Source organism: Thalia democratica, chromosome 2 (assembly GCF_965202585.1).
Source record: "Thalia democratica chromosome 2, ktThaDemo2.hap1.1, whole genome shotgun sequence".
In the NCBI taxonomy this organism is placed as follows: Eukaryota; Metazoa; Chordata; class Thaliacea; order Salpida; family Salpidae; genus Thalia; species Thalia democratica.
The window spans coordinates 33,664,817-33,724,774 of NC_139166.1; the positions used below are offsets into that span (position 1 = coordinate 33,664,817).

Here is a 59,958-nt window from a genome sequence, read left to right on the forward strand (position 1 = left end):
ACTTAGTATGTTAAAATTATTTAAAATTCCAGGATTCCTAAATTGTCAAGTTCCAGGTTTCCAAGTTTTTTGGCAACCCTGCTTATGTCATCAACGATTCTTTATAGTATTAGCAGTCCAAGTTGTTTTATTCAGGGTTTACTGTTCTGTATTCAGTTTTAAACGGGAATTTGGGTTTATGATCTTTTATGGTGACAAACGCATCGGATTTAGTGTACTTTCTTTTAATTATAATCTTTTTTGAATCTGACTTTATAGTTTCAATTAAGTTATCATTGCCGATTTTATAATTTTTGTTCAGGTTGTCAATCATAAGCTTTTTGCTGTGAGATAAGCTGAAGTCAAAAAAAGGTAAGTGTATAAGTATTTACCTAGTTTTAATTATGTTTTGTATTACAGACTTATTTACAGACAGGTAAATACTTATACAGTAAGATCATACCAATTCGATTATCAGACCACTTGGTATGCATTATTAGCCTTGGTAGACTAAGACCCGGGTATTGTTCTTTTTGAAAATTGTCAGTCAGCCGCAGTTGTACGGTTTTAGAACTTTTTTCATTCATAACATTATGTAATTGAAGTAAAGTGGTTATTCCGTAGCATATTAATATATAATTTAATTTATTATAATAATTATAATTTTTATTATCATATAAGATATAATATAATTTAGCATATCAAGAACATCTACCTAAACCAGGGTTTCCCAAACTCATTTTCTAAATCGCCCCCTTTTTAAAAATTTGAAAAATAATCGCCCCCCACGATTTTACAAAGTAGTTTTTCTCTTGAGTACAAACTTTTGAGCTGAAAAAGTTGAGTTCGAAATGTAATTTAGTCTGGTACTTCTTAGGCACGCCTTTTTGGGCTGTGTTCAAAGCAGTTTATAGGGCTTGAGAAAATAAGTTACATTTGTTTTCTTATAAGCCCAATAAAGTGTATTAAAATACTTCATTATAAAAATGCCTTGTGTAATCTGTAATCAATCCTGTTTAGATATGAAATGTTTTGAAACTAATGAAGCTTTAAGGATAGTATTGGACAACTTCTGTAGTCAGCAATTCATAATTACTATAAAATCTTTTCTAGTTTTAACTTGTTAAAAGAATGTATTTGCGGGCTGCATAATTTAAAAAAATAAGGTATATGAAAATTAAAAAACTCGAGCAGAATTGTAATAAAATTATTTAGTATTACTGTGATCTAGGAAATACTATTGTGAACTGAAAACCAAATTGAAAGTGTATTTCAAAATATTAAGTATCAAAAAACTAAGTTTTGTTTAATTTGCACAAGTAGTTTTCAAGTTATTTAGCGGGTCGAAATTTGACTGGATCTTAACCGTACGTTACCCATCTAAAATCTTAACTTAAAACTGACTTTATAATTAATCTCTTATATTCGGACATTTAGAAGTTAATACTAAGTAACTTGTTTAAGCCGCACAATATGCTTAAATTATTTTATAAATAGGTATATTCTAAAATTACTATACCAGAGATTAAAAAACTATAAAAGAATGAACAGTTTATTTTACATATAATAAAATAAATATTAAAAAATAATTTCTGATCTAGTTTGAGGAAGTTTGACCGACTGGTTGATTATCTCACATGAAAAGTGGTTTCATCAACAGCTTCAGTTAATGCAGTAAAATTATTAATTTCAATGCTAAGATACATTATAAGCAAGTTAGTTGTAAAATTTAAAACTTTATTTTAATCTTTTTAAACTATATGTTTTGTAGTAGAATACCATTAAACAGTATTTGACTTGGAATAACCTTTAGGAAACTAAACTTTAATTTTAACAATTTCTTTTTTCTTAACTTAAATTCAAAAAAAAATCAAAAATTTTACAGTTTATTTTGTGAACAGAAAGTAATCGATTAAAAAAATCTTTTAATTAGGTTAATTTTTTTTTTGTAACTGTAGCATTCTTTTTGATGGCTTATTTAAAACTGTTTAAATTTATTTTTTCTCTAGTTATTAGCCTATAATAATTTACCAGAAGAAAATAGTGAAAATCTAAAAACTAGTTTTGAACTATTAAAATAAACAACATAATCTAATGCTATTATATTAATAATTAAGATAAAACAAAAAACAGTTGTATTAATAGTTTAAAATTCCTTAATATATAGATTTTTCAACAATAATAAATCAAGTAAGAAAATAAAATTGAGTTTAAGATTCTTTTAAATGAAAAATTTAAAGTCAATTCAAACAGAGACCTCAAATATATACTCTTTTAAAACGAAAAAAAAAATTTGAAATAAAAACTTTAATAGTTATCTTTTTATTTTTTACACAGATTAAACAAGTAATAAAAAAAATATGTCAAATAAATTTCTTTAAAACAAATACTTTAATCACTGTGCTATAAAAACTTTTAGTGTAATGTTTAACGACAAATATAAACTACATAGTTATACAGGTCAAAATAAAACTATTAACAGATTTAAAACATAAACCATTTAATAAATACAGTAAACTTCCGCTTGAGTTCACACTTTGAACAAAATCAAAAAGTACAAACTCAAAAATTATTACCATTTTTTTACAAAATGATAATTTTAAATATGTTATATGCAATAACGTTATGCATAAACATGAAATCAACTAAAACATAAAACAAACATTCATTAAAAAACAGATCTATGTAAGCTATTAAATATTATGTATTTCTTGTTTTATTATTACTTAGTTAGTAATAGACTTTATTTAAGTTAAATTTTAGAATATATAAATTTGCACTTTTTTTTTGGGTAAAAAATGCGAACTCAAGAGGAAGTCTACCGTAAATAATATTTATTAGGCATTATGCAAACCTGATGTAGAATAAATAACTTAATAAAATTTTTATTATAAAAAAACTACTTAAATACAATACAAACCAGGTTAAATAAGAAGTATTTTAAAAGATCAAATAAATCAAAATAAACTTTCATAAAATAATGTCTGCTACTGAAGTCTAATATAATGTGAAGGATGAGTTTTAAGACTGCTTGCAAGTTTTTCTAATCTGATTCTTAATCAGTAAAATAAAGTCTCCTTTACAAATATCTAGATTAGATCTTTTGCTCAAGATGTTGATAACTGAACTGAAAGCTTTCTCAACAACATAGCTAGAAGGAAAAACTATAAACAACAATCTAAATTCCTCTCAAATGATCGGATACTTTTGCCTTAGTTTTTGTTGATTCCAAAAGCTTTTATATCGTTATTTGGAAAAATTTAAATAAGTTCAAGGTCAGTTTGTAAGTCTGAGAAGGTTTCCTGTAAGTCGTTTACTTCAAAAAGATCTGCCTCGAAGGGATCTATATTTTTATCTATATGATAGCTTTTTTGTGTCAAATCGAAATTTTACTACTTAATGTTCAAATTGTTAAAAATTCCAGATTTTCTTTTTTTTGCCTAAACTGTCAAATTCCAGGTTTCTAGGTAAATTAGCAACCCTGTATAGTTTTATTTCTTAGTCTAACTTAGTTACTTTTCAAAAAAACAATTGGAAATATCATGAGGTGATATAACTATCACCTCATGATATTTCCAATAAAAATAAAAGTATACAGGGTTGCCAGTTTACCTAGAAAATTAATAATTTATAACATAGATTTTTACAAATCATTTATGATCCCAAATAGCATTTATGTCAGGTAATAAAATGGTGACAGGGATTCCGATCGTCTATGATCTATGTAATTGTTAAATAAGAAAGTATATGAATGAACATATGTAATTTACTTAAAAGTAGGAGTCATAAGTACTTGATTTTTTCTCTATATTTTACATAAACAAAATAAACTTTTTTTGTTTAAGTTTTACCTCAAGGTCAATCGATCGTCTATTTAATAGCAAGCTAAAATTAGTAACATAGCAATATAAAAAGTATAAGTTTTATAACATTAAATAACAAAAACATAAAATTTTAAAATCGCCCCCTTACTAGTTATCGCCCCCGACTTACTAAAATCGCCCCCAGGGGGCGATATCGCCCACTTTGGGAAACCCTGACCTAAACCCTTATCCCAAAATTTTTAATCTATACCCTTTCCCTAACCCAGATACATGAATGAGAATTATTTTGTGAACCTGAATAAAGTTGATAATAAAGCATTTTGTTTAAGTATGGTCTTAAATTTATTTGCAATACACATTACAGTAGTGCTTACTGAATGAGCAATTAAATAGAACTTTTTTAAAGTCTAAATAATTATAGTTAAACTATCCAAACATTTTATTTAATTTAACAAAAACTACAATATTCATATTTTGATATGTGCGGTTCGCAACACTTTTCTGATAAATCTTACCCGCTGACTAGAAAAGTTGCCCCCTCTCCTATTGTAGGTAAATAAAAACAAATATAAATAAATTTTGAACTGAAATTAAGAATAAAAATCATAGAAAGTTTTATTTTCGTGTAGATAAAATAAAAAATTCAGTCAGACCCTTTTTTAAAGTTTAGGTATATCACTACTATTAAATAAAATTATACATACTAGTAAGTAACTTCACAATTTTACAAAAACTAACAATAGCTCTTGTTTCAAAGCTTAAGATTATAAACTATAAGATACTTTTTATAGAAAGCAAAAATTTAAAATAACTTATGAGATATAACAAGTTTTGTAAAAAAAAATTCCGATACAAACATCTGGAATCAAAAACATTTAAGGCCGATTTTCTTGGAATTTTGAAAAACTTATCTCTTTCAATTTTAAAGCAAATTAACTCTTTAGGAAATGTTTATTTCAATATCAAAAACAACTTGTAGGAAGCTGATTTTTTCATGAATGCCATAGAAAAATCTATTACCAAAATTTTTTTTTTTTTACTAAAATTAAAAATTTTGTTTCCGACAAGCTGTTTAAAATTTATTAAAGATTACTCTGATATAGTTTTAAAACAATTGCTCGAAAACTTAAAGAGGAGATAAATTTCTAGTGAAATAATATATTTTTGCCCTTCTAGATTGCGCCTCCCATAAAGAATCTACTGAACGCTAATTTTGATTACTTACATCTCAAATGCTACTTTGAATTTTAATAAGCGGTAAAAAGTAGCTTACCTAGTTATGTAAAAAATAAGACTAAATTTGAAAAAAGTGTTTTACATCCCTATGCCCTTAATTAATTGATTGTAACACAAAAAATTTGATAATAGTTTTTAATAATAAATCAAAAATAAAATAACATTACTGTATTTAGTCATTAATTTAAGATAAAAATACAAATTATTAGTATTTATTACTTTCCGAGCTAAAAAAAAATTCCAAGCTTTCTAATTGTTAATCCTAAAATTTTATATCTAAATTTTGCCTACTACCAAAAAACACAACTTCCGAAGGAAAATGTTTTGTTTGGGCACCTTAGTAAAAAGTATATAAGAACTTACTAATTAACACTAGGAAATTATTATTTAAAAAGACAGTACTGAACATTTCAAAAAAGTTGTAAACGATTTTTATTAGATAAATCATTTTTGATAGCATTAGTTAAATTAAACACAAAAATAATATTTAACTAAAAAAAATATTGTAAAAAAATTACACAATACTTAAAATAAATGTGGCTTATATATTTAGGTATTGATACATTTAAATTTTCCTAGCACCTAAATAAACAGCCAATTAAAAAATATTAACACAACTTAAAATTAACTATAACTAATTAAAAAGTATATTCATTACATTAACAATTAAAACAATTTTAAAATATCAAAAGTATGGTATATCTATAAGCTAGCTGTAATTTTACCTAAGAATATATTTATATTTTATATAATATATATATATATAATTTTCCTATAATTTGTTTTACTTTATCTCTTTTTGTACAAGCAAGCTTGTAATTGAAGACCTTTATAAATTTTGGTAATTTTCCCAGACAAGTTTCTGCCTTTTACAAAATCAAAAGTATAAAAGTGAGAATTAGAAAGATCTTTTTTCTTCAAGAAAAACCCAATTGATTTCATGTCATTGATGAACATTTTGGTGCTTTTGAACCTTGAAAAAGTTTTATATGAAAATTAATGTAGCAAAAGTTTTACATAACTTTAAGTCTAAATTATTATAAACATTAATAGTCATAAAAACATATTTTGTTTTTTAACTTAGCAAATGTACTTCGTTCCTTAAGACATTTTAGTTACTAGTATTATATTAAATAATTACCTGCTAGCAACTTCAGCTATTTTCAAAATTCCTTTTTCTTTTAAAACACGGTTGGCTTCTACAAGAAATTGCTGAGAGTTGGTCCCCATTAAAGCAAGACAAAACACAACAATATCAACACTTTCTTTTGGAAGTGGAAGATTTGCTATATCACAAACAGTAACTCTGTTATTCAATGCTACCAAATCAAAGGAATGAACTTTGTGCTTCACCTTTGATGCTAAAATTGCCTCCCCACAGCCCAAGTCAGCAATAACTAAGTTTTTTGGTTTCGAAAGCACCCATTGGATGATAGATTCAAGAGGTTTCACTGGCCACTTCTTAACTTGATTAACAAAACCTTCATGGTATATTTTAAAAGCTTCTGGGTCGTTTTTGAACAAAGTTTGAGCTTCTTTGCTGTGACAGGTGTACAATTGCTCATTTAAATACCTGAACCTTGATGCTTTTAATTTGAGGTTAAGTTTATCATTTAAAGATTTTGGGACTTCTTGATTTGAATAATCTTTTTCATTCAGCACTACTTCAGGTTGCTGCTCTTTTTCAACACTAGTATTTTTTTTGGTAATATCATTTTTAATATTGCTTGGGCATTCAACTGTTTTTAACTTTACTTCAGTTGCCAACAAGTTTTTGTTTGCTTCTGGGTCTTTCAAAGAATTTTTAAGAGCAGCAACTACTTTATCATTTTTTGGCTTAAACTTGTTATTGCATCTTCTTTTGTTTTTCATTTGTCTTTGACGTTTAATTCTGGATTTCATCTGTGGTGATTCATTTTTTTCATTTACTTCTTTGTTTTCAATAATTTTTTCACTTTTTTGTAAATTTTCTACTGAAATTTCTTTATTACCTTCCAATAACAATGGATCTTCTGTATCCCAATCAGTATCTACCTTGAACATTTTAAAATTCTGAAAATTCTTAAAAATTAAATACAACTAGTATAAAAGAAACCTATCAAATTTTATGTGAGGGTTTTACTTTAGAAGCCTTTAGAGTTATTAAGTAAAAAGAAACAAACATAAACCAACTAATACTGACTTTAAAAAAAAATTGTTGTTATGTTTATTTAGGGTTTATTATTATAATGGCAGATCAGGGATGCCCAACCTATGGCATGTAGGCTAAAAGGTGATGATTTTATTAGTTTTAAGTGGCCCTTTACTAACTCCTAATTTAATGTTCAATATGTATAATTACTGTTATGATTTAATTAATTTCAACTTTAGTATTTTTAGTAGTATTTAAAGTGCTGTAACACTATAAATAAAAATAAAATATACATATAAAGAAAAAAATACAAACTATATATAATATTATATTTATGTATCTTGGTTCTTTTTTGTATTTTTTAAATAAGTTGAATTAATTTTGAGAAGTTATGGTAGCCTACCTAAATGCTTGAGTTTAAAATGTAATTACGCTGACAAATGGTTTGTCATTTTTATCTTAGACTACTACATTTAAACACTAATTAAATAAAAGTATGATGGGTATACTTGTTTACAAACTATAACTTTTAAAACAAGAATAATACATAGCCTTAGTTCTGTGCTACATTACATCCTAAAACAATATATGAACAATCTATATTAAATAGAAACATTTACAGTTGACACTTAATTAATTAAGATTAATGTTTGTCATTTTATTAAAAAATATGTTATTTAAAAGGTTAATGCAAACTCCTTCTTAAGCTTTAAACAATTTTTTAATCATTAATTTATAAAAAATACTAGGGATAAACTTTATAAACTTTAATTTAGTCAAGTAATGGTCAGTAGAAGATATTTAACTTTTCCTGAAGTTGTGAAAACCACTAAACAATGAGGTAAACATTTCACTTGATCATATTAAGAGAAGTCTTTTTTGAAAATACAGCAGACTTTTAAAGGTATCCTGCAAGATTCTTTAGTTGCAGTGCTTATTCTTATGAACAACTCTGTTGGGAATGTTTAATAGCATATACAGAGGGTTGATATAACTTACCATGAATATTTTTTCTTAATTTAGTGATTGTAATTAATATTTTTTCTTACACTTTCTTGCGTTTAGTTTTCACAAAACAAGTGCAAAAATACTATATAAATTGCTAAAATAGACAAAATTTTATTTATAACAGCCTGCTTATAGTTGCATAAGTGTGTGGCAAGACCTTGATTGCCACAATGACATATACCTCAAAAAAGAAAATTTTATAAGATTCCTAACAAAGTAAAATAAACTCTACAATGAATTGATTACAAGTCATAGTAAAAATTATTTTTTTTTATGGTAACTTTTAATGTACAGCAAGCTAAATTGTGTATCAAAAAAAGTAATGAATTAATTTGAACTACAAAAAAAAACATACCTAGAGTTATTAAAATTTTGAATTAATTTTTCTGAAAATCAAGAAAACCATTCTTTACTAATTAAGAAAAGTACTATATTCTACATGTTATTTTTAATTTTTTTTGGTAAAAATATTGACACTTAAGTACTTACTAAATAAGAAAATAATAACTTATACAGGGTGATTAAAAAACTTGTTTTCATTTCAATAATTTCATTAATCTGAGTTTTTGCTTTCAAACTTTTCTTTTTTTAGATAGAGAATAAAACTTTATTTACATAAATTAGAAAATACCTTTTTATACTATAATAAATTTAATTTTTTAAATATCTTTTCCATTGATTTTGGATAATGTAAATAAAAGTGGTTTTCATTTACAACAAAATTTTCTAGTTAACATCTGGCAGTCTACTTAACTTTAAAACTTTACAATATTTATTAAACTTTGAGTTATTTTTTTTTTGGTAAAATAAAAAAAAAAAATATCAAATGAAATTTCTTTAAATATCTTAGTTGATTACAAAATTCCCAATCTGTTATGCAAGAAAAATAGCCTTAGGTTATAGCATCTGACATAGTTGAGCTTTATCTCAGGTTTGAGCTAACTTTATTTTTTATTAAACACAAAAGCAAGGAAAACTATTAAACAAATATATCCAATAAAAACCATGATTAAAAAAAAAATTAAAGGGAAAAAGAATATTTTAAGAAAACAAAAAAGATTTTAAAAATTAGAAGCAGAATGAATTTTATTCATTTTTATTTATTAACTGTTTGATTTATTTTTTGCATTATAGTGCTTTTTGGTTTATTAATATCATTTATTTTTATTCTCTCAGGGTTGCCACTATTTGAATCAAAAAATCTTCCTTAAGTGACCAGAAACTTTCCAGAGTAACCTTAAACTTTACAGAGTTTTTTTCAAATAATAATTTATTTTTTGTTTCTGGCGCAAATTACTAATACAGGGTTCGTGCGCGAAATTCCTTTTCATTTAGCCTGACAGAGACCTATTTAGCCTGACATTTTTTCAAAGTAGAAAAAATCACCTTCAGAAGGCATTTTGGGTATCGGGGGGTCTTAATTAGCAAATTAACGCAATAAAAGTATTCACAAAACTACTTTTAAAGAAAATAAAAATTTAAATGAATTATTTTTCAACATCTATCAATCGCTTACCCAGCAACTTGAATATTTTTAACTGGTCATTATAATTTCTGCTTCAATGAATTCATACCTTTATTAAATTTTGGGGCTTAGTTACAAAGCTAAGTTTTTAAGCTAAGTTTTAGTCTTGTGAATATCTCTAATAACTTTGAATAAACACAAAATAAAATATATGAACAAACTGCTAAGAGTATTAATCTCAAAAGTATTTGGTATAAAGCCTTTATATTAGAAATTAAAACAGTTTAACCAACTAAGCTCTGAAAAACAAAGCTCATGTAAACAAATTCAGACAAACAGCTAAGTTGTTGAACTAAACTGTAATGTTTAAACTGTACTTTTTTATGAATTTTTATAATTATGACGTATATAATCTACTGAAAACAAAATAATGAAGATTCTTAAAATTATTTTAGAGATTCAACAAAAGGTTTTAAGCACTTATTTTTACAAATACTGACTGATTTTGTCTTTAATAACTAAATCTTTATTTAGAAATAAATTCACATCTCAATTTGATCTTAATTAAAAAAATTTCATGCATTTGAACTGACAAAAACTGAGATTCTCAAATTTTTAAACATAAAAACTGATTTAGCCTGACGTTTTTCAACTTTTTTCAAAAAAACTGATTTAGCCTGACTTAGCCTGACGCGCACAAACCCTGCTAATACCTCATGCTCATTTTCATTCTTTAATAATAAAAGGAAGGTTTTATGTGTATGCTTCTGCATAAGATGCTTACTAAACTTATGAAAAAAAAACTGTTTTCTAAAATTCAATGTTAAAAGGTTAAATCAATTGAGATTTAAAACCAAAATTTGTACACAATTTTGTTTAGTCCATTTTTTTGTAGGTTAGAAATCCCATAAAAAGACAGCATAAAAAAAATAGTTTCCTAGTTTTTACCACTGTCACGCTATTTACATTTTTCTGAAAACAACCCCTATGTAAATTGTATGGGACTTTAAAATTTTGACTTTCAAGTTTTTGACTGAATTTCTTTACATGTAGCAATCATCACATAAATACATTTTACGCGTTTTCAGACCCTTTAAAGAAAGTTTCATTGAGGTATTTTTAGATATTCTGTATTTTTTTACCATTTTTCAATATTTTCAAGTTTGTTTTGAAAAAACCAAGCAATTCCTCTAAGAAACATTCTTCAAATTGTCTGAAAACGCGTAGAATGTGATTTTGTGATGATTACTACATGTAAAAAAATTTCAGCCAAAAACTCAAAGGTCAAAACTTTAAGGTCCCATACAATTTACAAACGGTTTGTTTTCAGAAAAATGTAAATAGCTAGGAAGCTAATTTTTTTTTGTTTATTTATGTATTTTGCCACGCACAAAAAGTTAGACTAAGCTCTACTACCAAATTTTCATTTTTGAGGGGCAACAGATGCACCCAAGTAAACATGTTAGTTAACTTTAAACAAAATAGAAAATAGTTAAATTTTTTTTGAAATTTTAATTACTTATTTTTACTGAAAAAAGGTAGTTGTAAACAACTAACTTAACTTAAGAAATAAGGACTTATAGTACAATATTAAACTACAAAAGTAAAAAAAAAAAAAATACTAGAACTTTTCAATGCTTAGTTAATCACAACTTCTATAGCTTGTTAACTGTTTGTTTTTGTTTAACTTTAGTCATGATAAATATAAATTTAAAACTTGAAAAAAACTACAATGTTAATTCTAAGAATATTGAAGAACTAGCCGTAAGGCTAAAGAATTTCTGATTAAGAACTATATATATTTTTTTTTTTTTGAACAAAATTTTGAAGCTGGATTAACTAAATCACATTCTAGATCAAGAAAAAAAAATCCTGAGATTTTCTTTAAATCTTAAAACCTCCCTGAAATTTTCAAAAAAAAAAAAAAAACTGCACTGAGTTTAAAAATAAAATCAAAATTCCCTGAGACTTTCTATAATTTTAAAATTCTTAAGTTCCCGAGTGTGTGGCAACCTCTATGCACTATTACGCATAGCCAATCCAGCTTGATCCGGGCCTTTAAGATATAAGATATTTAACAAATATCTAAATGTATTTATTTAATAAGCTACTGTGCACAATTTTTTACTGTACAGATTTAAAGAGTTAGAAAACCACTCCCACTAGAATTTTAAAAAGATTTAGAAAAATCAAGAAATATTCTTATAAATTAATTTACTAACTACATAGCAGAATAGTTTTAGTAAAAATTTTTTATCTGTTTTTTTGTTAACTTTTTGTTGATAGGTTTTAAAATTTTTTTTAAGTAATACATTATCATTATAAATAGGATTTTTAACATTATTAATATCTAATCTGGTTAACACAAACTTATTTCTTTTACTTATTTATTGTGCAAAAATTTTTAAGAGTCACAAAACCACTGGTATAAGCTACAGTTAATCTCCATCTTTCACTTAATTTTGAAAGCAGTTTAATAGCTGAAATTCTTGTACTTTTCTTTTAAATATTTCACATTTTCTTATACAGAATAATATAAAAATTTAAAACATTTTCGTAAATATTTGAAAGTATCTTAATCTAATCTATCTAATACTTTAAAATATTTACAAAAAAAATTAAATTAAATTTTTTTCTTTATAAGAAATTGTGAAATATATAGAATAAAAACACAAAAATTTTAGTTATCAAACTGCTTTCAAAATTAAGTGAAAGATCGAGATGAACTGTAGCTTAAGTCAGTGGTTCTGTGACTCATAAATATCTTTGCACAATAAATAAGTAAAAGAAAAAAGTTAGTGCCAACCAGATTAGATAGTTTATTACACAATGAAAAGGAGTTAATCAAGTACAAAAGGTCCGCACCATTTTAGTTTTTATGGTTTGATATTCATTTTTAATTAATTTTAATATTTCTTATTTACTACCAGGGCTAAATAAACACACTTCATTGCTACTTGTAAAGGTTAATGTCTTTATTACACTAAAAAAACATGGTGTCATTTCAACTTCTAGTAATACTTTAACTGTTAACATTAAAACTTTTACTTTTCTATAAGAAAGGCCAAATTCAAAATGTTTGAATGTTAAAATAAACTTTAAATTATTCTTTTAAACTTCAAGGTTACGGACAGATTATTTTATTTTTAACACTAATATTTACATGTAAATACTTTAACATTTTTTAAAAGTTTAAATATAGCAGTTTAAGTTTCTTTCAATAAAAAATTAAATAACATTATGTACTTTTGTAAGAAACTCACCAAGTTTATAGGTAGTCAGTATAAAAAAAAATAAATCAAAATATAGAGCATGCTGATGTTTTGTACTTAATAATCTAAAAGCATTTGCTATAAACATGTTTTAAATAAATGCAGGAGCAACACTCTAATTGACTTAACAAATAGAACAATATTTAGAAGTGATAGAAAAGAATTGATTTTATTTTAAGTGAATGAACTTTAAAATTTACTAGTTAAAACTATTGCAATCTGTTAAAAGTTTGTTTCCAAAAAGACAGTTTGTTTAAAAATGGAGTTATATTCAAACTTGAAGTTCTATAATGAATTGAGCCTCACAGTGAAGTTAAGTACTTAATTAAGAGTTGCCACTCTTCTAGTCATAAAACTATCCAGAGTTATAAACAACTGTCCAGAGCAGGGTTGCCACTTATTTTTTAGAAAATTCTTTCAGGTTTTTTGAATTTGTTTTAAGTTTCTGAAAGGATACATTTTTGGGTCTATTTTTAGTATAAAACTAAGTTTAAATTTAAAATTTTGTTGTTTAGTATAAAAAGATTGAAAAGATACTATAAACTTACTTTAAATGTGTTTTTTTATTAAAAATACTTTTGTAGATCACAATTTTTTTAATATATATGATAGATGTGTCAAATTAAAATTTTAAAACTTAGTACCTGAAGTTGTTTAAAGCTTTAGATTTTTTAAGTGATTTAGTAGGAGTAGATCTAGAGTGCTTCTGCATGTATGTTTTGTTTGTGTTGAAATTTGATTCATGTTATATGGGCATCAGATTGTAATGTGAGGGTCTTTTATTTTATGAATGTCCTGGTAATAAAAAAATGATTGTTATAAATTATTGAAATAAATTTATTATATTGTTAATTTATTTTATTTGTTATCTTTTTGTTACTGTGTTAGATTTAAGATAGTTCATCTTAATTTTTTTTTGAAGTTAGAGGTAAAAGTATAAAATTAATACAAATTTATTATTATTGAGTTTCATGTCAAGTTTATACTAACAAATTTATAAAAAAAATTATTACTTTATTAATTTTAGTGTTGATATATGCCATTTTTTCAAATACAAACAGTACCTCTTTTTTTCTTCTTACAGTATTTCTTTATTCTAGTTTGTTTTAATACAACTTTATAGTCAAATTAGATATTGGTTTATTTGAGTTCGCAACAGCTGATTATGAGTTCACATCAGTGGCAGTGATCACATGATTGAATTGTTGATGTGTTTTTTGTTGTAGCATTGGCGGATACTTACTTGGGGATTTGAGCTTCATGATTTTCCTTGACTTTGTGGTTTTTGGTGTAGAGATTTTAACCTTGTGAGTGTTTGCCAAATGACTTGTCACCAGGGTTTTTTCAATAAAGGGTTAGGATTAGTTTTTACTTTGAATAATTAAAATATTTGGTAATTACCTAGGGTGATGTTGCACCAATATCAAACTGAAAATAAATTATATTCAATGTCTGTTTTAACAATATTATTAGGCTAAAAAATTATGTTTTATAAAGAATTAAATAAAATAGTACTTGTATATCATAAATTATTAAAACTTAAACTTTTTATCAGTTTTATTTGACAATATAAAGCATTATATCATAACAATAACTTATATTAATTAAGGTATTGTAAAATAAAGTTGATTAAATATTCTAGTTTTTTATAAAAAAATGTTATTCTTACTATGTATTTATATAGCTTGTTTAGAACAAAGTATCTTTTTAGATTAAACATATTTGGCTTAAAACATTGATTTATAGCTTATAATTAAGGTTAAAAAAGACATCAAGTATAATATATTTTCAGTTTGTATCCGTGCAACATCATCCTAGATAATTACCAAATACTTTTAGTTTATAGACAGATTTAGTTTTTAAAAGGTTTTTTTTTTGATAAATTTAAAGATGGGGCAGGTGGAATAACACGTGATGAACTTGAGCTCAAACTCACTTGCTTGACCTTTAGAAAATGTTTATCATGGCAGAGGGGAGAGTTAGTTCTGATATTTTTCTACCAAAAAAAAATATTCACAATTCCAGGTTTTTTTTTAGTCAAAATTGTCAAATTCCTGCTTTTGTAGGTTTTGTGGCAACCCTGTCCTTAGTCATACTGATTTTTTTAACTCCTTAAAAGATATTTTTTGCCTTCTGTACAAACTGGTTCTACCTTATAAACATTTTTGTTAAGGGCATGAATGGGCTCAGATTATTAAATATTATTTGCAGGAATTTTTTTTTAATACGATATTCAAAATATATTTACTACCAGATCCAAATTTCTACAATGTGCTTTTAAAAAGTAAAGACATCGGTAAGTTACACTCTTAAGAGGTACGCAGTACGCACCACCCAAAAAGGTACGCATTGATTTTTTAAATCTAATTTAAATTTATTTATATTTAATGTTGGTTTTAGGAAACTTATTTAAAACTAAATATCTATAAACATTTTACAGGTGTTATCAAAGACGAAGACAAGCTCTTTAAAGCAAAGATAGAAAACTGTAACTACTGGTGACATATCAACTTCGTTTGACATTTTAACTATATCACAAATTTATCTAAAAGTTATTTTTTTAATGAAAACTTGTATTTGACTAAAACTAAATAATAACAAAAAAATAATTAGCTTTAAAATAAGTTTAGTTAAACCAAAGTTTAATTAAACTTGTAGTAGAAGCAAGCCTTAGTGAAAGTCATAAAAAACTTTTATAAAAGCGTTGAAAATAACATTAATATACTAAACAGGCACATATTTAAAAGGAATCAAAGTTTAAAACTATTTAATATAGAAATACAACAAAAACTTCGTCAGCTTTAGTGAAAAGCAGTCTAAAGCAGCTATACTGGAAAAACAACAAAATAAAAACAAATTCTTAACATAAAATTAAATGTTACTTTTTTTGATCCAAAAATTTTTTTGCTGTTATTATTCATTTTAAAATTTTAGAATTTAGTTTAAGATTTAATAAATATTACTAAAATAATGTTTTAAAACATACAAATAGTATTTAATATAATTGAAAATCATAAAACAAACTCACTAACTACTACTAAATGAAAAATTAAATACAACTAATGCTTTATAAAACTCACCTCAACAAGTGCTTTTAAACAATCTAGAATAACTTTTGTGATAATGGTGACAATGGACAATGATAACATAATTTCGACAATGGTAACATAAAAACTAATTATTTTCAAACATTACAAATCATACTGTTGTAAAACTATACTTTAAAGATTTAACATTAGCTTAGAAATTTAAAGTATTATCTAAATTCGTAGAATTTGTTTTGTCAATATTCCTTTTATACTACAATGTATTGCAATACTAACACTAATAAATCAAATATGGTTCATAACTTTAAGGTTTGTAAGACTCCATTGAAGACCATCAAATTATTGAAGGGGTAGGTGTAGTCGTTGAAATAGACGAAACCCACCTTACCTCTCACGCTAAATACCACGTTGTAAGAGACGTAACGAGAGAGCAAATATGCAAATTCTTTGTGGGTTTTTGGCTTTGCTAATATGGTGGATTATTTTCTAGTCTATTTTATTATCAATGTTGTTATTTTTAAGTTTCCATATGTATTTAGATATATATGTGATGTTGTCTTTGTAGTTTTTAAAGTCACTGATACCAGTGTACCATCTTTTTTCGAACGTTCGACCCGTTAAAATTTCAAATAGCTGCATAAGCAATATTTAATCAAAAAACATAATCGAAAACACTTAAAAACAAAAAACGATGAACAAAACGAAACACTTTGCAACTGTCGAACAAAAAATAAATGTCCTCTAAATAATAAATGCTTAGTTGAAAATTTCATATATAAAAAAACAATCAGATAACGAAACAAAAAACTGTTCGGGATCAACGGGTGGAACGTTCAAAAAAAAAAGGGTACAACCATATCAGTGATTTTAAAAATTACAAAGAAAACGGCACAGAAATATCAAAATACATATGGAAACTTAAAAATAACAACATTGATTATAAAATAGACTGGAAAATAATTCACCATATTGGCAAAGCCAAAAACCCACAAAGCATTTGCAGTACTTGCATACTAGAAAAGGTCGCGATCGCCAAAGCCGACAGAACGGATAACATAAATGAACAGTACGAGCTCTTTTATTCCTGCCCGCACTTCAGAAAACTCCACTTCAAAACTTAAGTCTTAAGTTGTTCGTAATACAGGCTTTATGCATGCTCTTAAAAAAGATTTTGTGTAGCTAATATTTTCTTAAAACTAAAAGTTTTTTATAAAAACAATTCATCAAAACTTTTGTAGCTATTACAAGTACAAAATTGTTCAAATTTTCAATAATTAAGTCACAATTAAAATTAGCTTCATTAAAATTCATCTCAACTAAAGCTCACTTAGTACTATTAACTTCATTTTTATTTAAGCAATGTTTGCTTTGAAAATCAACTAGAAAAAAAAAAAGTTACATACAGATTTAAAAAAAAATTATTATTTGTGTTGTTTTTTGATTTTGAAAATTAACTAAAATTTAAACTTTACCATAAATTCAATCTTGATATTAAGATTTAATTTGTTTAGTTTTTAACTAAAAAAATGTTGAGTAAAATTTTGTTTTTATTTAATTGTTTAAATGCTATTTTCCATGACTTCTACATATTTTTTTAGATTTATTTAAGCACTGACGAGGTCTTTGACCGAAACTTAGTTTGTAAAATAAATTCTTGAAAGAATAAATTCAGTATACTACTGTACTGTAAACAGGGACATACTTTGAAAAATACTATTCTACAAAGAAGTTTCTCAATTTATTTATTGATTTATTAGACAAATTTAAAAGGTTTAACTTAATAATCAAATTTTATAGCTAAAACATTAGTTGACTGATATGACTTAAAGTAAGACCATTAACCTTAGACCATTTATTCAACTATTACTCTTGCACTAGTCTTTTTTTATTAAAATTGTTGTAAATAAACTGAGCGATTTCACAAATTTAAACAATCTTATTCATTATCAGCTTTAGCGTAACTTAAGAAATTAACAATAAAATACCACTAAAAAAAATTGCTTTGGCAGTACATATACTAAAACTAAGTTTTACTACCAAACAATATAAATTGATGTATATCTTAATGTTTTAAATAGTTTATTGTATCTTGACACTATATTGTTTTTCTTTTCTTTTTCTATATTGGCTTAGCTGATTTAGCACCAGCTCTGTAAAACCTCTGCCTACATACAATTTGGGACTAAGTTAAGGCATCAGGAGTATACGCTGAGGAAAACGGCAAGATATCATATAAGATAATTCTAAATAATAGGATAGATAACCTATTTATACTTTTACTTCGATCTTTTTAGAGATGCAAATCAAAGCTCAAAAAACCGTAGTTGGAGACCGCGTATGCGGTCTGACACTGTATTCAGCGTCATTTCGACAGCCCCTGCGACAACAATAATCCTTAGTTGTATCAGCCTTGTTATTTCATTCAACCTACTTTCATTGTCGAAAGTTCGACTGCATTGGCAACAACCAGAATCTAAACTTTATGCTTTGGTCATATGCTCGGCCTAATTTTTGTGAATTCTAAGTTTTTTACTTAAAATGATAACTTTGTAAAAGTTTTAAAGCATTACACTACTAAAAGTTAAAAATAATCCGTTACCATAAATTTGACTACAATCTCTCGATCATACCACGCGAGACTTTAGAGTGATTTACTGGGAAGTGCTACCTCTAAAAAAAGATAAATACAAAAAATAATATTTGACCAATTACTGAAGACTTTTGTGAATTAGAAATTTTACTTATTAAATACAGTAATCTCTCGCTTATTTACGCACATTGTGTCCACTGAAAAAATGCGTAAAGATTGGAGAAATCGTATAGATATGAGAGGTACCAAATATACTTACTATAATGGCTGTTTTTTGATATTGCCTCTAGTTAAAAGCAGACTATGGACTTTCCCACTTTTAAAAATTTGTTTACTTTATTTATAAGCATGAAATCAACAGGTAAAACTATACATAAAAAAAAAAAGGATTTAATTTTTTATAAAATAATAATACTTGTAGAAAAATTTTACTAATTTTGATAATAAGTAGATTTTATCTTTAACATTATTTATATGTGATTATATTTGATACTTAAAGTTTATATTTTATTCTACTTAGCATATCCAATTTATAATTAAGCATTTGTTTACAATTAAAAAATGGTGTGGTGTCTATATTAAAATTTGTCTCAATAGTATTTTAGAAAAATATGCATTTGGTTTTAACCATCAGTTTTAACGCACAGTTGTGTTCTTCCAAAGCTGTAACTGGTGCTGATGACTGGTGAGCATTACAAAGATTGAAGGTACCGTGTGAAAAGTTTCAACGCTTGCTGTGCAAAGCAAGTTTTACAGAAGAAGAACCTAAACTAAAAAAAAACGTCAAATGAAAATTAGTGATACGTTTACTAAAAAACAATTGAGATTTGTCTTAAGCGTAAGCTTTATATTTATTAAGTATCACTGCTACTTTTTGCTAGGAAGTTTCATTAGATTTCATTTTTAGATACTTATTCATATATAGGGCAAGAGTACGGTATTATTTATTTGTGTTTTAAACTCTCATTATTTCATTATACTTTAATTAATTAACACAGTCATAACTCTTTAAAAATTTTAATTTAATCTCTTATTGTTAAAATAATTTCTGATATGAATTTATTCTTTCAAAAATTTATTTTTCAAACTAAGTTTCGGTCAAAGACCTCGTCAATGCTTAAATTAATCTTATTCAAATACAATTTAGAATTAGAATAGAAATAGAACAAAAAATAATTGCATTTGAAAAGGATTTATTTAAGCACTGACGAGCTCTTTGACCGAAACTTAGTTTAAAAAATAAATTTTTGAAAGAATAAATTCATTATTTCTCCTCCAGTAGTTTAGATCTCTCTGTTTGTTTTCTTAAAACCAATTTTAATAAAATTTCTGATAAAATGAGGTATAACCACTAAATGTTTATCAACTAGTCAAGGAACATAATTTTACAAAGTCTAAAGATATAGAGAAGTGAGTAAGCATTTTAAAACATATTTTAAATTAAAAATATACAATAAAGCTAATTAGTGCAATATTGAAAAAAACTAAAAATTTTGTTTTTTGAATTTTTTAGAATTCTAAAATGCGTAACTAAACGAAAGTGCATAATGTTACAAGTGCGTAAAGATGCGAGAGGTTACTGTACTTTGTAAAAAGGAAACAATTATATATATATATATAACAAATACAAATACAAGTAATATAATATATATAACAAGTAAATATATTTGGTTGTGTCTTGTTATTAATTTTTTAAATGCTGATATTGAACTTACAAGATACAATCATTAGATGACAAAGTGTCATTTGAATGCTGAGAACACCTTATTAATAGCTGTAACTATTTTAAGGCTGTGAATTTTTTATGCTGTCATTATAAAAGTATACTTCATGAAAACTTATAAAACCTTGCAGTTGCACTAGTTTGTACAGGTTTTTGAGTTGTAAATTCTAGGATGTATTTAATTAAATGCTGTAATTTTAAACAATTTTCTAGTACATTTTCTTTAGGATTTGTTGCTGAAAACTTGTAATTACTTTGTTGCTAAAACTTTTAACTGTTTTTTTATAGTGCCTATGTATAAAATTTCTTTATCTTTTTGTTTAATTGTTACCTTGTATATTATTTTATTAAACGACAAAAAAAAACGCTCAAAATATTTGATCTCAGAACCTAATGCACGAAGAACCTTTTGGTTATCGACTATTTTCATTCATATTTCGTTTCGGTTATACATTACTACTTTACTAAGATATTTAAGAAAATTTCTCAAATAAAGTAACTGTATATACAAAATTAAAGTGACGACTCTGATTTGAAAAAAAAAAACATTATAAAATGAGATTTAATGCATACTATAAGTCGAGCTAGACGAACAAATATGTTTTCTCTGTAGATTAGAAAAAGTGGAAACTGCATTAGCTGATAATAGAAAAAATATTAAACTCAGTATGTAAACTATTTGGAAAATGCAATATTTTTGCAAAATGCTACTTAAAAACTTGAATTTTCTAGCCTTGTTTTATTTTACTAGAAATAAAGAAAGGAAAATGAGAAGTTCACAATTATGGTCAATGGATTGGTGTGGAGAAAGACCTTTCGGTCATCGAGCCTCACACCATATATTTTATAACATTTTTTGAGCAATTTTAATTAAAACAATAAAAAGAAACTTGAGATTAATAAAAAATCAATATAATTATCATTTTTTTCTAAAGTATTATTATATAAATTGACTCAAAACAAAATTGTTTTAACAGACAAATTGGTGTGCACTCTTTTTTATACCTATTTCTGCCAATTTTGATTATGGAAACCATAGTCTAACATGGGCACCACACCGTCTCCTCCCCTTAGATTTCAATTTTTACGATCATGTACGTTCACATTTTTCCTGTTGCTCTTTTTACGAGAACAACCACGAAAAATGCAATATAAAAAGGGAGAAGTGGTAAAAATGTAGTTTAAAAAACATATATTTCCTCTTTAAATATATAAATAAGAATAAACATGAGTATAAAACACAAACTGTAAATCATACTATACTTTAATAATATCTCTAAATTTTCTTTGTATGTGCTTAAATTTATTTAAAAAATAGAAATAAAATATTTAGTACTTCTAGTTATAGCTCAATTATGATTGCTAATTCCCATAACTTTAATTGTTGTAAAAACTTAAGGAAATGTTAATATCTACGTAAAAAGAAATCATACCTTTTAATGTACAAATAGACTTTGAAGAAAACTTGACAAATATTTAATAAACTTTACATAAAAAACATTTTAATAAATATCTAATGAATTTTACATAAAAACAATTTAAAAGTAAAACTTAACTTATATAGTAAACTTGATAATGGATCAAGGGAAAAAGAAAAAAAATATACATTAGTCAAAAAAAATGCTATCAAATATACTGTACATACTTAAAAAAGTATTACTTATTTAGTGGACTCATCAGCTGTTTTTTTTTGTAAATAATAATATTGATAATCTAAAAAGTAAATAATTTTCAAATTATTAAAGATGTATAATATAACATTGTACCTCTGTAAAAAAAAACTCTATTCATCTAACTCATGAATTGATATAAGAATTAAGTTAAGTAAAATAAAAACTAAACAAACCTATTTTTAGCCACATAATCAATGGAGACAAAACAGTTACACTAAATCCCAAATTTGAAAACCAAAACCAAGCCATCTCTGCCCATACCCAATCAAACTACCATCAACCAGCCCATAAATAGATTAAAAATATACCAATACTAAAAATTTGTCTTAGTTTTTAAAAAATATAGAGAAAGTTAAGTTTGACTTATATCTGATTGATTTTTAAGTAAATAGTAATAGTTAAATAGTAATGGTAAATTGGTAATAGTTATATTTCAAAAAATTGATTTTATATTTTGACAGTAATTTTTTTTTACTTAGTTGCATTCCACCTTAGTTTTATATTTTAATTTATCATCAAGTTTATATTTTTGTATTTTTGCTGTCGCTATTTTGTATCGTACTTGACTGTTTCGTAATCAATTTAATAATTGTGGATTTTGAAAGTGAAAAATAATCCTCTAAGTAGCTTAATATAAAACTTAAAAAAAATCAAATATAAAATTACTAAATTATGGTAAATGAGTAACAGTTTTAGAGCCATGTATAATACATTTTCATTGTCGTTATTAATCTTTTTTCTGTGGTCCTCGTGCTTTTAAGCGTAATACAGCTTTTGAAGAAAAAATACCTTAAAAAAAAAAGAAACTTTATTTACAATTATACAGTTATTGTTAAAAATATAGAAGGACATGACCATTTTTCATTTAAATATATGAATAAAACTTTTATACATAAATTATTTATACATAGAATAAGTATGAGTAGAAGTTAATTTTTATTTTTTTTTACATAACTATGTTTTAGTATAATAAACAAACGCTATAAAAAACATAAAACCATGAGTAAAGTGTGTAGTTTATAGCAAAACTTTAAAAAAAAATTACAACATTACAGAGCGTATGTTATTTAATATTAATATTTTTTTCAATCTATTATAATTTTCTATAGATTTTTTTAATTAGAAATATTCTCATTTTATATAAAACATCGCTAAAAGTAAATACAGAGCTATACATACACCTACTCAAAACTGTTAATTCTTATTTCATGTAAATCAAAATATAAAAATAATGAATAAAATGTTAAGCTGGCTACAAGTAAAACATTTTCATTATACAAAAATACCTGCTTATTTTATATTTTAAGATTCACTACTATTTTAATATTAGATTATAATTCAATTAACAATTACAATACAATTACAAAATTCAATAAGTTATTGAAAAAAAAATTATACAGCGGCTTTTACAACAGTTGCATTGTCAGTATAATTGTCTTCATCACGGTTTGTCTTACCTGAAAAAAAACATATATATATTCAGTCTCATTTATAAATTACTTTGAAAAAATACTTAAAGAAACTCAAAACTGCTTTATAACTTATAAAAAAAACTAGACTACAACATTATTGTACATTTATATTTTTAAAAATCATTAAAAAACAGACATTGTTCAATTGTTTGTGCAGTTTGCTGATCATCAAATCCAGTGTTTACAAACGCATGGTAGTTTGAATTCTCCTTTAAACATGTTTACTTATTTCAAATTAAGGTTTGTTTGTAGTTCAAAAAGAATTATTTCACCAATAGTTTAAGATACATTTAAAAAAGAAGCTTAAATTTTTTTTAAGAGGGTAAAACAAAATAATTAATTTTTTTTTACTAATTAATGCTATCTTATTTTTGTTAATGATTAATATTTTTACCAGCTAGTTAAATTCTAATAACTTTTATATATTTATAAAATGTTTTTACTTAAAATAACAAACCTTATTGGAACAGTGAAGAACTTCTGAGAACAGAGCAATAATTATTAAAAGTGCAATCAGTTTCAGTGAATACAGAACAATGAAAATTGTTGCGTAGACATGAATCGATACATCCTTTTGATAAGAACTTAGTTAATGGCATAACAATACTTATTTTCACAAGCTTTTTAGTTAATAAAAACGACTAATAAATTAAACTACTTCGTATTTCTATTCTTTTACTTATTTTGAAAAGATTATATAAAAAGAAACTTTGGTCACAGAGTCTTACTTTTGTGCTTACTGCTTACATTAATTAAATGGCAATGAAAAGACGATACTTTAGAAAATTCTGTTTTATGGATAAATCGTTTTCACATGAAAAAACTTTAGTCTTACTCAAAAAAAAAATTATTCAGTAGTTTACAAACTATTACATTAATAAATATATAATAAAAACTATAAGATGTAACGTTATAAGGCGTTAAATCCTGGAGATCCTGATAAGCTAAGCTTATCGGAATGTATACCACAGATGTTCTTGTGCTAAAACTTTATTTCAACTAACGGCGTTTCACTGCTCTCAAATAAATTTAAGAACAGATCTACGGAGTCTATAAAATGTTAACACACATTAGAAAAAAAGAAGAAAAAAGCATGTATAATTATGTATAGTATTTATCTAGGTAGTAACTATAAATGGACTTTATGGTTTAAAAACAAAGTTTGGGATAAAAGCATAAAATTATAAAATTGTCTACAAAAAAAACAAATTTAATAAAAGTAGGCACTAACCTCAAAAAGCTCTAAGAATAGGCAGGTTTTAAAAATGAAAATTAAATTGAGTTGTGCAGAAATGTTACGTCATAATAATTTTAACAAATTGTTCAATAATTTATACAGCTTAAAAACATGAAGTATTAAACTTGCAAGTATATGTGAGTTTTGTGAAATAAATTAGTACATAAATAGACAGAGTTATTTAAAAGGCAAGATTTATCGAATATCTGTCCCCATAACCGACGATTCTACTTTAAATAACTCTGTCTATTTATGTACTAATTTATTTCACAAAACTCACATATACTTGCAAGTTTAATACTTCATGTTTTTAAGCTGTATAAATTATTGAACAATTTGTTAAAATTATTATGACGTAACATTTCTGCACAACTCAATTTAATTTTCATTTTTAAAACCTGCCTATTCTTAGAGCTTTTTGAGGTTAGTGCCTACTTTTATTAAATTTGTTTTTTTTGTAGACAATTTTATAATTTTATGCTTTTATCCCAAACTTTGTTTTTAAACCATAAAGTCCATTTATAGTTACTACCTAGATAAATACTATACATAATTATACATGCTTTTTTCTGCTTTTTTCTAATGTGTGTTAACATTTTATAGACTCCGTAGATCTGTTCTTAAATTTATTTGAGAGCAGTGAAACGCCGTTAGTTGAAATAAAGTTTTAGCACAAGAACATCTGTGGTAATAAAAACTATATAAATATTTTTAAAGTTTAATTATTCGACTGTCAAGAAGAGTTAATAATTTAATTTTGTGGTTAAGCTAAATTAAAATATTCAAATCGTCTGATTAAATTTTTTTTATAATTTTATTTATAGAAAATTAAGAGTAAGCATTTTTTTCGAATAAATCTTAAAATTACCATAACAATTAAAGTATAAACAGAAATAAAATTATAACATATAAAGATGAAGAGTAAAAATTTGATTCATTAAAAGGTATAAACTTCAGAGATTAAAACTTTATATATGAAAACAAATCAACAAACGAACGAAAAACTAAATTGTACCAAAACTTAGTTTAATACGTTGTTATAAGCTTTGACACCGTATTTTTTTAAACAGTCTTGTCAACTTTCAACATAAAATAGTTTTGATGGTAAACATTATATGACTTCCGATTGCCAGTAAGCTTATCAAAAATTTCAATTGCTTGAAACCCTTTGGCGCCAAAATCTCGTAATATTTTTATAGTTTTAAACTTGTTTTTTCTTATCAGATTGAAAAATATACAAGCATACATTCTTATTATAAATATTGTGCAAAAATCCAACATAAAGTGTCAGTTTAATTTGTTAAGGCCTTAGGAAACTGCAAGCAAAAGATCATGCTAAAAATCAACTAAAAAATTTATTTTTATAATTTGGACTTTAACCAAAAACCCCTTGAGAATAATTTTGTGATGGTCTAACGTTAGGTTTAATTTAAGTGTTAAAATAATATTCAGCCGCAAAAAAATAATTTTTCTAACTAAATGTGTTTCAAACTACGACGAAACAAACTCTACAAAAAACAATTAAACATAAACTAAGTCTGTTATCCATTGTTTTACAATTAATGTATTCAAATAAAAGTTTTTATAATATTGTTGGATCATACCCATAAACTTTGAATAAAAAAAATATTGACTCATGTAAATGTTATTATGTAGGATCACTTATGAAGACAGTAAGCTATGCTTTTTGATAAAGCTCTTAGTAATAGAACATATTATTAATAATTTCTTAAGTTATTCATATATATATATATATATATATATATATATATATATATATATATATATATATATATATATATTAAAGGTTTTATACAAAGTTCTGATCGATAGTGCTCGACAAATCAAATTGGAGCTTAATATTTATTTATTTAATTATATAAAAACTATAATTCAAACAGCTGTTTCACACATTGAAATGTAAAATTTCATGTGATCTTCAGTGAGTTGTAGTTTATTATAATAGTGAACAGAAATTTCGATTTTAGAATTTTTTATAGTAATTATGACGTAGTAATGGTACAGTTTATTGTACGATTAGTTGAATTTGAAATACGCTGTAAATGTTATTCTATGCTTTTTAGGAAAGTTTAAAAAGGTTATTTTGGAAAAATGTTTTAAGCTATTAGAAAAATTTTTTAGGCTATTGGGAAAAATGTTATAAAATGCTATAAAATACTCGTGTTTGCCGCTTCGATTTTATTTTGTTTTAATATTTAGTTGGTGTTAATTTAGTTAAAAAAGTACTTTTGATAATGGATGCATATGTTTTGTCTTTCGCTTTTCTTGTTTAGTGTTACGTTCTTATCTGATTTTTCGATTTCTATTTTTTCTAAGTTACAAAGTTTGCAGCCGAATTTAGTATTGAATTTTAATTTTTTCCTGTTTAATATTTCCCATTTAATTTTGTAGTCTGTATTGTTATCTTTTAAGTTCCATATGTAATTCGTTAGTTCTGTTGTGTGTCTTTTGTTAATATTGTTGAATGATGATTTGTGGTTTCTGTATCTTTGTTTAAAGGTATTTCCTGTCGACCTTATATACTGCTTTGTTGTTTTATTTGATGTTACTGTTGCTTTATAAATTATATTTGACACTAGGCATTCGTTATTTAAAGGGCAAGGTTCTTTACGGCAATTACAAAGTTTATCTTTTATGGTGCTTTTATCGTCTATATTGCTTTTGTTTAATATTTTGTTGTTGTGAGCTATTATTTTACTTCTGAAATTATTTGTGCAACTGTAAGATATTTTGATTGTGTTTCGGTTGAATATTTTATGGAATGGGTGGTTTTCGTCAAATGATGTAGTAATCAGGTTTAAGAATTGTTTGCCTATTTTTGAACTTATATTTAGACTGAATGGTGGGTTGAAATATATTATGTCTCTTTTTCTTTGTTTTTTATTTCTTTCTGGTAAAGTGGTCTTATCGTATTTTAAGGTGTTTTTATAATTGGCCGAATTTAATGCTTTTTGGTATTCATTTTTTACATTGTTGAAGGATTCTTCGTTATTAGATAGTTTTATTAGTCTTCTGTTTATTGTTTCATGTAGTTGTTTTAGTATTTGTCGGGGGTGGTTGGAGTTATAGTTTACGTATAAAATTGGTGAGTTTGGTTTGTTGTATGGTTGGTAACTTGAGTTTGATATGTTGAAGGATACATCTAAGAAGTCTGTTTGGAATAATCCGGATTCTATTGTTATTTTAAAGCCGTTTTGTTTGTATAATTTAAATAAATATTTAGCGGTGTTTTCGGCTGATCTCGGTGATTTGCTTCTTATTATCCCTAGCCCGTCATCTCTATATAATCCGAATTCATTATCTATAAAAATCTTACTTTTTTTGATTTCATTTAGTAAAAATAACCCTATTAAATCGCAGATTTCTGCCCCGTTAAATGATCCCATACTTACATTAAATAGTTGGTCTGAATTTGTTTTTTCCCAGGTTTGGCTTTTATGAGTTAAAATTGCTTTACAAGAGTGTATAATTAAATTCATTTCTTTGTCTGTTATTGGGTAATATTTTTCAGCGAATTCTAATGCTTTAATTGAATTATTTTTGGTTATACTAGGGTAAAATTTGGTGATGTCGAATTTTATGAATCTGTAGTTTTTGTTAAATTTAGAGTTTTTGAACCAGGTGATAACTTCGTCTGTATTTTTCCATTGGTTTAATTTAGATTGTTTTCGTATTATACAATTAATTTTATCTATTAAGTTTTTTGAGTATTTGGTGAAAGGTGATTTACTTGGGTTTATGAGTCTGTATTCAATTTTATTCGGGAAGTTTTCTTTGTGGTCTTTGATTGTAATAAATGCTTGTTTTTCTTCTAGTTTTGGTATCTTGCCTTCTACATTGTGTGTTTTTATTAGGTTATAGGTCTCTAAATAAACTATAGGTAAATAAACTATTCGTGTTTGCTGACAAATCAAATAACCTATATAAAGTAGACAAATGTATTTACGAAAAAATATTAAACGAAAAAATATGTGCCGAATATAAAATATCAAACAAAAACACAATAAATAAAATAAATGATGAGACCTATAACCTAATAAAAACACACAATGTAGAAGGCAAGATACCAAAACTAGAAGAAAAACAAGCATTTATTACAATCAAAGACCACAAAGAAAACTTCCCGAATAAAATTGAATACAGACTCATAAACCCAAGTAAATCACCTTTTACCAAATACTCAAAAAACTTAATAGATAAAATTAATTGTATAATACGAAAACAATCTAAATTAAAATAATGGAAAAATACAGACGAAGTTATCACCTGGTTCAAAAAATCTAAATTTAACAAAAACTACAGATTCATAAAATTCGACATCACCAAATTTTACCCTAGTATAACCAAAAATAATTTAATTAAAGCATTAGAATTCGCTGAAAAATATTACCCAATAACAGACAAAGAAATGAATTTAATTATACACTCTTGTAAAGCAATTTTAACTCATAAAAGCCAAACCTGGGAAAAAAAAAATTCAGACCAACTATTTAATGTAAGTATGGAATCATTTAACGGGCAGAAATCTGCGATTTAATAGGGTTATTTTTACTAAATGAAATCAAAAAAAGTTAGATTTTTATAGATAATGAATTCGGATTATATAGAGATGACGGGCTAGGGATAATAAGAAGCAAATCACCGAGATCAGCCGAAAACACCGCTAAATATTTATTTAAATTATTCAAACAAAACGGCTTTAAAATAACAATAGAATCCGGATTATTCCAAACAGACTTCTTAGATGTATCTTTCAACATATCAAACTCAAGTTACCAACCATACAACAAACCAAACTCACCAATTTTATACGTAAACTATAACTCCAACCACCCCCGACAAATACTAAAACAACTACCCGAAACAATAAACAGAAGACTAATAAAACTATCTAATAACGAAGAATCCTTCAACAATGTAAAAAATGAATACCAAAAAGCATTAAATTCGGCCAATTATAAAAACACTTTAAAATACGATAAGACCACTTTACCAGAAAGAAATAAAAAACAAAGAAAAAGAGACATAATATATTTCAACCCACCATTCAGTCTAAATATAAGTTCAAAAATAGGCAAACAATTCTTAAACCTGATTACTACATCATTTGACGAAAACCACCCATTCCATAAAATATTCAACCGAAACACAATCAAAATATCTTACAGTTGCACAAATAATTTCAGAAGTAAAATAATAGCTCACAACAACAAAATATTAAACAAAAGCAATATAGACGATAAAAGCACCATAAAAGATAAACTTTGTAATTGCCGTAAAGAACCTTGCCCTTTAAATAACGAATGCCTAGTGTCAAATATAATTTATAAAGCAACAGTAACATCAAATAAAACAACAAAGCAGTATATAGGGTCGACAGGAAATACCTTTAAACAAAGATACAGAAACCACAAATCATCATTCAACAATATTAACAAAAGACACACAACAGAACTAGCGAATTACATATGGAACTTAAAAGATAACAATACAGACTACAAAATTAAATGGGAAATATTAAACAGGAAAAAATTAAAATTCAATACTAAATTCGGCTGCAAACTTTGTAACTTAGAAAAAATAGAAATCGAAAAATCAGATAAGAACGTAACACTAAACAAGAAAAGCGAAAGACAAAACATATGCATCCATTATCAAAAGTACTTTTTTAACTAAATTAACACCAACTAAATATTAAAACAAAATAAAATCGAAGCGGCAAACACGAGTATTTTATAGCATTTTATAACATTTTTCCCAATAGCCTAAAAAATTTTTCTAATAGCTTAAAACATTTTTCCAAAATAACCTTTTTAAACTTTCCTAAAAAGCATAGAATAACATTTACAGCGTATTTCAAATTCAACTAATCGTACAATAAACTGTACCATTACTACGTCATAATTACTATAAAAAATTCTAAAATCGAAATTTCTGTTCACTATTATAATAAACTACAACTCACTGAAGATCACATGAAATTTTACATTTCAATGTGTGAAACAGCTGTTTGAATTATAGTTTTTATATAATTAAATAAATAAATATATATATATATATGTATATAAAATAAGGTTAATGTTCAAACTTATACACCTTCTACTGAGCCCACTTGAAGGGCTTTTAAATAATTTATTGAAATGGCGATGAAATTACATATGAAACATATGTACCAGAATTTTTAAAATCGCCATTTCAATATATATATGTATATATATAATAAGGTTATTGTCTAAACTTGAATACCTTCTACAGAGCCCACTTAAAGGACGTTTTTATAATTTATTGGAAAAGTACGATTTAAAAAATACTGGTACATATGTTTCATAATGCTCTAATCATCAGCCAGTTTAATTCAAAATAAAAAAGCACTGTACTAAACATTAGATGCAAAAGTTATGCAAAAAAACCGGTAGGACTTTTTATGTGTACTATTTTATGGGCACTATTTTATGTGTAGAATTGCTGCCTATAATTCTCAATCAATTCTGCCTATAATTTGATGTGATGTCATTAACATTATGTGTAGTATTTACATGTTGCTGCAATTAAGTTGCTGCAATTAAATGAAAAATAAAATACTGTCCAGGCCTTATATAAATATTATGGATAGTTTTTGTTGTTTTAAATTTATAAACAAACAAATAAAAAAACTTGAATACACATAAACCAATAGTTTGATTTATTTGTACATTTATGTAAATTATATTTTGTAAACTGAAAAAGTAGTGGCTAGACTTATTAAAAGATTATGGATAATTTTTTTTAAAGATTTAATAAAGAAAAAAAACTTGAATACACTTAAACCAATTGTTTGATATAAAATTATATTTATTTAATTTATGTTTTTTATATTAACAAAATCAATGGCTTGGCATATTATAAATATTTTGAACTTTTTATTTATTTAAGATTTTATAAACAAAATAAAAAATTAAAATTGAACACACATAAACCAAATGTTTGATTTATAGTTGTATATATGTAATTTATATTTAGTAAACTTATAAAAGTAGTGGTTTGCTCTTATGTGTACTATTTTATGGGCACTATTTTATGTGTAGAATTGCTTCAATCAATTATATTCAATGGGTTGTATTTAGATGTTGCTGCAACTATGTGAAAATTAAAATACTTTCTAAGCCTTATATAAATATTATTGATAGTTTTTGTAGTTTTAAATTTATAAACAAACAAATTAAAAAAAACTTGAATTCACATAAACAAATAGTTTGATTTATTTGTACATTTATTTAAATTGTATTTTGTAAACTAACAGAAGTAGTGGATAGACTTATTAAAAGATTATGGATAATTTTTTTATGTAATATTTAACAAATAAAAAAAGCTTGAACACATTTAAACCAATTGTTTGATTTAAAAGTAGACAGTATTTTATTTTTACTTAATTGCAGCAACATCTAAATACTACCCATAATTTAAATCAAATCACATAAGTTAATTGAAGCAATTCTACACATAAAAGAGTGCCAATAAAATAGTACACATAAGGCGAAACCACTACTTCTATAAGTTTACTAAATGTAAATTACATATATACAACTATAAATCAAACAATTGGTTTATGTGTGTTAAATTTTAATTTTGTTTATAAAATCTTAAGTAAAGAAATATTAATAATATTTATAATATGCCAAGCCATTACTTCTGGTAGTATAAAAATATAAATTACATAAACATACTTTTAAATCAAACAATTGGTTTAAGTGTAATCAAGCTTTTTTTTTTCTTTATTAAATCTTAAATAAAAAAATTATCCATAGTCTTTGAATAAGTCTAGCCACTACTTCTGTTAGTTTACAAAATACAATTTAAAAAATGTACAAATAAATCAAACTATTGGTTTATGTGTATTCAAGTTTTTTCATTTGTTTGTTTATAAATTTAAAACTACAAAAACTATCCATAATATTTATATAAGGCCTGGACTGTATTTTATTTTTATTTAATAACAGCAATATCTAAATACTACCCATAATTTAAATTAAATCATATAAAACTATGGGCATAATTGATTGAAGCAATTCTACACATAAAATAGTGCCCATAAAATAGTACACATAAGAGCAAACCAGTACTTTTATAAGTTTACTAAATATAAATTACATATATACAACTACAAGTCAAACAATTGGTTTATGTGTGTTCAATTTTAATTTTTTTATTTTGTTTATAAAGTCTTAAATAATTTTTTTTTCAAAATATTTGTAATATGCCAAGCCATTACTTCTGTTAATATAAAAAATATAAATTACATAAATATACTTTTAAATCAAACAATTGGTTTAAGTGTATTCAAGTTTTTTTTCTTTATTAAATCTTAAATGAAAAACACATCCATAATCTTTTAATAAGTCTAGCCTATACTTCTGTTAGTTTACAAAATAAAATTTAAATAAATGTACAAATAAATCAAACAATTGGTTTATGTGTATTCAAGTTTTTTAACTTGTTTGTTTATAAATTTAAAACAACAAAAACTATCCATAATATTTATATAAGGCCTGGACAGTATTTTATTTTTCATTTAATTGCAGCAACTTAATTGCAGCAACATGTAAATACTACACATAATGTTAATGACATCACATCAAATTATAGGCAGAATTGATTGCAGCAATTCTACACATAAAATAGTGCCCATAAAATACTACCCATAAAAAGTCCTACCCCAAAAAAACAAAAAAAACTATGACGTAATATTGTGCATTACAAAAATTTAGTACAAAAATCGATCTTCCATCTAACTAATCAAACAACTAAAATTCACAAAGACAACAGTTTAATGACTATGAAATACTTCAAAATTTATTGTATTTCAAGAGGAGCTTTTTCATATGTCGACAAGACGATATGATTTAGCTGCCTGATTGCCGTTCAGAGAACATTATTTACAAGGCAACAGTTAACTCTGACCTTGAAAAGAAGTTCTACATCGGCTTATGCTCCACTCAGTTCAGATTTCGATATGCTAACCATAAAAAATCTTTTAAAGGTGGTGTATACGAAAATGAGACTGAGCTTTCGAAGTATGTTTGCGGCCTAAAGCGCAAAAACGTTGATTTTAAATTAACTTAGGTGATAAAAAGAGCGCAGCCAATAGCAGAGGGTAATAATCCTGTGTGTAGGATGTGCCTCAAAGAATCAACAGCCGTTATGTATGTGTTAAAAAAGGAAGGTTGTTTAAATAAGAGGAGCAAATTCATATCATCTTGTCGACATATGAAAAAGCTCCTCTTAAAATACAATAAATCTGTTCTCCGTAGATCTGTTCTTAAATTTATTTGAGAGCAGTGAAACGCCGTTAGTTGAAATAAAATTTTAGCACAAGAACATCTGTGGTATTTATTCCGATAAGCTTAGCTTATCAGGATCTCCAGGATTTAACGCCTTTTAACGTTACATCTTATATATACTAATAGTTTTTTTTTTAAAGTTTTTCTTAATAGCGCTCGAAAAGTTAAGTTGGAGCTAAATATTTATTTGATTATATAACAAACAATAGATTTATACGACTGTTTCGTATATGAGATATATTAATCCATATATTCCTCAGTAAAGCTAGAGTTTATAAAAAATGTTTAACAAAAATTTAGAGTATTATGACATAGTAATAACGCAGGTTTTCGTGCAGCAAGTTTTTGTGCAAGTTTAACAGTTAAACTAAACGGAGGGTTGAAAAATATTATATTTCTTTTTTTTTTGTCTAACCGTTTAGTTTAACTGTAAGTTCTAAAATAGGCAAGCAATTTTTAAATTTAATTATCACATCCTTTGATGAAAACCATCCATATAAAAAACATTCAACCGCAACACAATCAAAATATCATACAGTTGTACAAGTAATTTTAGAAGCAAAATAATAGCACACAACAATAAAATTTTAAACAAAAACAATATAAATGATTAAGGTAACACAAAGGATAAACTTTGCAATTGCCACAAAGAAACTTATCCTTTAAACAAACAACGCCTAGTTTCTGACATAATCTGTAGAGCAACAGTAACATCCAATAAAGCAACCAAACAGTACTTGGAATCTACGGGAAATAGTTTCAAACAAAGAAATAGGAATCACAAATATTCATTAAACAACATTAACAAAAGACATACAACAGAACAGGCAAACTAAATTTGGAGTTTAAAAGATAACAACACAGACTATACAATTTAATGCTGAATACTAAGCAGGACAAAATCAAAATTTAATACTAAATTTGTCTGCAAACTTTGCAACTTAGAAAAAATCGAAATTGATAAATCAGACAAGACCATAACACCAAATAAGAAAAGCGAAAGACAAAATACATGCATTCATTACCAAAGTCATTTTTTTATCCAAATTTGAACTAACTAAATATTAAATCAAATTAAAATTATGCCGCGAACACGAGCAGTTTAAATAATTTTTCTTATACAGCCTTTCCAAACTTTTCAAAATGCACAAATTCTTAAACCAGTAACAAAACTAAAATCAGCATATTTTTCAAACTTAACTTGCTGCACAAAAGCATTTATTATTACTTCGTCATACTAGTTACAATTTTTTTAAATTTTAAACTTATGCTAAACATTTTTAATAAAATCTAGCCTTACTTAGGAATATATGGGTTAATATATCTCATATACGAAACGGTCGTGTAAATCTATTGTTTGTTATATAGTCAAACAAATGAATATATATATATACTATTCTCTAAGCAACCATAAGGCAAGCTTTACTAACAAATTAAAAAGACACAATACCGAATTATCGAACTATAATTTAAAATGGGAAATACTCTGCAGAACTAAAACAAAACCGAAAAACAACAAAACATGCCATTTATGTTGCTTAGAAAAGTACGAAATCGAAACAATAAAAAAAGATTTATCATTAAACAAAAGAAAAGAAAGGCAGCAACCCGATCTCCATAATCAAAGCATGTAATTTAAAAGAACAAAAACCACTAATTAATAACAAAAATAACTATAAAATAAAGCCAAAAACAAGAACAAACAAAGCAAAACATAAGTTAACTTGTACATAAGTTGTTTTTAAAATAAGTTAACTAAAATTATTTAATTTTATTTGAAACGTCATAATGTGTTTTTTGTGTGACTCTTTAAAAATTTTGCTATGTACTTTATTTTGTTCTGAAGATATGTATTAAACATTGAAACTGAGTAAACGATACGAAAACTAGTTGCTTTTTTTATTTTATAAATATATGTATATATGTTTACTTATTTACCGTACTGTACATACTACTTAATCGAAAAAACAAAATTAAATAAGTAATATATTTAACATGGTTATACTAATTTCATTTATTTAAAAACTTTTGTACAACAGATGTATTAGTTTTTTTTGTATAATAGTAAAAAATTATCCCTATTATTTCTTTGCAATAGATAAGTGCAAATAAAAAATTATTCCTGCTCGTAGGATAATGAGCTAAAGTAAGCTACAAAGCATAAATTAATAAAAATAAACCAACTCAACAAACCTTTTAACAAGACACACAAACTGAGAAAATCAAAACAAAATCACAAACTAGGATAAACAGTATTAACTATTATTCAATAAACAAAAACGTACGTGGTAAATTGTAAACAATGTTAAAAGAAAGCATCAACTAATTAATAACAAAATGAAAACGGTAAAAACAAGAAAAAAACCTATAAGACTACACCACATATATTTATATGATGCTCAAAAAAAAGTTGTAACAGAACAAAAAAATTTTAACTAATATTAATTTTGGCCATCATCAACAAAGTTGAGATGTTTTGCACCATCAACAATAAATAATTAGAAGTAATACAAGGAGCAGTTCTTAGTTTCAATGTTTTATGTTTTATTTAAAGGTTTGCTTATAATTTCTTTGTTTGATTTGTTCATATAATTAACAATTATGCCTTTTAAAGTGCAATATTTTAAGTAAGTTTTTTTTAAGCAGTAAAGTCGATATTTAAATAAAAATACCAAAAACTAAAAAAATAGTTATTACTATTTTTCGTGTGTAAATGCTCGAAGTTTTTAGTTTCTTGTTTTTGGCATTTTAATTTAAATATCGACTTTAGTGCTTCAAAAACAACTTACTTAAAATATGGCACTTTAAAATACATAATTCAAAATTATTAAAAAATTGAAAAGTAGATTTAAACAGTTGTTTTTATTAAAATTACAGTTTTTAAACGATGAATTTAATTAAAAATACTTAAAAAACGGAGTAACGAAAACCTAAAAGTTAAAACTTTAGAAAAATAAAAAGTATATTTATGGTTTTAAATAAAAAACGTTTTTTAAAAATTTAACACATGCTTTATTTAAAACTTCAATGGGTTTAGTAAAAAAAAACTGAAACGTTTTTTATTCATCAATTCATTAACCATAGTTTGCAGTTTAAGTCGTAAAATGTAATAACAATGAATAAAGAATTAAAACAAATTCATTCAATACTCATAACAACTAACAGATTCTTCTAGGTACACCTTGTAAAGATCTGGTACTCTGTAACGACGAGTTTGCGTGGTATTTAGGTTGGTTACATATAAAACTGGTGGCCCAATTTTAAACACTAGTATTAAAATGTTCAAGAAAACTTTGAAGATCAAGACAATGTATAACGCAGTAATCTAAAAAAAAATCTTCTACAAATATATTCAAACTAATTTTCATGTTAATTATTTTCTTCTAAGGAATAAATTTATTTTATCTTAAAACTTTAAGTCATTAGTTTTATTCATTAAAAAAAATTTAATTGGTCTTCCGTGATATTTATTAACTGAAAGCGAAGAAATTAAGTAAAGATTTAAAGTTTTTGTAATTAAACAGTACATATGTATTAAGATTGTTACAAAAACAATTATACTCCTTTCATATAATTTTAAATAAAGCTAAAATAATTTGATTAATGACTGAAACTTTACTGCTGCAATACATTTTACAAAAGTAAATGATAGTACTAATTAGGAAAAAAAAAACTTTTACTCGTAAGTTACATTTATACTTAAGAGACTAACACTTGAAAGTTTTTATTAACGGTTTTTACTCCTAACTTATGAACTGTTTTTATTTTAAGTTTTTGTATGAAAAAAGTCATTTTATATAAATAATATAAAATTAATATTTACTTAATAATATAGAACTTAATATAGTTACTAGTTTGTTTCCTTTTTATTAAAAAAATACTTACTTGTCTTTTAGTAATGATGTTTCTCCTTAATAGAAATCGAAGAGGTGCAACAACCAACTACAAAACACATATTAACTAGGTCAAATTAGCAAAAAAATTATTAAATATTTGTTTTTAAATTTTAGTTTTTGTTTAGAAAACACAAATTAACTTTTATTAGTACTTTTATTGAACATACAACATAAAAAGTTTTGATAAAAAAAGTTTGAGAAATAATTAAAAAAATCTTAAATTTAAAACATCTTCAAAATTTCTCTAATTAGAAAGCAATAAATATTTTTCTAATTTAAATAGTTAAATAATCAGTGCTCTAATTGTAATGACAGTTTCAACTACATGCTACTTTTAAAGGAAACTAAAACAGCTTTTTAGATGACACGACAGTTGAAACTAGATATTAAAATTAAAACTTAAAAAAAATCGAACTGTTTAAGTTACTGTATTTAAAGTATAGTAAGTCACAATAGTACAGAATCTACACTACTAGTAAAAAACTTAAAACTTTTTTTTTTTTCAATATTTGTTTTAGGTATTAAAATGACATAATTTTATTGATTGTATAAATAAGAAATTTCTAAGTTTAAAAAAAGTTAACTTTATATGTTGTGTTACTTGTTAGTTAGACTATAAATTTAAATATTTTTTTTAATTTGTGGTAATGATTTTGTTGTGATAGTAACTCATAAAATAATTATTTTTTTTGTAAAATAGTTTAATTTCTATACAAAACAAAAATTTTTTTTTTTTCTACTGGCTACAGTGTTTCTGCTCAAATCTAACTGATCAAAAATCAAATTTCCGTTTGTTTTAACTTTAATTAGTTTTAAAGTTTTACACTTTAATCAACCAGAAGTATTAATTGTTTTTGTTTTGGTACGTTGGGTTATTAGGTTAAGGTTTACATTTCAAATTCTAGATAAAGATGTGAATAAGCGATAGCAGTTTAAATGTTGTTACTGTACTGCTGTATTAGTACTGTTTCTCATTTCAATAGAAAAATTATACATACAATAAATGAAAAATGATTTAAAAACAGTACTACTGCAACCAGCCTGATTTTTTTGTTAGTTAGTAATTCATGTTGTTAATCAATTATAAAAATTTAGTGATATGATTTCGTTTTATAGTAAGTAACAGTTTAAGTAGAAAAAAAGACAATTATTTTTACACCGTGAAGTTTTTCATTTTATTTTTAATATAAAATTTATTATTCTCTTTATAAAAATAAAGAAAATATATTTAATGAACAGTGAAACTTTCCAAGCTAGAAATACTTCTTAATTTATGAACCGTACTGCGAAAAAAAAAAATTAACAATTTTAAAAGCTATACTACAAGAAAATTATAATTTGATAAACTATTTTCTTCCTTAATATTAAGTTTTACGACTTATTGTCAATACTAATACGTTAAGTAACAAAACGATATTATTACAACGTTGAAAATAAAAACAAATAAATAAATAGACATATATGATATAGTTTATTCTTATCTTGGACAAGACATCAAACTGTACCTGTGGTGTATTAGTTGATAACCAAAAGGTTTTTTGTACACTAAGTCCCTGGACCAACCTTTTTGAACACTTTCTTGTCGTTCAATAAATAATTAATTAAGCAATTGTTTTAAAAGTTATTTTTATTAGTAATGTAAAAGGTAAAGTTAGTTTCCTTTTTTCACAGTAAAAGAAGTTTAATTATGTAATTGTTAAATTATCAAAAATAGCACAATTAAATTCTTAAAGTAAGCCGATACCCAGTTCAGTATAACTATACTTTTATACTTACGTGTTTTTACTTTTTGTACATTTAAAAGTTAAGTTAGGTGTTTACTAAAAACAAGTTTAAGAAAAAGTGAGCAATAAAAACTTACATAAACAGAAAAAAACAGAGAATATGCTAAGGAATTGTGTTGCTTCCATATTAGAGAAAAAACTAATCCAAAAATCAAAAACCCAAATCCAATACAAAGTTTTGAAAACTGTAGATGTAGTAAAAAATGTAATTTAAATAATTGTCAAAAATATTATGTCTTATGTGCTAAACATTTACTACTTTAATTAAAAATTTTATAAGTAATATAATATTAAAAGCATAAAAATTTTACGAATTTAGCAATTGCTCTATCACAAAATTTCAATTATAATCATGTTTAAAAAAACAAAAAAACTTTTTCAAAATGTTATCGATTATTTACATAAACCATACAATAAATTAAAGTACATAAAATCCTAGCTCTAGAATTTAAACAAAAAAGTTGTAATTTTTTTTTATTGTAAAATAAACAATTAAGATTCAGAACAAACATTACTATACTATATTTTTCATTAAATTATAGATAAAGTTATATGAATTATTTTCCAAATTATTTATTAAAAATAAATTATTTAAGTTAAATTAAATGGGAACAAACAAAACAAGTTTCTTCAAAATGACTTTGAAAATTATAGAATATTAGTTTTGAAGGTTTATAAAAATAATTTAATTAGGATAAAAAATTTTGAAACATATAAATATAAATTATATATAAGATTATAGATTCTATATAAATTTATATGTAGTATAAACAACATTTTTTTGTTTTTTATTTAAAAATTATATAAACTTAAAAAAAAAAAACTAGAATTAAAAACGTGAAACAAACTAACACAAACTAAAATTATCAAGTTACCCCTCTTTGTAAGTTTTGCGTTTTTGTTTACTACTTTCATATCAAAAAACTTAAAATTATTATTTTTTAAACTCCTTTTTTTAAGCCAATGACTATTTAAAAACTAAAATTTTTAGAATTTACGTAAGTAGTAGAATGATATAGTTTAAAACTAATAGAAGAAAAAAGATTTTTGTAAAAAGACGAAAAAGAAAAGAAAAAAGCATCCTATATGCTAACTTTAATTGCTAATCTTATATTCTAATAAAAGGTAAGTACGTAAAAATTGAATTGCAAATTATTTGACTGTTATACAATCTTAATTTACTAAAGAACCATTGTTGCAATAAATGTAATTCAAAAAAAAAAGTAAAGTAGACTGTACTGTACGATGTAAATTAAAGTAAAGTACAACAATGTTTTTGTTATACACAAAAACATTTAATTTTGGATGATTGAAACTGAAAAAATGTAACTTTTTTGCATATTTACTTCTGGATAAAAATCGACTGTTATCAAAACTTTAAAAATATTTCAGTTGAAAAGCAATAGTTATAACCTAAGTGTTTTAAATAGATACTTAAGTGTCTAACATTAATTGTTTTAAAGCTTTCAAAATCTTTTTAAAACAGACAAAACAATCTAGGCAAACTTACGGTTTTTGATTGGTTTTAAAACAAAGCAAAATCATGTAGTATACGACTCGATAACTGAAAGGTTCCTTTGTACACCAGGTCCTTAGACCAACATTTTTGAGCGCTTTTTTTTATCGTCCAATAAACAATAATAATAATCTTAATAAAGTTGTATACAACATTCTAGGCTGATATTATTAAATATTTCAAAAACAAAAATTATACATTCGGAATAATATACATTGTTTTTGTTACGGAATAATACACATAATTTTTTCTTGATGAATAAATAAAACGCAATATATAGTTACATATTTTTAAGCTAGCTATATTTGGGAAATTTAAAAAAATATTTTTTAAACGGTTTTTAAATGTAAAATAATAGCTTTACTTAAGAAATTACTGCATTAAAAAATGGGTAGCTGTCAAAATTGCACGAAAACATTTTTGCACGAGGGGATAAAATTTAACGAAGATAAGATAACAATATGCACGAAGACACTATTATACGAACGATCACTTTTGTACGAGCAGACAATTTTGCACGGAGACATTTTTGAAGGGGTTGAATATATTTTTAATTTTTATTTAATAATTTTTTAATACTTTTTTTAATTTTTTTTTACTATCACTGTTACCCCTAACCCTTACCCTCGGTCGGTAATTTTTTTTTATAATTTTTTATTAGTTAGTTTTTAATTTTAATTTTTACTATCAATGTTACCCTCGGTTAGTAATTTTTTTTTTATCAATTTATCTTTTAGTTTATTTTTCTTTTTTTTTTTACTCTCGTGCAAAAATGACCCTCCGTGCAAAATTGTAACTCGTGCAAAATTGACCTTTGGTGCAAAAATGTCTTCGTGAAATTTTGTCCCTTCGTGCAAATTTGTCTTTGTGCAACTTTGTGCCCTCGTGCAATTTAGTCTTCGTGCAATTTAGTCCACTTGTGCAATTTAGTAACCTCGTGCATTTTTGTCTTCGTGCAAATTTAGACCCGTTCCAAAAAAAATATTAAACAATAAAACTACACTAAATCATATATAATATATGAAGTAGTAAAAAAACTTGTTCTGTTCCATAAAAAAAAGGTTCTGTTGTACTACAGACAAAGTTGTAGTAAACAAGATTAATAATCTTTTAATATAATTTTTTTATAAACTAGGCAGCAGTGCTACACAACTTTGAAAACAAGGTATGAAAAGTACTACAACATATGCTTATTAAGATCTAAATTTTGAGTAACAGCTATAAAAGTAAAAAATACTTGATTTTAAATTATCGTAACAAAAAAGTGATTAAGAAATTTATCAACATAAAGTGATTTTTATTTTAATATTGTAAAAATACTTGGATTACATCATAAGAAAAAAACAGCGAGTTTACTAGAGTAAATTTTTTTATAAAAATACTTTCTTACAGTACAAATAAATCTAAAACTATTATTAAATTGTAATAAACTAACAGTTTATTAATCTAAACATTAAAATTAAATTACATAACATACAAAATCCTTTCTCGCTAATCTGGCCATGTTTTCTTTGTAATTATGTCCGGATTAGCCTTTTTACGGAATGGAAAAAAAACATCGTTTTCCTTTTAAAATATACCTCTTTTATTATACTAAAGCAAATAAAAAAAACGAACACTACATTTTCTGTTAATGCTGTTTATTTTCTTTTTTTTTCAACGAGTCAAGCAATTTAATCAGACAAAAAATAAAGAAAGCAAAATTAAAAAACAACAAAACAAATAGCACCTTAAAACATTTAAATTAAACCCGTTTTAGGTTTTAAAGTGAAAACATTGATTTTTTCTTATTTTGTTAAATTAATTTCTCAACTAAAACTGGCCAGATAAGCGAGGAACCGGATGAGCAAGGATGTACTGTGCTATATTTTTAAAAATTATTTAAATTTATTATCTAGAAATTTAAAAGCTGGTAATAAAAAAATATAATAAAGTATTAAAAGTACACCTCCCCGCTTATATCGGGCATAACGACTGACTTTAAATTTTTTTTATTATATTTTTCATTTCTAAAAACTTTTTGTTCTTGAACTCATTAACACTGTTTATATTTTTGACACCCTTTAAAAATTTAAATTAATCACGTAAAATTACGTACCATCAAGCAAAGTTTCCCGATTTCTATAAGTAAATCGCCACACCATTGCTCGAGCATGAAATTTAAATTGAAAACAAAGAAGTCTTTACTTTTAACGTAAATAAACTGTCCAATTTACTGTTTAAAACTGTTTAAAATTCAGCTCAATAATTAAGAACATGTTCAAGTTGATCACTTTATTGGTTTAAAAGTTTAAAAAATGTGCAACACAAATATAACATGACAAAGTCAAGACAAGAGAGTTTAATTTATGTCACATACTTAAATCTAATTATGAAAATATTTAGAACTGTCATGATTCGATAACTTATTTATAGTTTTCAAACAAAAAACTTAAAAAAACATCTTTATACAATTGGCGATACTGAGTTTATAAAAAAATACATAAATTAGGTATTATATTTAGCATAAAAAAAGCGTAGTTACAAACAATTTTATTTTAAGACGTAAAAACTCCCTTTACAAAAATAGTTAAGTTTTATAAAATTAAAAGAGTTTTTATAAAATAATAAAACATAAATGTAATGAGGCAAATACAAAAAAGCGTTATGGGCAATTTGCTTGCTACAATCATTAAGTAAAATTGATTAGACTACTAACATTGCAACGGTTGACTACCATTTATCATATTTCTTAGTCTTTTGTTCCAGGTTTTGAGCTATATTATAAAAAAATAAAAGGCCCGCTATCAGCCGGGATCGGCTATGCGTGATTGTGAATAGAGAATAAAAATAAAAGATATTAATAAATCAAAAAGCACAGTGCAATAGGTACAATAAACAGATAAGAAATATAAATAAATAGAATTAATTCTAGTGTTCATTTCTTCACCTTCTTCGGTTTCTTAAATTATTCTTTTCCCTTTCTTTCAGTCTTCTGTGTACAGTAGATCTCCATTTGGCGCGGTCATTTGCTAGCAACTCTAACCCATCAGTTCTTATATTCAAGCTTTTTAGGTCGTGCTTGCATACGTCCTTGAAACGTGTTCTATATAAACTATTTGTGTTGGCGGCTTAATTTTATTTTTATTTAATATTTAGTTAAATAAAATGTTGCTAGAAAATAATTTTTGGTAAATATATGCATTCATCACCAAAAATACTTTTTTAGCAAAATTAAAACTATCTAAATTTTAAATCAAAATAAAATTAAGCCGCGAACACGAATAGTTTAAAACATTTTTCTAATAAAGTTTAAAACATTTTTATAATACAACCTTTCTAAACTTTTCAAAATGAATAATTTCCTAAACTAAAAAGATCAGCATATTTTCTCAAACTTAACTTACTGTACAACAACCTTCATTATTACTACGTCATAATAATTATAAAATTTTCAACTTCTAAATTTCTATAAAACATTAATAACAAACCTTTGCTTTACTGATGAGTATATGATGTAATATATCTCATATACGTAACAGTGGTATAAACCTATCGTTTTATATACAATCAAATAGATAAATATTTATAATACAAAAAACAACTAATTTTCGTATTGTTTACTAAGTTTCAACGTTTAACACGTTTCATCAGAACAATATAAAGCACATAGCAAAGTCTTTAAAGAATAAAAAAAATCACATTATGACGTTTCAAATAAAATTGAATAATTTTAGTTAGCCGATCTTAAAAACAACTTATGTACAAGTTAATTTATGTTTTGTTTTGCTTTGTATGTTCTTGTTTTTGGTTTTATTTTGTTGCTATTTTTTGTTAAATATAATAAATTAATTACATATGTTTAATATATGCTGTTGCATATAATCCTGAGAAAAGCTTTTAGGATTAGATATCGATTTTGTTCTGATTAGTTTCCATTTTATCTCAAAATCTGTGTTGTTGTCTTTTAAATCCCGATTATAGTTTGCAAGTTTTGTTGTTTGTTTTTTGTTTATATTGTACAGACTTTAAGACAAAATTTGAAATACTAATAAGAAGGAAACCGATATTTAATACTAAATTTTGTGCGGACTTTGTAACTGATAAAAAATCCAAGTAGATAAAATAGATAAGACTAAATCACCAAACAAAAAAAGCAAAAAGCAAAATATATGTACACCTTATCAAAATTCGTTTTTTTTTGCAATATTAAACCTAATAAAGTTAAAATCAAAGTAAAATTAAGCCGAATACACGAACAGTTTAAAAAAATTCAAATATTCTTATTCTTCTGTATTTTACTGAATATTTTTTATAGAAATTACAAAAATAAACTTTTTCAAAATGCATAAGTTCTTATAGTTTATTGAACGACAAAAAAAAGATGCTTAAAATATTTGGTCCTAGGACCTGGTGAACAAAGAACCTTTCGGTTATCGAGTCGCACACCACGCATACCACGTCTTGTCCAGGACGTCTTGTCTTAAATTAATAACAAGACGAAATACAGCGTAATATTCAATTTTAACTAGCTGCAAAATAATTTTAACATCATTACTACGTTATAACATCTATAACATTCATAAAGTTGTAAAGTTCTATATAAATTTATAATAAAAATTCGTTTTTTTGAGGATTATATACAACAGCATATATGAAACATTTGTAAAAAACTGTGTTTTATTATAAAAGTAATTAAATATTTAGCTCCTTTTTTTTTCGAGCGCTTTTAAACAAAATTTTATAACAAAACTATTAATATAGATGCTTAAAAGTTTTAGCTTAATTTATGTGCGTTTTGATCTATCTACATCAGGGTTTCCCTGGTGGCGATTTTAGTAAGTCGGGGGGAGAATTTTAGTTAGGGGGCGAAAGGGTGGGCGATAACTAGTAAGGGGGCGAAAAGGGGGCGATTTTAAAATTTTGGGCAGTCATAAAACCTTTACTTTTTATCTTGCTATTTTAACAATTTTAGCTTACTAAAAATATTTGACCCTGAGGTAAAACTTATACAAAAAAGTTTATTTTGTTTATGTAAAATATATAAAAAAAAAATCAAGTGCTTATGGCTTCTACTTGCAAGTAAATTACATGATTTCATTCATGTATTTTTTTTTTTAATATTACATAGATCATAGACGATCGGAATCCCTCTTACCATTTTATAACCTGATATATTTGGGATCATAAATGGTTTGTTAATTTCTATGTTATCTATTATTAACTATCACCTCGTGGCATTTCAATTGTTTTTTCGAAAAGTCACTAATTTAGACTAAGAAATAAAACTATTCAAGGTGGCTAATTTACCTAGAAACCTGAAAAAACCTAGAATTTGACAATTTAGGCAAAAAAAGCCTGGAAAATTTTGAATTTTTTAACATTTGTAACATATTATGTAGTAAAATTTCCATTTGACACAAAAAAGCTATCATATAGTTAAAAAAATGGATCCTTCGAGGCAGATATTTTAGAAGTAAACGACTTACAGGAAACCTTATCAGACTTACAAACTGACCTTAAACTTAAAGTAAATTATTCCTAAGAACATTATCAAAGCTTTTGGACTCAACAAAAACTAAGGCAAAAGTATCCAAACATTTGAGAGAAAATTAGATTGTTGTTTATAGCTTTTCCTTCTTGCTATGTTGTTGAGAAAGCGTGCAGTTCAATTATCACATCTTGAGCAAAAGATCTAATCTAGATATTTGTAAATGAGGTGACTTGAGGCTTTACTTTACTGATTAAGAATTAGATATAGAAAAAATCGCAAGTATTCATGAACCTAATCCTTCACATTATATTAGACTTCAGTAGCAGACATTATTTTATGAAAGTTTTTTTTTGTTTTAATTGATATTTTAAAACATTTCTTATTTAACCTTGTTTCTATTGTGTTTAAGTAGTCTTTTTATAACAACAATTTTATTAAGTTATTTACTCTACAACAGGTTTGCATAATGCCTAATTTATATTAATTACGGTAGACTTCCTCTTGAGTTCGCACTTTTTACCCAAAAAATGTGCAAATTTATATTTTCTTAAATTTAACTTTAATAAAGGCTATTACTAACTAAGTATTAACAAAACAAAATATATAAGACTTTATAGCTTATATAGATCTATTTTTTTAATGAATGTTTGTTTTATGTTTTAGTGGATTTTATATTTATCGATTAGATTATTGCATATAAAATATTGAAACTTGTCATTTTGTAAAAAAAAAAAGACAATAAGTTTTTGAGTTCGCACTTTTTAGTTTTGTTCAAAGTGCGAACTCAAGCGGAAGTCTACTGTATTTGTTAAATGCTTATTGTTTTAAAGTTGTTAATAGTTTTATTTTGAACTAGTAAATTTGTCGTTTTACATTATAATAAAATTTTTTATAGCACAGTGATTAATTTATCTGTTTTAAAGTATTTATTAGACACTTTTTTTTATTACTTGTTTGATCTGTATAAATAAAAACATATTGATAATGATTTAAGATTTTATTTCAAAAAAGATTTTTTTTTGGTTTTAAAAGAGTATAGATTTGGGATCTCTATTTGAAATGACTGAAAATTTTTCATTTAAAAGATTCTTAAACAATTTATTTTGTCTTACTTGATTTATTATTAAAAAAAAAATTATATACTAGAAAATTTAAGCTATTAATATAACTGGTTTTTGTTTTACCTTTAGTTGAAATATATTAGCAATTAGAATGTGTTGTTTATTTTGTTAGTTTAACACTAACTTTTTGTTTTTCATCTTCAACTATCTTCAACTATCTTCAACTGTTTTCATGTTTATTTTCCTCTGTTAAATTATTATAGGCTAACAGCTAAAAAAAAAACTTTCAAAAAGAATTAAATAAGCCATTAAAACGACTGATACAGTTACAAAAAAAAATTTTTTAAATTAATTAAAAGTTTTTTTTTATTATTAACTTTCTGTTCACAGAAATAACAGTAAAACATGTAATTTTTTAAAAATTTAAATTAATAAAAAAATCTTAGAATTAAAGTTTAGTTTCCTAAAGGTTATTCGAAGTCAAATACTAATTCATGGTATTCTACTACGAAACATACAGTATAAAATATTTAAAATTAATTTTTTAACTTTACAACTAACTTGATTATAATATATCTTAGCATTAAAGTTAATAATTTTACTGCATTAACTAAAGCTGTTAATGAAACAGCTTTTCATGTGAGAAAATCAACCAGTCGGTCAAACTTTCTCAAACTAGATCAGAAATTATATTTTGATATTTATTTCATAATGCGTAAAAAAAAACTGTTTATTATCTTATAGTTTTTTAAACTCTGGTATAGTAATTTGAGAATATTCTATTTATAAAATAATTTAAGTGTGTGTGCGACTTGAATAAGTTACTAAGTATTAAGTTCTAAATATCCGAAGTTCGTTATATGACACATTATTTCAGTCATGTCAGGTTTCAGTTAAGATTTCAGGTGGGCAACGTACGGTTCAGATCCAGTCAATTTTTGACCCGCTAAGTAACTTGAAAACTACGTGTGCAAAATGAATAAAATTTGTTTTTTGATACTTAATATTTTTAAATACGCTTTCAAATTGATTTTCAGTTCACAATAGTATTTCCTAGATCACAGTAATACTAAACCATTTTATTACAATCTGCTCGAATTTTTTAATTTTCTTATATGTTATTCTTTTTAAATTATGCAGCCCGCAATTAAATTTTTTTAACGATTTGAACCTAGAAAATATTTCTTAGTAAATATGAATTGCTGACTACAAAAGTTGTCCACCACTGACTTAAAAGTTTCCAAACAATTCATATTTAAACAGGATTGATTACAGATTACCGAAAGCTTTTTAATAATTAAGTATTTTAACACTTTACCGGGCTTATAAAAAATCAACTGTAAATTATATACTCAAGCGCTGTAAACTAATTTGAACACAGCTTAAAAGTGCGTGAATAAGAAGTACCAGACTAAATAACACTTCGAACACAACATTTTTGGCTCAAAAGTTTGTACTCAAAAGAAAAACTACTTTGTAAAATCGTTGGGGGCGATTTTATTTTAAATTTCTGAAAAGGGGGCGATTTAATAAATGAGTTTGGGAAACCCTGATCTACATTCAAAACATTCAGTAATTAAGTAGACGAACTGCACAAAACTAAAAGCCTGTACTGAGTATTAACTTTTAGTTCAAATAGATGAATATTTTTTAAATCAAAACGCAAGTTCTACTTTCAACATATGTTTTTGTTTGACCTATGTAAAGAATTAACAGTTAAACTAAAATTTTATAGTCTGTAGTTACCTCCAGGTAGCTGTCATATCTTATTTGATATTTAAAATTCTGATAGCTAATATTTATTTTTTCTATTTTTGAATTCATCAATCACTTTTTTCATCACTAATTTATTTTTGACATAATCATTGAGTATAATTATCATTTGTCTGAAATTTTAAAGCTACGTGTGTTATATTTTAAATGCATAATATAATTGTTAACTAAATTTCTATATATCTGATGGTTCTTAACATCTTATTTTTCTTTTAAGTTGTCAAGACTAGATGCATTACATATTAGATAAACGAAACCATAGCTTTTACAACCGTTAGACTTACAAAAGTTTAAATTAGTTCTACTATACCTATGAATACCCTAACAAATCTTCTTTACCTTTTTCTAGTAGGATTATTAAATACGGAAGTTTATGAATTATTCTTCAAAAATAAAAGGGATATACTGAAAACTAAAACTAAAAATTTTTACAGGCAGTGTAAAAACACAAAATAAGTATGTATAACGAACTGAGTTTGCTTCAACAAGAATCAATTGTTTAAAAAAATAAATGTATTTGTAACTTTTGTTTAAGTAGTGGGTCAGTGCAGTAAAGTGATAAAAGAAAAAAGAATTATATAAAAGTTCAAAATTGCTGAAAATAACTAAGTACTGAATTAACCTTTTTTACAAACCATTTAAATTTTTAGCCGAATACAGTCTCATAACTTATTTATAGTGTTTATGTTTTGCATATTTATTCATACAAATAAGTTACTAAAGCTAAGTTTAGTGTAACTATAATCTTTAAGTAGTTTTTATGTTTAATTATAGTAGATTTTATATATAGTTTATTGAACGACAAAAAAAAGACGTTCAAAAAATTTGGTCTTAGGACAGGGGTCGGCAAACTGCGGCCCGCGAATGAAAATTTTGCGGCCCGCGAGCATGTTAATGTGGCTCGCTGAGCAAAAATATATTAGTTAGTGAGCAAAAGTTAGATTTGTTTGATAAATTTAGTTTTAAGTTACTGTATAACGTTTTAAAACAATTAAAAAACTTTACTGATTAAGCTTAAAAAATGTGAAAAAGACAGGTTAGCATTCTACCAGGTTTTTTTTCTCAATTTCATAATAACTTTTATCTTACAACAGCAAATTATTTTCTGAAAAAAAGAGTGTAACAAGCGCTTTGAATTAGTAAGATAATTATATAATATCTATTTGGTAAAAACTAAATGCAATGTTTTCCGTTTTGTACAAAAGTAATTCACGATAATTAAATAAAATGTCATTCTTTACAGTTTAGTTTTTTTTATACGTTTTTTATACCTAAGTTTCTATTACAGATGCTTTAATCTAAATGTTATAATCTAGTTTACACAAAAACATTTAAAATAACATAATAATAATTAAAAAAAAAAAAAAAAATAATAATAATAATAATAATAATAATAATAAAAATAATAATAACAATAACAATAACAATAACAATAAAAATAACAATAACAATAATAATAATAATAATAATAATAATAATAATAATAATAATAATAATAATAATAATAATAAAAATAATAATAATAATAATAATAATAATAATAATAATAATAATAATAATAATAATAATAATAATAATAATAATAATAACAATAACAATAACAATAACAATAACAATAACAATAATAATAATAATAATAATAATAATAATAATAATAATAATAATAATAATAATAATAATAATAATAATAATAATAATAATAATAATAATAATAATAATAATAATAATAATAATAATAATAATAATAATAATAATAATAATAATAATAATAATAATAATAGTAATAGTAATAGTAATAGTAATAATAATAATAATAATAATAATAATAATAATAATAATAACAATAACAATAACAATAATAATAATAATAATAATAATAATAATAACAATAATAATAATAATAATAATAATAATAATAATAATAATAATAATAATAATAATAATAATAATAATAATAATAATAATAATAATAATAATAATAATAATAATAATAATAACAATAATAATAACAAGAAGAAGAAGAAGAAGAAGAAATAGAAGAAGAAATAGAAGAAACAAGGTTAATTTTGTTTTGGTTTTGACACCTTTGATTTTTTAGAAGCTTTCTTTGCATTTTAAATTAATTCCTATGCACACCAATGAACAAAGATGCTTATATTTTAAACCACTTTTTATTTAATACTTAACGAAATTAAATTTAGTTTATGCATAATTTTCTAACAATATTTCTTCTACATGTAATATCTAAGTGTGTACAGACGCATTTAAAACAATATATATGACATAAATTAAAAAAGTTTTTGTTAAGTATACTTTTTGATTTTTCAAACTATGTTTTTTTGGCAAAATAAGTTAATTTCTATGCGTTGCATACTAATATAAACAGTTGCTGTTTTTTGGAACTACCTATTTAATACAAACTAGATTGAGAAATGGTAATTTTTTAAGATTGTACATTTTTAATCAAAATAGTTCAAATTCGGTCAAATATACAAATAAAAATTGCCACACACTCAGACTATGACTATTTGAAGACTTCAAATCTTAGGCCAATTTAGTAATTTTTCAGTTTTTGGCTTGAATTGCTTTTTTTATGCTAAAATATCAGGCTAGCTTTGGTCACTCGGACTGACTTATTTTGCTTTAAAGAGTGGTAAATTAATTTTATGATTTATGTTTTGTTCAATGCACAGTGTTGGTTTGAACTAACATATATTTTATAATTTAAGCATTTCAGCTGATATAATTTGAATTATTGTTTATACTAATTGTATGCATATAAGTGTGAACAATTAGTGTTGCCAAAAAATTCCGGAAAAGCTTGGAATTTGACAATTTATACTTAAAAATCTGAAAAAGCCTTGAACTTGAGAATTATCGAAAAATTCGGGAATTTTAAACAATTTTTACATGTAAAGTAATGAAATTTTGATTTGACTCAAAAATACCATATAAATTATTTTTATTAAAAAACACGTTTAAAGTATCTTTACAGTATGTTTTAAATTTTTCTATATCATTTAAGACAGTTTTTTTCACCTTTAACTTAAATATATACTAAAAATAGAAGCAAAAAGTTCTACTTTTAAAAACTTTATATTGGAGCATTGCGCCTTTGCTTTTAAAATGTATTTACCTATTGTAGTGCTTTGTATTGGAACTAAACCTAGAAATTCTTCTAAAATGTCAAAATTAGTAAAACCACGTGTAATAAAAATTCTAAAATTAGCAATATCTGTTGTATCAGTTCTCGCATCTTTACAGATAAATTTATGCGACTTTTTATTCTTCAGACATTTCCTAAACACGACTTCTTAATGTTATTAAAGAAATATACAAAAATATTTTATTAACGCAAACACAAATTATTTAAAAAAGTTTTCAACTTTCTACGGTATATTTTTTTGATAATTACTTTTGCTACTTTATAACTTGCCTAAACAGTTTTTTCTGGTCAGTCTGTAGATACTGAAAATAATTATGTGCGTTGTTGAAACTTACTTAAGCGATTTTTTTTTCGTTTCTCGCAATAACTCCAAACTAATGTGTTATAGTTTTTATAGCTCGTCTTATAATTCACATTTGCTCTTTTTAAATGCAATATTTTTATTGCAGATATAGAATTGCTATAATGCTCAAAAAAAAAGGTTTTTCTAGTTCATTAATAGCTTAATAAATTTTTATACATTTATTAAAAATGTTTAAAAAATTAATTCAAGCTGAATTAAAATATTTTTTTTAATTGTATAAGTAATTTACTGTCAATAAACTTCGGTATTTCTTCATTTTGTGAACTTTATTTTAAACAGGGTTGCCAAACAAACAGGCTAATTTAAAATTCTTTTAAAATTCAGACTAGGTTAAAGCTGTTTAAGAAATTTTTATAAAACACAGGTGTATCTGAAAGTTTTATTTCTAACACTTTAAACAAATCTTCGAATTCTCAGAATAGTTTTTATAACTATAGTGTAGTTTACTAGTTGTTATTTTTTGTCTACTTACATATTGTGCTTTTTTATAATAATGATATTTTAATTATGTATTTAAACTTGATTAATAGAAAGTTTTTAGCTGTTTTAACTTTTAGTGAAGTTTTAATAGAATTCAGAAACTTTTGCTTTTAAAGTCGCAACCGTGTATAAGACTTATTAATTACTATTTTATTAAAGTATTCCAGCATTAGTTATGCTAAAAAATTTGATTTAGTATATTTACAGTATAAATAGATTTTAATTTTATTTAATCAACTAGTTACTGAATTTACTAAAGAGTTCAAACTATTTGAGACGCAATAACTATTTTCTAAAGTTAACATTTTTTAAAATATGAAAAGGTGGTTCATAATATAAAAAATGTATAAAAGTGAATCATAAATATTTTCAAAGCTCGGTTTTTATCGAGAGTTAGGTTGTAAGTAAAACAATAAAAGTATTTTATCAAGTTTAACTTATTAAGTGTTTAAGAAAGTACACTTTTTTTAAAAGACTTAAGTATATTAAACAATGTAAATTCTATTACAATAAATATTTTAATATTGAATAGGCATTCTAAGTTTAGCTAAAAGTCATTTAAAGTAATTAAGTGAATAAAAGTAAAACTATCTCTGGTGTGACCAAAACTAAAGCCAAAAGATTATTCAAATATTACTAAAACTAAAACTGTTGCCCGCGAAGATGCTAAAAACTTGAAATTTGGCCCGCGAGCACCAACTGCCTGCCGACCCCTGTCTTAGGACCTTGAGCACGAAGAACCTTTCGGTTATCGAATCGCACACCACGAATAGCTCTTAACGTATTGTCCAGAACATTTTATTATTTCAAAGTCATCTACAAAAGATAAACAAAAATGTTATTTTTTTCTTAGTTAATTTTTTAAATTTTTAATTGTTTGATCACAATTTTCTGTTAGATTTTAGGAATACATGACAGTCATTTTTATTAGTTAGTTAATTTTTCAGGTTGTAAGATATTTCTTTAATGTTTTAAAATATTTTATAACTAATTAGGCTCTTTTTTATCTATTTTCTGTAATTATTTTCTATTTAAATTCAAAAATAAGCTTGACTAAATGTTTACAGTAGCTAGTTGTGGGTTAATTTTTGTGGTTGTTTTTAAGTAGCTAGTTTTTTGTGTTGTATTAAATTTTTAGTATCATAAACTTTTGTTTGTTATTTAGATATTTCCTTTATTTTTTATTTTTAGTTATTTTGTTTCTTATTAGTTGTAAATTTGACCCGCGAGCTAGTTTTTTGTGTTGTATTAAATTTTTAGTATCATGAACTTTTGTTTGTTATTTAGATATTTCCTTTATTTTTTATTTTTAGTTATTTTGTTTCTTATTAGTTGTAAATTTGGCCCGCGAGCTAGTTTTTTGTGTTGTATTAAGTTTTTAGTATCATGAACTTTTGTTTGTTATTTAGATATTTCCTTTATTTTTTATTTTTAGTTATTTTGTTTCTTATTAGTTGTAAATTTGGCCCGCGAGCACCAACTGCCTGCCGACCCCTGTCTTAGGACCTTGAGCACGAAGAACCTTTCGGTTATCGAATCGCACACCACGAATAGCTCTTAACGTATTGTCCAGAACATTTTATTATTTCATAGTCATCTACAAAAGATAAACAAACATGTTATTTTTTTCTTAGTTAATTTTTTAAATTTTTGATTGTTTGATCACAATTTTCTGTTAGATTTTAGGAATACATGACAGTCATTTTTATTAGTTAGTTAATTTTTCAGATTGTAAGATATTTCTTTAATGTTTTAAAATATTTTATAACTAATTAGGCTCTTTTTTATATATTTTCTGTAATTATTTTCTGTTTAAATTAAAAAATAAGCTTGACTAAATGTTTACAGTAGCTAGTTGTGGGTTAATTTTTATGGTTGTTTTTAAGTAGCTAGTTTTTTGTGTTGTATTAAATTTTTAGTATCATGAACTATTGTTTGTTATTTAGATATTTCCTTTATTTTTTATTTTTAGTTATTTTGTTTCTTATTAATTGTAAGTAAGGTTTTAGCTATTTCAAAAAGATTTAATCATTGTTTTAATGTTGGTTAACTCTTTTTAATTATTAAAGCTAATACCAAACTTAGCTAAAACTGATTTATGAACTTGTAATAATTATTAATAAAGTTTTGTTCGTGTTGTTTTTTTAATAAAAGATTTATAGTAAAACTAATTGTTGCTGTCTGTAAAATATATATTTTTTGAATTATTGCATAATAAACAATTTTAGCGTAAAATGCAAACTAAAATGATGTCTCAATATAAATAATGTCCTGGACAAGACGTTAAAAGATACCCGAGTGGTGTGCGACTCGATAACAAAAAATTTTTTTTGCGCACCAGGTCCCAGGACCAAATATTTTTAGCGATTTTGTTTTGTCATTCTATTTATTGTTTCTAAGATGCACATTGTTTATTGATTTGCATTGTAAAATGAATAAAAATATAAAACTTTTGAATTGTATTGTATTTTTTAAATCTTAATTTCAAAACTTTTTTTTTTTATAAACTCAAGTACACTATATAGTTACTTATTTAAAATATAAAAGCTTTTGCAAGTGTTGTATAAAAATTAAATACCCTGCACATTCGTTCTAATCTTAATATTTACAATAAAAATACTACTAAAAGTTTTTATAAATTTCATCAACTAAAATAACTTTGAAAGTATTTAATTTGATAAGTGCTAATAAAGATATTATAACTCAATGTAAAAAAAAGGATGTTTAGCATTTAAAGATACAAAACTATAGATTAATAATTTTATTTGTTTATGGCTAAAACTAGTCTTATACCTATTGAATTTAAAAAGTAAAATAAAAATCTCCATATAATGAGCTTGTAAACGAATTTTAAAGTAATAGTTTAAATATTTTTTTATTTGTTCATATTATCTTTCAAAACGTATTTATACATTAAAAGAAAGTTTTTTATTTAGTTAATTATAATTGTTAAAATATAAAAATGTTTTTATTTAGTAATACAAATATAACTATTTCTAATAATATTTTACCAATTCCCCGTACAGAATTAAAAAAAATTATATTTATTAACAGTATACCACAAGGTTATGTTTTGTAAAGCCCTTACTAGTAAGTAAACTTCTGTATAGCCCTATTTAAAAATAGTTACAGTTCTTAAATAAATAATATGTTGTTAAGATTTAAACGATAAGTTTTAATTCGCAAATTTATTTCTACACATATAAGTAATTATTAAAAGATAAGAAAAAGTCTAAAAGGCACCACATTTTTAAAAATTAAATTCGTATCTTTTTATAAACTATTAAAAGTTTGTGTTTTTCTATACTAAACTTTTTTTACTGTATATAAAAAGTTTTTTAACTAACATTTTGTTTATAAATAATATTTTAGAAGTGTTTAAACACTTAATACTGAAGAAAACATTGAGAATTAAAGTTTTATACATTTGAATTATATTTTTCTGTTAGATTATTTTACTCTATATTATTATTATTATGTACCTGTGTGACAATGTACGGTGACATTTAAAAATTTTAGCGGTAGAGACTTGCAAAAATTAGTATTAGTCATAATTTTTTTTTTATGACATCATACAAAATTTCTTATCAATAATCATCTAAATATTGAACATAATTTTTATCAACTATGCCAGTTTCTCTACTGCATGTTATGCGGGACACTGCAACTTGACCAGGCAATAAATAAACACATTTTTTGCTTGTTTAAACAAAATCTTTGATTTTCAACTTAAAATTATTTTTTTCACGCAAGGTTATTATTTGACTAACGGTAATTCGTACTTTAGGAAGTCCTAGTTTGTGAATCCGAATAATGTTAATGTCTCCTCATCGTCTTTCTTAGACAAAAACTAATCTAATTTTAAAAAAACATTGTTTTGGTAGTGGTTTTTACTTGAAAACTTGTATATAAATTACTCATTTTAAAGTTCGAAAAGTTTATTTAATATTTTCGCTTAGCACTTGACAGAATAAAACAGAATAAAAACACTTTGTGGTTTTTAGTGTTGAGATTTTAACCTTGTGAGTGTTTGCTAAATGACGTGTCACCAAAGGTTTTTTTCAATAAAGGGTTAGGATTAGTTTTTATTTCAGTTAGTTAATTTTTTTTTCTTTTATTATTACATAGACATTTTTATTTTTAGTTAAAAGGTAATTTTTTTTCTTAGTAAATTTAAAGATAGGGCAGGTGGAATAACATGTGATGAGCTCAAACTCACTTGTTTGACCTTCAGAAAACGTTTATCGTTGCAGAGGGGAGAGTGAGTATTTTCTGATGTTTTTCTACCTTTAAGAAAAAAAAAAAAAAAAGAATAACTCTGACAGTTGTATAACAAGTTTTAGTAAAGTATAAACTTTTTGGAAGTTACCTATTTACTTTATTTACTTAAAACTACCAAAAAAAATAAAACATTACAAAAACCGACAACAATAAGAACGTTAAACACCTACTACTTATATAATTTTTAGTAATAAACATCTCTTTGTTTACAAACTTTAGACTCGCGAGTTCTAATAAACAACAATCTTAGAACTGAGCTGTTTATTGAACGACAAAATAATAAACACTAAAAACTTTTAGCCCAAGGAGCTTATGTAGAAAAAATCATTCGTTTATCGAATCATACACCATAGATTCAGTTTAATGTCACTAAAGACACTGAGAGGTGGAATTGGTAGATTTTTCTCGCTCAATATAGATATTTTTACTGTTATTTTATCTATCTTTGATTAACTTGTTTACAATGTTTTCTAGAATACTATTTTTTTAAATAAGTTCAGTTTTTATTATATTCATTAAATCTTTTTATGAAAACGATAGATTTTGTCACCATAAATTCTTTGAAGAAATGTGGAAATGTTTGTAGTTTTAAATTTAAAACAAATAATTTGCTTATAATCCTGTGACAGGACGTTAAAAGGTATCTGTGATGTCCGACTCGATAATCGAAAGGCTTTTTCGTGCACCAGGTCCCAAGACCAAAAATTTTGAATGTACTTTTTTGTCATTCAAAAAACTATAATATCGCCAGGCTTAGCTAGAGTATGTCGCAAATAAGTATAATGAAACAAACGTAAGGCAAAAAAACAAAAAATTATGACAGTTTACTTGATTATGGTAAGCTTTAAAATACTTGAAAACTACTTGTGTAAATAGTTTAAAAAACCTTAAGATAAAACTGATGATCTTTACTAATTTCTTGTTTTGTCAGTCAAGTAAAATTATTTATATATTTTGATGCCTTGAATGTTTGTTTATATAAAAAGAACCCATTACGAAGTGCTATTACTACAGTACATACATAAATTTTAAGGCTTCTTTATAAAAATAATTTAAAACCATTAATCATGTTAGTGCCTAGCTGAAACAGGAGAATCTAAAAAGAAGTTTCTCCAACTTATAAATAAAGTATTGTTATGGGTTTTTATATTGAAGAATACTATATGCTATTTAAAAATTCACATTTATCTGATTTTTTCCCAACTCCCACTAGTTTGTTAAAGATCAAACAATTACAACTCAAGTGATATTGATTTTAAATAATAGTTTTTAAAAGTTGTTATAAAAAAATAAAGATTTTTTTTAGAAAAATAATCATTCAGTTTCTTAATTACAATGTTCGCTTATTTCAGTAGTTTTAGAAAAAAAGATATTTGCAATCATGTAGTAAGTAGTTACTCTAAATTTTTAATAAATTGATGGTAAAACCTTCTTTAAAAGTATTTGAAATCTTAGTGTGATGTTGTTTTTTGTATTTCTTAATTTACCACCAGATTTTACCTCAGTAGCAGACTAAAAAATATATAATAGTTTTAATATTTGCTACCTGACAACTAATTTATTTGTAAAGCCTCCAAAACAGACCTTAGCTTAATGTTAATATTTGTATTAAAAATTAGTATTTATATAGTTATGGTTTCTTAAAATTAAGCTAATTTTTTTGCTAATAGTTTTACTATTTTTTTTTCATGTCTCTACAGGTGCTAGTAATGTTATTTTTTTTGATTTTTGGTTGTTCTGTGGTTTACTATATTAGTGTTTTATCAAAGTTGTCACAAACTTAGGCTACTCAGGATAACTCAGGCTGCTTTTTTTAAAATTTTTAATCTTAGACTTACTAGGTCTAATTTAAAAACACACTTTTTGAAAACATAGTTGATTATTTTTGTATTACTTTGATGTTTTATACTTAACTTAACTATATAATTTATTTTTGTTAACTTAACACATTTGGTTTATATAACTAGTTTTATGCCTTGTGTTTTTAACAAAACTTTAAATAAACTTTTAATAAACTTTAATTTAACAAAAGTTGTTTTCACAGCCTTTTGTAAGCATCAAAAGTGGTTTACAGTCCTGCTCTTAGTGATTAGTAAATAAAGTATAAAAGTATAAGTATATCTTAGCCAAAAGTAGGGCTGCCTCAGGCCAACTCAAGCTAGTTTGAAT

At 24.7% G+C, this 59,958-nt stretch overlaps 2 protein-coding genes across 3 annotated transcripts; both read right to left on the reverse strand.

Annotated features, from left to right (window-relative positions):
* Positions 1-5,754: 5,754 nt before the first annotated feature.
* LOC145829335 (uncharacterized) lies at positions 5,755-7,085 on the reverse strand. The gene is made up of 2 exons (XM_082937099.1): positions 6,181-7,085; positions 5,755-6,012 (listed from the first exon to the last, which is right to left on the reverse strand). Exons 1-2 carry the CDS (start codon positions 7,080-7,082, stop codon positions 5,829-5,831), a joined length of 1,086 nt encoding a protein of 361 aa, XP_082793225.1. The 5' UTR covers positions 7,083-7,085; the 3' UTR covers positions 5,755-5,828.
* Positions 7,086-22,944: 15,859 nt separating this feature from the next.
* On the reverse strand, positions 22,945-40,661 carry LOC145829847 (uncharacterized). Of its 2 annotated transcripts, XM_082937718.1 has the most exons (8): positions 40,528-40,661; positions 39,753-39,860; positions 39,397-39,465; positions 37,881-37,937; positions 37,159-37,320; positions 23,878-23,991; positions 23,557-23,629; positions 22,945-23,405 (listed from the first exon to the last, which is right to left on the reverse strand). In XM_082937718.1, the coding sequence occupies exons 1-8, from the start codon at positions 40,588-40,590 to the stop codon at positions 23,341-23,343; spliced, it is 711 nt and encodes a 236-aa protein (XP_082793844.1). In that variant the 5' UTR covers positions 40,591-40,661; the 3' UTR covers positions 22,945-23,340. The 2 variants fall into 2 exon arrangements, with proteins under 2 accessions (XP_082793844.1, XP_082793845.1); XM_082937719.1 differs by lacking the exon at positions 39,397-39,465 and having other exon boundaries at positions 22,947-23,405.
* Between the last annotated feature and the right edge of the window lie 19,297 nt (positions 40,662-59,958).

Excerpts from the sequence above, each read along its gene's own strand:
- LOC145829847 (XM_082937718.1), bottom strand. The coding sequence starts at position 40,590 with ATGAAAGTAGTAAACAAAAACGCAAAACTTACAAAGAGGGGTAACTTG. Across the intron at positions 23,630-23,877 it reads TTCTTCACTGTTCCAATAAG|GAGAATTCAAACTACCATGC; the intron begins GTTTGTTATTTT and ends ACATGTTTAAAG. Across the intron at positions 23,406-23,556 it reads TGCACAAACAATTGAACAAT|GTAAGACAAACCGTGATGAA; the intron begins GTCTGTTTTTTA and ends GTTTTTTTTCAG.
- LOC145829335 (XM_082937099.1), bottom strand. The coding sequence starts at position 7,082 with ATGTTCAAGGTAGATACTGATTGGGATACAGAAGATCCATTGTTATTG. Across the intron at positions 6,013-6,180 it reads ATAGCTGAAGTTGCTAGCAG|GTTCAAAAGCACCAAAATGT; the intron begins GTAATTATTTAA and ends AACTTTTTCAAG.